At 43.5% G+C, this 72,089-nt stretch overlaps 1 long non-coding RNA gene across 1 annotated transcript; it reads left to right on the plus strand.

Annotated features, from left to right (window-relative positions):
- The first annotated feature begins 11,988 nt into the window (after nt 1-11,988).
- Nucleotides 11,989-53,385, plus strand: LOC141052598 (uncharacterized). Its single transcript, XR_012220855.1, has 3 exons — nt 11,989-12,075; nt 40,965-41,075; nt 52,289-53,385. It is a non-coding gene; the product is annotated as an uncharacterized lncRNA (long non-coding RNA).
- The last annotated feature ends 18,704 nt before the right edge of the window (nt 53,386-72,089 follow it).

The following is a 72,089-nucleotide window of genomic DNA, read 5'->3' on the forward strand; positions in this document are numbered from 1 at the left end:
CACAAGAACGGTGAGCAAAAATCCCAGAACCACACAGGGGGACCTAGTGAATGAACTGCAGAGAGCTGGGACCAATGTAACAAGGCCTACCATAAGTAACACACTACGCCACCATGGACTCAGATCCTGCAGTGCCAGACGTGTCCCACTGCTTAAGCCTGTACATGTCCGGGCCCGTCTGAAGTTTGCTAGAGAGCATTTGGATGATCCAGAGGAGTTTTGGTAGAATGTCCTATGGTCTGATGAAACCAAACTGGAACTGTTTGGTAGAAACACAACTTGTCGTGTTTGGAGGAAAAAGAATACTGAGTTGCATCCATCAAACACCATACCTACTGTAAAGCATGGTGGTGGAAACATCATGCTTTGGGGCTGTTTCTCTGCAAAGGGGCCAGGACGACTGATCCGGGTACATGAAAGAATGAATGGGGCCATGTATCGTGAGATTTTGAGTGCAAACCTCCTTCCATCAGCAAGGGCATTGAAGATGAAACGTGACTGGGTCTTTCAACATGACAATGATCCAAAGCACACCGCCAGGGCAACGAAGGAGTGGCTTCGTAAGAAGCATTTCAAGGTCCTGGAGTGGCCTAGCCAGTCTTCAGATCTCAACCCTATAGAAAACCTTTGGAGGGAGTTGAAAGTCCGTGTTGCCAAGCGAAAAGCCAAAAACATCACTGCTCTAGAGGAGATCTGCATGGAGGAATGGGCCAACATACCAACAACAGTGTGTGGCAACCTTGTGAAGACTTACAGAAAACATTTGACCTCTGTCATTGCCAACAAAGGATATATCACAAAGTATTGAGATGAAATTTTGTTTCTGACCAAATACTTATTTTCCACCATAATATGCAAATAAAATGAAAAAAAAAACAGACAATGTGATTTTCTGGAATTTTATTTCTCAGTTTGTCTCCCATAGTTGAGGTCTACCTATGATGTAAATTACAGACGCCTCTCATCTTTTTAAGTGGTGGAACTTGCACTATTGCTGACTGACTAAATACTTTTTTGCCCCACTGTATGGTAAGATCTCACAATAATGGGCACCAGCCAAGTAAGCTTTTTGTTTCATCTGCCATGTAATTAACCTAAGCAATTCATTCACAGATCAATTTTTATGGATCATGCACTAGTCAACCAATTCTTCTGAAAGGGTGGATTATTTGCGAGTTGCTGATAGTTATTGATCTTTTTTTTACAGGCATTGTTAGAGAACTGATGAAAAAAATACTTGTTTGCGACTAAGCCGTGGAGAAAACAACAAATGGTTATATCAATTCCAGAAACATGATATTACACTATTAAACCAATATAAAGTACCGCTTTATAAGATATTGTGGAATATTCTATTGTAATATTTTTGAGATGCCTGAATCTAAGCGTGTTCTCTAGAACCAAATATATAACATCCTCCATAGTGAGACTGAAAATGCAACTATTTTTTTCAGCAAATTATAATAATAATATAATAACAGCTATTTTAGTTATATAAACCCAACATATTTTGCAGCAACTTACAGCTTAGAAGGGGTCATGTACAAACAATATCAGACGTTACAAAGCCACACATAATTCACCAATCCAATCAATAAGGAAGAAGGGATAACACAAAAGGTAATCGGTGCTGGTTTTGTGTGGTCCAAGCATCTTTTATAACAAAAAAAATAGCAAAAAAACGGAGAAAGACGAGTTTACCATATACTATGAAAAGTAAGTATTTATTAATACAAAAGATTCCTCAATTACATAAATACTAAAATGTATAAAAATGTATATATCACAATCAATATGTATGGACATAAATGATCCACAAGATAAGTGGCCACAGACGGCAAGCAACACACACTAGGAGGACAGAGCATAGATTAAGGGTACGTGCACACGCTGCGGAATGCTCTGTGGATTTGGCGCGTGGATTTTGTAAAATCCGCAGGTAAATCTGCAGGTCAAAAGACCTGCGGATTAGCCTGCGGTTTTGCCCTGAGGTTTATCATCTCTACAATGGAGGAGATGGTAAACCGCAGCGGAATCCACAGCGGAATCCGCAGAAAGAATTGACATGTTAATTCTTTCTGCAGTTTAGAAACCGCAGCAAATCCGCGCGGAAAAATCCGCACCATCTGCACTGCGGTTTTTTATATCCATAGGATATTATGATACTGTACACCGCAGCAGAAACTGCTGCGGATCCGCAGTGGCCAAATCCGCTGCGGATCCGCAGCAGAATCCGCAGCGTGTGCACACACCCTAATTATTTCAAGGTAATGGTGTCAAAAGAGTTAAGGGGGTTTTACACTAAGCGATATCGCTAGCAATATCGCTAAAACGTCACTGGTTTTGTGACGTTATAGCGATATTGCTAGCGATATCGCTATGTGTGATACTTACCAATGACCGGCTCCCCCGCTGTCCATCGCTGATCGCGCGAGAATGTCCGGCTCCATTTCTCGTCGGGCGCTTCCTGCTGGGCTTCCTGCTGTGTGAGACAAGCGACGCTGGACGCGGGCGGGAGGACGTCAGGATCGCTGTGTGTGAAAGGTGAGTATCGTGCGCTGTGTCGCTGCTGCATCGCTGTGAGATCTTTCTGTATGAAAGCTCACTAGCGATCATTTAGTGATGCACCAGCGATCCTGACCGGGTCAGATCGCTGGTCGGATCGCTGGTGCATCGCTAAATGTAAAAGGGCCTTTAGTCCAAAGTAAACATCAGACAGCTGACCATTTGAATATAAATGGCTCACATAACCAACTTTATAATGATAAGCTGAATGAATGTCCCCAAGTAGTAAACACCATCAAGACATCAATAGTAAACACGCAAAGTCCGCTAAATAAATAAAGAAGATAAAGAAGCTAATTACCCATGGATGTTTGTAGTAGTGGCCCGCGCTGTTACCACGTTACCTGACGCGCGTTTCGCATGCTGTATCGTTGCTTCCTGAGGAAGTAGAACAAGGAGCGCGAGATCTGGGCCGCCCTCCACGAGAAGGGGGAAACCGCCAAGCCTGTCCCCCGGAGCCACAGGCGGCTCGTGTATACCAATGTCGAGCGGGGCTACGGGTTTATTAAGAGGCAGAGACTGGCCACAAAGTTTACCTTAATGCAGCCTCCATTAAGCATGGGAGGGTCCTGCAGGTAGGGTACTGGGTGTCCTTCTATAAAGAGTACTGCCCCCGCGGCTACTGTGAGGTGGCGGTGATTGTGTACCCCGAAGAGTACGGAACCCCGTGAGGGGGAGGTGGACTCCTGGGTCTCAGGCACTGAGGACACTCGTGGCCCAGGGACTACCAAACATCCCGGGGCCCCACGGCTGTGGTTGTGCCCCTCTGCAGGCGAAGAACATCAGCCATCAGGAGATGGCCCGGAGCACTGTTGATATTCATGGACTACCGGGACTGCTGCGCGCTGTTGCGCAGATCAGGGGACTGTTCCGTGTTCCCTTGGGGTAAGAAATCCTATTCCTGACACAGACGGGATGTATTGGTGGGTACTGCTCACAAAGGAAGGGGGCGCTCTTGCATTTACAAATGTTTTCGTAAGAGTTGATAATGTCTATATAAAGATTTGGGGGGTTATTATAGTGACGAAGAATATTAGTAGATATGCTAAATAGTTAAAAGGGAAAGAGTGAATTAATAATAATGGTTAAAATAAATGTTTATTGTGATGAGGAATATTAGTAAATTTGCTGAATAGTTAAGAGGGAAAAAGTTAATTAATAATAGTGGTTGGAATAAATATTTAAAAGTACAGTAGAGGTAATGAGCATATGTAATAGAAATAGTGTAAATGTTGCCAGAAGAGTTGGAAAAATTGTTATATTGAAATATGTTCAAGAAGGAGGTCCAAAATGTGAAGAAGTGGAAAAAATGCTTGCCATGACTAATCCTAAAAATGAAGGGGGTAAGAAAGTTTGTGATTTGGAACAGACAGTGGTTCACAGGTCAGGTCCTAGGTGGAAACTACCCGGAGCGAAAGAACAGGGAGGGCGGTGACCAGCTTGGTCGGAGCCTCAGTCACCCCACCCCTAGAGTGGAGCGCAGTCCTGGAAAGTGAGAACAGTGGGGGAGAACACCCGTCAATTGCACAGGCGGGTAGTCGGCAACTACTCAGAGTTTAACTACTCCTGGCTCTGCCCAGCACCCTGTGTCGAGCTAGAGGGCTCCAGGTGCTGCTTGGGCAAACCGGCCATACGGGCAAAAGAAAGTGGGAAAGGAAAAACGAAGGATACAGGACTGTCGGGGATGACAATGGTCAAAGGAAGGAGTATGTAAGGGGTGGACTGACCTATGGACCTGTCTGAGGTGGGAAGGACATGTAAAAGATGATGTACACTATGCTTTATTATATGTGTATGGTTAACAACTGGAAATTAGTACAGGACAACGTAGTACCGGGTTTTGGCCACAAGATGGAGACAGGGAGCAGTAAGAAAAGGACTCAACAGCAGACCTTAGGCTAGGGAAACTGTATAGTCATGGTGGGCGGAGTTACGGGACTGAGAAAGGGATTTCCAGAAAGAAGAGATATAAGGAAGGAGAGTCTCAGGGGTAGGGTAGACACCCAGGAGGAGGAGAGGTGAGAAGAGCGCCGGAGAGGATGGAGAAGGGAGAAGCTCAGGAAGGACAGAGGAAAAACAGAGACGGTTACTTGGAGAGGGGGGTGGCCCTGAGAAGACAGCCGCAGGAAAGTACGGCAGTGACTAACGGAAGGTTTGGGTACAGGACGGCTGAGCACCGAAGAGTGAAACTCCTAAACCCTTCATCCAATTTTAATGTGGATACCCTCAAATGATAGCTGAAAGTTTGAAATTCAACTGCATCTGAATTGTTTTGTTTAAAATTCATTGTGGTAATGTCTAGAGCCAAAATTAGAAAAATGTTCTCTCTGTCCAAATATATATGGACCTAAAGGCCCCGTCACGCATAGCGATCTCGCCAGCGAGATCGCTGCTGAGTCACAAGATTTGTGACGTAACAGCGATCTCACCAGCGAGATCGCTGTGTGTGACAGCGATTAGCGACCGGCCCCCTGCCGGTATCGCTGATTGCTCTGGGAAACCTCTGGACTTTTCTTTGGTTGCTGGTCTCCCGCTGGCCAGCACGCATCGCTGCGTGTGACAGGCGGGAGACCAGCGATCTGCTGGTAACTAACGTACACATCGGGTATCCAAGGGACTGGCGTCCCTTAGATACCCGATGTGTACGTTAGTTACCAGCGCACTGATGCAGGGAGCTGGTAACTAACGAACACAGCGACGCCGCGCGCTCGGCATCGCTGTGCTGATCGCTGGTGAAGCTGTCTGTTTGACAGCTCACCAGCGATCATGTAGCGATTCACCAGCGATCCTGACACGTTGATATCATTGTCGGGATCGCTGGTGAGTCGCTATGTGTGATGGGGCCCTAACTATAGCTCCTCTCTCTGAAAATCCCCTTCTCAGTCCCGTAACTCCGCCCACCATGACTATGCAGTTTCCTCAGCCTTAGGCCTGCTGTTAAGTCCTTGTCTCACTGCTCTCTGTCTCCATCTTGTGGCCAAAACCTGGTACTACATTGTCCTGCACTAATTCCCAGCTGTTAACCATACACATACAATAAAGCATAGTGCACATCATCCTTTACATGTTCTTTCCATCTCAGACAGGTCCGCAGGTCAGTCCTCCCCTACATATTCATTGTTCATTAAAAAAAACTATAGAACATCATTATTTTCTATGTCACTATAAGGACCACAGCAACATTTTTTCTTACTAAAAGTGTTTGCAATTCACTTTACAAGCTAAATGGGAATGCTCATGGGACAATTTAATAAAAAAGACTATATACTTTAACCCCTTTCTGCCATGTGACGTACTATCCCGTCCATGTGCCCTGGGACTTAATTCTCAGGGACGGCATAGTACGTCACAGCGATCAGTGGCGCCCACGTGTTGAGCGCCGCTAATCGCGGCCGGGTGTCAGCTAATTATCACAGCTGACACCCGGCACAATGTGTCAGGGGTGTTCACGGACCGCCCCCGACACGTTAACCCCTTGCACACTGTGATCAAACACGATCGCGGTGTACCGGGGTTAAAGGGAAGCATCGGCAGGGAGGGGGCTCCCTCCGTGCTTCCCTGAGCCCCCCACAGCAGCGCAATGTGCAGCGCTTCTGCGGGGGGCTCCTTCCCTGCAGGTCCCCGGATCCAAGATGGCGACGGGGACCCTCGAGGGCCTGCAGGGAGCTGACTTCCTCAGTGCCTGCAAAGCGCAGGCAAGAGGAAGTCTGCTTCAATGCCTGTGACAGATCAGTGATGTCCCCCCTGGGACAACCTAAAAAAAAAAAAGTGTAAAAATAATTTAAAAAAAAAAAAAAATCCCTAATAAATTCATTTTTAGGAAATAAAAAAAAACAAAACAATAAAAGTACACATATTTCGTATTGCCATGTCCGTAACGACCTGCCCTATAAAAATGTCCCATTAGTTAACCCCTTTAGTGAACCCCTTAAAAAATAAAAAACGAAGCAAAAAATAATGCTTTATTATCCTACCGCCGAACAAAAAGTGCAATAACGCGCGATCAAAAAGAACATATAAATATCCATGGTACCGCTGAAAACATCGTCTTGTCCCGCAAAAAACGAGCCACAACACAGCATCATCAGAGAAAAAATAAAAAAGTTATAGCTCGCAGAATAAAGTGATGGAAAAATAATTATTTTTTATGTAAAATTGTTTTTATTGCATAAAAGCGCCAAAACATAAAAAAAAGACATAACTGAGGTATCGCTGTAACCGTACTGACCCGAAGTATTAAACCGCACTATCAATTTTACCTCATGCGGAACGGTGTAAACGCACCCCCCAAAAGAAATTCATGAAATGCTGGTTTTTGTTCATTCTGCGTCCTAAAAATCAGAATAAAAATCGATCAAAAAATGTCACATGCCCGAACATGATACCAATGAAAACTTCAACTCGTCCCGCAAAAAATAAGACCTCACATGACTCAGTGGGTCAAAATATGGAAAAATTATAGCTCTCAATATGTGGTGATGCAAAAACTATTTTTATAATAAAAAGCGTCTTTTAGCGTGTGACAGCTGCCAAATATAAAAACCGCCATAAATAGTAAATCAAACCCACCGTTATCACCCCCCTTAGTTAGGGAAAAATAATAAAATAAAAAAATGTATTTATTTCCATTTTCCCATTAGGGTTAGGGCTAGGGCTAGGGCTAGGGTTAACTCTAGGGCTAGGGTTAGGGCTGAGATTAGGGTTAGGGCTGAGATTAGGGTTAGGGTTGGAGTTAGAAATGGGGGGTTTCCACTGTTTGGGCACATCAGGGGCTCTCCAAACGCAACATGGCGTCTGATCTCAATTCCAGCCAATTCTGCGTTGAAAAAGTCAAATGGTGCTCCTTCCCTTCCAAGCTCTGCCATGCGCCCAAACAGTGTTTTACCCCCACATATGGGGTATCAACCTACTCAGGACAAATTGCAAAACAACTTTTGAGGTCCTATTTCTCCTGTTGCCCTTAGGAAAATAAAAAATTGGGGGCAAAAATATCATTTTTGTGGAAAAAAAATATGATTTTTTTATTTTCACGCCCGGGCGTTATAAACGTCTGTGAAGCACTTGGGAGTTCAAAGTGCTCACCACACATCTAGATAAGTTCCGTGGGGGGGTCTAGTTTCCAAAATGGGGTCACTTGTGGGGAGTTTCAATAGTTTAGGTACATCAGAGGCTCTCCAAACGCACATGACACCCGCAGACCATTCCATCAAAGTCTGCATTCCAAAACGTCACTACTTCCCTTCCGAGCCCCGACATGTGCCCATACAGTAGCTTTCTCCCACATATGAGGTATCAGCGTACTCAGGACAAATTGGACAACAACTTTTGGGGTCCAATTTCTCCTTGTACCCTTGGGAAAATAAAAAAATTGGGGACTAAATGATCATGTTTGTGGAAAACTTCGATTTTTTTATTTTCACCCCTGGGCATTATAAACTTGTGTGAAGCCCTTGGGGGTTCAAAGTGCTCACCACACATCTAGATAAGTTCCTTAGGGGGTCTAGTTTCCAAAATGGTGTCGTGTATGGGGGGTTTCCACTGTTTAGGTACATCAGGGGCTCTCCAAAGGCAACATGACACCCGCAGACCATTCCATCAAAGTCTTCATTCCAAAACGTCACTATTTCCCTTCCGATCCCCGACGTGTGCCTATACAGTAGTTTTCTCCCACATATGGGGTATCATTGTACTCAGGAAAAATTGGACAACAACTTTTGGGGTCCATTTTCTCCTTGTACACTAGGGAAAATAAAAAGAAATTGGGGACTAAATGATCATGTTTGTGGAAAAAATATGATTTTTTTATTTTCACGCCCAGGCGTTATAAACTTCTGTGAAGCACTGGGGAGTTCAAAGTGCTCACCTCACATCTAGATAAGTTCCTTGGGGGGTCTAGTTTCCAAAATGGGGTCACTTGTGGGGGGATTCCACTGTTTAGGTACATCAGGGGCTTTCCAAGCGCGACATGGTGTCAGATCTCAATTCCAGCCAAAAAAGTTAAATGGCGCTGCTTCCCTTCCGAGCTCTGCCATGCGCTCAAATAGTCGTTTACATCCACATATGGGGTATCAGCGTACTCAAGACAAATTGCACAATAACTTTTAGGGTCCTGTTACCCTTGGGAAAGTAAAAATTGGGGGTGAAAAGATCGTTTTTGTGGAAAAAATATGATTTTTTAATTGTACGGCTGTACGTTATAAACTTCTGTGAAGCCCTTGTGGGTTCAAAATTCTCACCACATATCTAGATAAGTTCCTTGGGGGGTCTAGTTTCCAAAATGGGGTCACTTGTGGGGGGTTTCCACTGTTTGGGCACATCAGAGGCTCTCCAAACGTGACATGGCGTCCGATCTGAATTCCAGCAAATTTTGCAGTGAAAAAGTCAAACGGCGCTCCTTCCCTTCTGAGCTCTGTCATGTGCCAAAACAGTGTTTCCCCCCCACATATCAGGTATCAGTGTACAATAACTTTTCCAGTCCAATTTCTCCTGTTACCCTTGGTAAAATAAAAAAAATTGAACCTGAAGTATTTTTTTTGTGAAAAAAGTTAAATGTTCATTTTTTTTAAATATTCAAAAAACTCCTGTGAAGCACCTGAAGGGTTAATAAACTTCTTGAATGTGGTTTTGAGCACCTTAAGGGGTGCAGTTTTTAGAATGGTGTGACTTTTGGGTATTTTCTATCATATAGACCCCTCAAAGTGGCTTCAAATGTGATGTGGTCTGTAAAAATAAAATGGTGTTGCAAAAATGAGAAATCGCTGGTCAACTTTTAACCCTTATAACTTCCTAACAAAAAAAAATTTTGGTCCCAAAATTGTGCTGATGTAAAGTAGACATGTGGGAAATGTTATTTATTAAGTTTTTTGTGTGCCATATCTCTGTGACTTAAGGGCATAAAAATACAAAGTTGGAAAATTGCAAAATTTTCAAAATTTTTGCCAAATTTCCGTTTTTTTCCACAAATAAACGCAAGTTATATGAATGAAATTTTACCACTAACATGAAGCACAATATGTCACGAGAAAACAATGTCAGAATCAGTGGGATCCATTGAAGCGTTTCAGAGTTATTACCTCATAAAGGGACAGTGGTCAGAATTGTAAAAATTGGCCAGGTCATGAACGTGCAAACCACCCTTGGGGGTTAAGGGGTTAAAATATGTATTTACTTCTTTTAAGGGCTCATTCACACGTCCAATTATTTTACATATGAGAAAGCGGACCAATTATTCAGATAAGACACTGATCAGAGTTTGATTAGACTGTGGTACGAGTGTTATCTGATTTTCTCATATGTGGAAACATCTTAAATAAAATTTTCTTCACATTTTCCATTCTGACCCTCTGTGAAAATCGGACAGCACTCGGTTGTCATCTGAGTGTGATCCGATTTTTTTCATGGACCCGCAGACTTGCATTGTCGAGTTTGAATCTACCCTCGGATCAATATCGGACATGACATGTCTCCATGATTTTTTGCAGAAGTGTGAATGGCCCCATAGACTATCATGGGTATGAGTGCTATCCGTGAGCATAATGGATAGCACTCATAAAAAAAGAAAATTGGACATGTGAATGAACCCTAAGCTAAATTCTGGGCGGTGTTTCAGGAGAAAATTGACACATTTCTATAATTCAAGTGTCCTGTTGGAACTCAATGCACTGGGTATATCTTTAATTCTTAATAGAATATCACATACTGCTAAATATAGAAGAAAATGAGCATTCCTAAAGAAAAGTCAGCTAATATCAGGAAAATAGTTTTCTATGATGGTCTGATCACAGTGTCTTTGAAGGGACCTTTAATAGGATTTTTTTTTATTTATGCTGAGTACCTCCTCTAGTTAGTGCTGCCCAGCTGATTCTGGAGCATTTTTTCTTTTGTGCCCCTTCATTCCAAAGTTATGTTCCTTGGTAATTAAGGTACAAATTTTCTTAACAACTGGGTGCATACCACAGAACTTCTTTGTGGGCGTTCGCGTTTTCTCCTCTGATGCTGGCTAACAAAAACACAGCCGTGCCCATATTATTCTCTTGGAACCGCCCAGTTGGTTCAATGGAAAATTTGCACTATTATTACAAGGGGCATAACTTTGTAACGGAGGAGCATAGAAGAAAAAGAAGAACTGTTCCAGAATCAGTGGAGCAGGTACTCAGTTTAAATGGAAAAAAAAAGCATTGAAAGAACCTCTTTAAATCTATCTGGCATCCGGCATGACCGACCTACTTTTGAACCGTCCATCTTTTGCATTGGTAACCTGCACCATTATATAGACACCCACCGTCAGACTGGCTTGGTAAAGGCCCACCAGAAACATTGACTCCTGGGGTCCACTGCTCCCTACCCTAGTACACAAATTTACTTTTGCTTCTATATAATATTCATTTGGCTAGCTTGTTTAATGAATGATTAGATACCTTTTTCTGCAAATTGTGAATCAAGTGTAATAGCCCTACTTATTAGCAGTCCTGCACAGGGGCCCACCAGAGGATTCTCCTGTTCTCCTGTGGGCCAGTCCGACCCTGTAGACACTCATCTAGAAACAATAAATACTATATTATGATTTTACCTGTGTGACGTCCACGTGTTGTGCCTTTAAACCAAAATGATGCTCTAATAGAGGCAAATGAACAGTATAAACTAACTTTAGGCCATATATGTCAGTCTAGTTTCTAGAAAGAATGTAACACTCCCGTCGGCGGTTCATTTTACAATGTATTTTATATCTCGGGCTTATCATATTTTTGTCCCGAAACTCATCAATTCACAATTTCACCTGAAGGAGGCAGTAGGGGACTGTTGAAAAACCATCTATATGGGCCTGAAAATGATTCGCCATAAAATAAGAGTTTCTTGCTGCAGACGTCACTGCAGCCGGGGAAATATGACTGTCTGTATTTGTTTTTAAATGGATTATATCTTATTTTTCTTTATGAAGGATGCTAACATCTGGTATTCAAAGAAAATAATCACTCCGGACTATCGGCTTGGGCACCGAGTCGTATTAAATTTATCTTGCCTGCAAAATACCTTACCTCTGCCTCCTCCCGTCACCACTCTCTCTTTTCTGACCTTTTATCTCAGCAGGGGGCCTGACTAGAAAGAAGCTTCTGGTAACTCAGTGTGTTTTTCATTAGATTTTTAAAGCCGAGAGTTGCGTGCGGCATTTTTTTTTCCCTCTACATATCTATACCAGCACCTGCTGTTTAGGTTTTATTTAATTTGAAATGCACAAAGCTCTGGAAAAGAAAAAAAATATCTTTCCTTAACTGCTTCCTTCCCGAGTCCAAGCAATAATGATTTTCCAAAAAGTTTCCTGTTTCAATATATTCACTTATTTTATTTTTTTACTTTTATGATGTCAATCTCTATCCCACCCCCCCAAAAAAAAATGCTATAATGTCATTTTGTGGCCGAAATAAGCAGCTGGTGCATGTTCCCTCCTACTAGCCCAATTAACCGGTCCCGTTTGGTGTGTCGGAGGAAAGCTATTCCAAGACAGTTTGGAATGTAAGACATGAACATAAGCCCCCAAAAGACTTTACTGATCCGAGTTGTAGGCCTACTGAATAGATTTTGAAATGAGAGCGGTTTGCACGTATGTGATGCCATCGCGGTTGTAAAACAGATGTTCTTTTATTTGTGTGCTCTCACTTTTTGAGAAGAACCTGCTGTTCTGTGCACTGATTGCAAGTATCATTATACACTACTATCAGATCTTTGGGCTTAGCCATCAGAACGCTGAAAAACTAATTCTATCAGCACCATCTAAGCCAGCAAGACTGGATACTTTGCCCTTACACAAGCAGATTTTACTCCACAGGATATGGTAACCTCTTGTGTTTCTGTGTACTATATGGATATATTTTGTAAATCAACAGCAGAATGATATATTGTAATATTTTATATCTATAGGACCACATATAAATCTGTATGGGCCTGGTCGAGAACAATGTTGTATTTTGTTATTTCTCCTCACACTTTGAAGGGCTTTTGTCCTTATAAGGCTATGTTCACACGTTGCATTTTTGCTGCGTTTTTTTTTTTGGCAGGCCAAACCAGCTAGCTTGGCAGTAAAGAAGCTGCTTACAAAAATCAGGTTTTGCTGCGTTTTTATTAATACCTCTTTTGTTGTGTCTTATGCATGTTGATAATGTTTAGTGACCAGAAAATAGGTTTACCCATACAGGCCTCCAGACAAATGCACTATCAGGATGCAGTGGACCCATATAGTTAAGATGGCAACACAGGTGCAAGAATACCGATGAAACAACCGCTCACAGCCTACCAATACATGGAGGGGGCGGTTGCCTGGTATATTAATGCACAATAAAAAACTTGTATGCGGCGCTGTTCACACTATGGCAATGCACAGCATCCAGGCCAGCCTAGTAGTGACACCCTTCTATTAGCTCAGGTGGGCTGGCCCAGCGCTATCAAAATGCATGCCATGTGAACAGACACCGCAGTTTACAAGACCAAATGGGCCCAACTGCACCCTGAAGAAAAAGTGCAAAAAACACAAAAAATGTGGAGTATTAGCTGATATTTTGGCCAAAATATGTGAGCCCGTAACCTGCGCCAAAGGTCTCCACGTTTACGGGCACCTAACACTAAGGCTAAGTTCACACGTACCAGAACTCTCGCGGAAATTACCGCGAGAATTCCGGATTTCCATTCCGCGGGAAAATCGCATTTTAAATTCCCGCGATTTTCCCGCGTAAAAACTAGAATTTTGCAAGCGTAATTAGCTTGCAAAATGCTAGCGTTTTCCAAGTGATCTGTAGCATCGCTTGGAGAACTGATTGACAGGTTGGTCACACTCATCAAACATAGTGTTTGACAAGTGTGACCAACTTTTTACTACTGAGGCCGCCTATGCAGCATCAGTAGTAAAAGATAAAATGTAAAAAAAAAATAAAACATGGTGTTATTCTTACCTTCCGACGTCCCGCGCATCCGTTCCCAGTAATCCTTTGCGAAAATGCCCGCGATGACATACGTTCTCGCGGGATCGTGACGTCTCGCGGTAATTCGCGATGACTGCAAGAACAGACACCATCGCGGGCATTTTTGCAAAGGATTACTGGGAACGAGAGCGTGGAGAGAGGCGGGAAGGCTGCGCGGGACGTCGGAAGGTGAGAATAACAATATTTTTTATTTTAAATTCTATTTTTTACAGGGATATGGTACCCAGAGCCCAGAGGACAGTCTCCTCTCCTCCGGACCGTGGGTACCATCCGCAAATGTTCTGCTTACTTTCCGCATGGTGTGCACAGCCACATGCGGGAAGTAAGCGGAACAATGCATTCCTATGGGTGCGGGATCGCCGCGATTCCGCAAAATTAATGAGCATGCTGCGGTTTTTACCGCGAAGCGATTCCGCCGCGGTAAAAACCGCAGCATTAGCACAGCATTGCGGAATCCCATAGGAATGCATGGGATGCTTATTTTTCGCGTTTTCGCGGCAAAATCGCGCGGTTAAAACCGCCGCGGAAACGCGAAAAAAATGCAACGTGTGAACTCAGCCTAAATCCTAACACTGAAATAGCACAGAAAGAGGACTTAAAAATCCTGTATGGGTAAACCTTTTTGCTGTTTTCTAATGTTTAGTGACCTCAAAAAAAGCCTGATTTAACTTCCTTTTGCACCAAAAACCCGATACCTGCGTTGTTTGCTGAGTTTTTCCACCTACCCATCGTTTCCTATGGGTGAAAAAACGCTGCAAATATGCTGAAAAAACGCTGAGGTTTGCAAAAACACAGCAGTTTTTCAAATCAGTCACGAAAAAAAAGCCAAGGTGTGTGCATGAGATTTCTGAAGTCTCATAGACTTTGCTCATACTGTAAAATGCAGCTTTAAATTAGCATAAAAAATACACTTGCCATTGTGCATCCTATTTTCTGTCCTTTGTAAATTTACATTTAACTGATGACAATATAACGGCGCCAGATGACAAATTCAGCTCTGCTGTATTTGTATAAAAAACAACACTGGACACTGATATTTTTTAATAACATGTATTAACCGCTTCCCGATGGCCCACAGTAGATAAACGTTGGCGCTTGCTGGGCTTTGTGCAGCGCCGACGTTTATCTACTGTCGGCGGTTTTGTGCCCCCCAATGCATGTTGGGACCCCCGACGTCATTGAGACCTGATTGGTTCAGGTCCTGATGACGTCAGCGTCACAGCAGCCAATGAGAGCGCTCGCTGGGAAAGCTGCTTGTTTCCCGGCGATCTCACTCATTGTAACGCGACTTCTCCTCTGATCTCACACTGACAGATGATCAGAGGAGAAGTCGCGTTATTATGTGCCAGGCAGCGATCTTGTCACATAGTAACGCTGCTTCTCCTCTGATCATCTGTCAGTGTGAGATCAGAGGAGAAGTGGCGTTACTATGAATCAGATCGCAGGGCAGCGATCTTGTCACAAAAAGAAAAAAAGTAAAGAAAAAATAAGCAGGTACACAGGTTAGGCCTAGGGCTAGGGCTAGGGTTAGGGCTAGGGCTGGGATTAAGGTTATGGGTGTGTTGGTGTTAGGTTTGTGGTTAGGGTTATGGTTAGGGCTGAGATTAGGGTTAGGGGTGTGTTGGGGTTAGGGTTGGAATTAGAATTGGGGGTTTCCACTGTTTAGGCACATCAGGGGCTCTGTAAATGCAATATGACGCCCGCAGACCATTCCATCAAAGTCTGCATTTCAGAACGTCACTACTTCCCTTCCTAGCCCCACCGTGTGCCCAAACAGAAGTTTTCTCCCACATATGGGGTACCAGCGTACTCAGGACAAATTGGACAACAACTCTTAGGGTCCAATTTCTCCTGTTACCATTGTGAAAATAAAAATTGGAGGCTAAAAGATCATTTTTGTGGAAAAAAAATGATTTTTTTTATTTTCACGGCTCTACATTATAAACTTTAGTGAAACACTTGGGGGTTCAAAGTGCTCACCACACATCTAGATAAGTTCCTTGGGGGGTCTAGTTTCCAAAATGGGGTCACTTGTGGGGGGTTTCCACTGTTTAGGTACATCAGGGGCTCTGCAAACGCGACATGACACCCGCAGACCATTCCATCAAAGTCTGCATTCCAGAACATCACTACTTCCCATCCGAGCCCCACCGTGTGCCCAAACAGTAGTTTTCTTCCACATATGGGGTACCAGTGTACTCAGAACAAATTGGACAACAACTTTTGGGGTCCAATTTCTCCTGTTACCCTTGTGAAAATAAGAAATTGGGGGCTAAAAGATCATTTTATGGAAAAAAAATGATTTTTTATTTTCATGGCTCTACGTTATAAACTTCTGTGAAGCACTTGGGGGTTCAAAGTGTTCACGACACATCTAGATAAGTTCTTTAAGGGGTCTAGTTTCCAAAATGGGGTCAGTTGTGGGGGGTTTCCACTGTTTAGGTACATCAGGGGCTCTCCAAATGCGACATGGCATCAGATCTCAATTCCAGCCAATTCTGCATTGAAAAAGTCAAACGGCGCTCCTTCTGTTCTGAGCTCTGCTGTGTGCTCAAACAGTGGTTTAGCCCCACATACGGGGTATTGGCGTATTCGGGAGAAATTGCACAAAAAATTTTGTGGTTCATTTTCTCTTTTTACACTTGTGAAAATAAAAAAAATGCTTCTGAAGTAAAATGTTTGTGAAAAAAAGTTAAATGTTTATTTTTTCCTTCCATATTCCATTCATTCATGTGATGCACCTGAAGGGTTAATAAACTTCTTGAATGTGGTGTTGAGTACATTGAGAGGTGCAGTTTTTAGAATGGTGTCACTTTTGGGTATTTTCTGTCATATTGACCCCCCAAACTCACTTCAAATGTGAGGTGGTCCCTAAAAAAATGGTGTTGCAAATTTTGTTGTAAAAATGAGAAATTGCTGGTCAACTTTTAACCCTTATAACTTCCTAAAAAAAAAAAAAAATTATGTTTCCAAAATTGTGCAGATGTAAAGTAGACATGTGGTAAATGTTATTTATTAACTATTTTGCGCGATATCACTCTCTGATTTAAGGGCATAAAAATTAAAAGTTTGAAAATTGCAAAATTTTCTAAATTTTCGCCAAATTTTGATTTTTTTAACAAATAAGCGCAGTTCATATCTAAGAAATTTTACCACCATCATGAAGTACAATATGTCATGAGAATACAATGTCAGAATCAGTAGGATCCGTTGAAGCGTTCTAGAGTTATGACCTCATAAAGTGACACTGGTCAGAATTGAAAAAATTGGCCCGGTCACGAAGGCGAAAACAGGCTCGGGTGCGAAGGGGTTAAGAAAGCTGCACTATACAGCATATATTGTGTGAAAGCATAAAGGATCAGACCTGATATAAAATGTACTGAAAGAAATTGAAAGCAAATGTAAAAGGATTAATTATTAACTACATTTAAGCCCCTAGAAGAGAAAATCTGTATTGTTTGAAATATTGCAGTTTTTTTAACCCCTTTACCACCAAGGGTGGTTTGCACGTTCATGACCGGGCCAATTTTTACAATTCTGACCACTGTCCCTTTATGAGGTAATAACTCTGAAATGCTTCCATGGATCCCACTGATTCTGACATTTTCTCGTGACATATTGTAAAATTTCATTCAAATAACTTTAGTTTATTTGTGAAAAAAATGAAAATTTGGCGAAAATTTTGCAATTTTCCAACTTTGAATTTTTATGCCCTTAAATCACAGAGGTATGGCACACAAAAAACTTAATAAGTCCAATTTTTTTTATTTTACAAAGGGTAACAGGAGAAATTGGACTGCAAAAGTTATTGTGCGATTTATCCTGAGTACGCTGATACCTGATATGTGGGGGGGAACCACTGTTTTGGCGCATGGCAGAGCTCTGAAGGGCAGGAGCACCGTTTGACTTTTTCAATGCAAAATTGGCTGGAATTCAGACCGGACGCCATGTCACGTTAGGAGAGCCCCTGATGTGCCTAAACAGTGGAAACCCCCTACAAGTGACCCCATTTTGGAAACTAGACCCCCCAAGGAACTTATCTAGATATGTGGTGAGAACTTTGAACCCACAGTGCTTCATAGAAGTTTATAACGTACAGCCGTACAATTAAAAAATCATGTTTTTTCCACAAAAATGATCTTTTCACCCCCAATCTTTATTTTCTCAAGGGTAACAGGACCGTAAACGTTATTGTGCAATTTGTCCTGAGTATGCTGATACCCCATATGTGGGTGTAAACGACTATTTGGGCGCATGGCAGAGCTCGGAAGGGAAGCAGCACCATTTGACTTTTTTGGCTGGAATTGGGATTGGACACCATGCCGTGTTTGGAAAGCCCCTGATGTGCCTAAACAGTGAAAACTCCCCACAAATGACACCATTTTGGAAACTAGACCCCCCAAGGAACTTATCTAGATGTGTGGTGAGCACTTTGAACCCCCAAGGGCTTCACAGAAGTTTATAACGCCAGGGTGTGAAAATAAAAAAATCATATTTCTTCCACAAACATGATCACTTAGTCCCCAATTTTTTATTTTCCCAAGGGTAACAGGAGAAATTGGATCTCAAAGGTTGTTGTCCAATTTGTCCTGAGTACGCTGATAACCCATATGTGGGAGAAAACTACTGTATGGGCACACGTCGGGGCTCGTTGAAGGATTGTTAACTTCTTTAGCACTAGAAGAAACTAAATCCATTTAATATGGGGCACAAATCACAACATCTCTAAAGAAGACCTGCTATTCGTTACTCAATGTAACCGTCTAACTCCAGGTCTTTCAGGGGGGTGTGACACTCTAAGTTTGACACAGTATGTTAATGAGAAAATCCTTATTTAAATGTTTTACTTTAACTTCTTTAATGCCCAAGTCGCCTGAATAAAATAAAAAAAAGCTTTGATTCACCTCCCCCACCGGCACTGCTCCAGTGATGTTGACGTCATTTCCATTCCAGCAACACCTCCAGATATTATGTCCCATGAACACTGTAGTCAATCTATGACTGCTGATTGGCTGCAGTGCTCAGATGACATAATGTCACACGAATCCCAGGAAATTGGAGTGTCATAGGTGAGTATGGCAGGGTAGTCAAACATTCCGGGGTCAGATACCAAGAGAGCACTTAGTAAACTTAAGAGAAAAGACAAAGGCGAAGTCAGGTCAGAATACCAGGAAGACAGCAGGTCAGACCAAAGAATCTAGGCAAGGTCCAAGGACAGGCAACAAAAGCTAAACAAACAGAGCACAGAAATGCAAGGCAAACCACTGAGCAGATGCTACATCTGGCAGAGGTCTGGACTGACAGCTCAGCTAAGTAGCTGGGTAATTGCCTGCAACAGTGAACACCTGAAAGAAGGTCAGCACCTTCCAGACTCAGATTGGATGGCTGAGCTGTGCATCAAAACACTGACAGCTCAGCACACCACTGCACCAGATTGGATGACTGAGCTGTCAGTTACTGTGTCCAAGACTCACTAAGTGAAGGAATCATGACAGTGAGTATAAGTTTTTCATATTTTACTCTGTGGACTCGGGCATTTAGAAAGGGATTGTCCAAGTCGTTCTTTTAAATTACCGTATTTGGGACTTCCTAATACATTCCATTTATTAAGAGGGTACATCAAGTAAATCTCAAAAGGCAGATGTGTGCATAATATTATGTCGAAAGTAAATTATATACACTTACAGATATTGTACCCATGTCTTCACAATGCATAAATACTTATAACTAGAGTTGAGCGAAACGGGTCGAAAAAATTCAAAAGTCGCCGACTTTTGGCAAAGTCGGGTTTCATGAAACGAAACCCGACCCTAGGATGAGGTCGGCCACGAGGTCGGCGACTTACGCGCCAAAGTCGCGTTTCAAAAGTTTGTTTTGCGCTCTTTTTCAGCCAATCAGGATCCACGGACACTGTGGGCAACGTGATGACCTAGGCACGGGTCACCACCATCTTTCAGAAGGGCATGCAAGTGATTGGCTTGCTTTGGTGGGCGTCACAGGGGGTATAAAAGGGCGTGCACGCCGACCGCCATCTTACTTCTGCCGATCTTAGTATAGGGAGAGGTTGCTGCTGATTCTGTAGGGAGAGCGTTAGGCAGGGAAGAAGACAAAAAAACTGCTTCTGCTGCTAGTGATTTGGCCTGCACAACACACAAGTCACTGTGTGTGCAGTGCAAGGGGAGGCTATATTGTGGTGTATCAGTGGTGTTGGTTGTTGGGCTGCCTTTTAAGGCTTCCTGACACGCTGGCATTGCTGTTTACCCACTGCTCCGCAAACTGCTTTTTTAAAAGCAATCCAATCTCCCTTATCCTCTAGTCACTTTTGTCACAGCTGTGCCATCGAGCCTGTCACATAGCGCTCAGATATCAGTGGGCCTCACACAATCCACAAGTGTCCAGTGTCCAAAAGTGTGCGCAGAGATTCAAAATCTCCATTATCCTCTCGTCACTTTGGTCACAGGCAGCTGTGCCATCGAGCGTGTCACATAGCGCTCAGATATCAGTGGGCCTCACACAATCCACAAGTGTCCAGTGTCCAAAAGTGTGCGCAGAGATTCAAAATCTCCATTATCCTCTCGTCACTTTGGTCACAGGCAGCTGTGCCATCGAGCGTGTCACATAGCGCTCAGATATCAGTGGGCCTCACACAATCCACAAGTGTCCAGTGTCCAAAAGTGTGCGCAGAGATTCAAAATCTCCATTATCCTCTCGTCACTTTGGTCACAGGCAGCTGTGCCATCGAGCGTGTCACATAGCGCTCAGATATCAGTGGGCCTCACACAATCCACAAGTGTCCAGTGTCCAAAAGTGTGCGCAGAGATTCAAAATCTCCATTATCCTCTCGTCACTTTGGTCACAGGCAGCTGTGCCATCGAGCGTGTCACATAGCGCTCAGATATCAGTGGGCCTCACACAATCCACAAGTGTCCAGTGTCCAAAAGTGTGCGCAGAGATTCAAAATCTCCATTATCCTCTCGTCACTTTGGTCACAGGCAGCTGTGCCATCGAGCCTGTCACATATCGCTCAGATATCAGTGGGCCTCACACAATCCAAAAGTGTCCACTGTCCACAAGTGTGTGCAGAAATTCTAAATCTCCCCTGTCCTATAGACACCTTGTACCTTGTTTTACATTACTATATAGTTTGTTGGATTTTGTCTACATTTCTACCAAAAATGAGGAAGGCTGGTGGAAGAGGCCGTGGAATTGGGCGGGGGTTGGCAGCTGGTAATGATGGTGTTGATGGTGGATCTGATGGTAGTGGCAAGAGCAAAATAGGACCGAATGCAGGAGGTGCTGACCCTGCGTCATCGTCTGGCTACATAAGGCCTCGAACGCTTAGTTTTCTAGGAGTTGGCAAACCGCTTTTAAAGGCAGAGCATCAGGAAAAAGTTTTGTCTTACATTGCTGACTCAGCCTCCAGCTCTATCGCCTCCTCTTCTTCAGTTGTAAAAAGTAAAAGCACTGAGTCGTCATTGGAGGCTCATGTTCATGAACCACACCTTTCCTTGTGTCCTTCACCCCAACCAAGATTGAAGGATGACGCAGGCCATACTACTGATTACTCCATGGAGCTGTTTTCACATACCATGCCTGGATTATCAAGTGAAATGGTGAATTACCCAGGCCAAGATGAATCTGACATGGAGTGCACTGATGCACAGCCGCTGATGGATGATTCTGCTGGTACATTCACTCAGAGCACTACATTGTCCTCGCAGTGTACAGAGCCAGATTTTGACCCTGATGAGACTCAGGTGCCCCTTCCCGCACACTATACCACCATACACGGTGACACAGAGAAAGGTGCACATGACATAGAAGAGGAGGTGATGGATGACCCAGTTGTTGACCCAGATTGGCATCCATTGGGGGAAGAGGGTGCTGCTTCCAATAGCTCAGATGCGGAGCATCCACAGCAGACATCGACATCGCAACAGCTGTTATCTGGCAGGCCCGGAGCACTCCAAAGACAGGTTCCAAACATCAAAAGAGTTGCTGGACAGCTTGTCCAGAGGGTCAAAAGATCACAGCGTGCTAGGCCGCAAAATGTCTGCCAAAGTAGGAAGAGTGCAGTGTGGCAGTTTTTTGAACAAAATCCTCATGATCAGGCCAAGGTTATCTGTAAGAAGTGCGCAAAGACCTTTAGCCGAGGGAAAAATGCTGAAAAATTTGAATACCAGTTGCATGCTTAGACATTTAACCAGCATGCACTTGCAAGCGTGGACACAACACCAAACCTCAAGTGCCACATGTGCAACTGATCACAACGAAGGTAGTCAGCAACGCTACATTGTTTCCCCCACTGTAAGCACACCGGTTAGCACAGCAGCAAATGTTGAGGTGTCGTTGCAAGGCCACAGCAGTCAGGGAATCCCACTGTTATATCAACGAAAGACTGATTCTAGGCCATCAGAAAGAACACCAACTCCATCACCATCATCAACCCTCTCTCAGTCCGCCCTGTCCACCGCTACTTCCACCATATGCAGCTCTCAAGTCCAGCTCACCCTCCCAGACACTATGAGTAGGTCAAGAAAGTACTCAGTCTCTCATCCGCGTACACTGGGTTTGAACGCCCACATTGCCAAACTAATCTCGTTTGAGATGATGCCCTTTCGGTTGGTGGAAAGCACAGCTTTCCGCGAACTCATGGCCTATGCAGTACCACGCTATGACCTACCCAGTCGCCACTTCTTCTCTCGCAAAGCCATCCCAGCCCTCCACCATCATGTGAAAGACCGCATTGTCCATGCACTCAAGCAGTCAGTGAGCGGAAAGGTGCACCTCACAACTGATGCATGGTCCAGTCGGCATGGCCAGGGCCGTTACGTGTCCATCACTGCGCACTGGGTTAATGTGGTGGATGCAGGGTCCACAGGGGACAGCGGTGGTGGGACAGTGCTGCCTAGCCCACGGTATAGGAAACAGTTGGCTGTAGGCGTTCGACCCTCCTCCTCCTCCAGAAGCGAAAGCTCGTCCACAGAGCGCAGTCGTACGAGCACTCCATCTGCAGCTGCCACTGTTGCACACGATGTGTCCCCCTATCGAGCAGCTAGTGGAAAGCGTCAGCAGGCTGTGTTGCAGATGATGTGTTTGGGCGACAGACCCACCGCCGAGGTGCTGGCCGAGTACTTGAAGCGACAAACTGAGTCATGGCTGGGCAGTGTACATCTTGAGGCAGGCAAGGTAGTTAGTGATAACGGCTGTAATTTTGTGGCAGCCATAGCCCTTTCAAAACTCAGCCACATACCTTGCTTGGCTCACACCTTGAACCTGGTGGTGCAGTGCTTCCTCAAAAATTATCCGGAGTTAACAGCCCTGCTCCAGAAGGTGCGAAGACTGTGCGCGCACATCCGCCGGTCGCCTGTACACTCCGTTCGTATGCAGAAGCTGCAACGATTGCTCCACCTTCCCAACCACCGCCTCATTATCGACATTGCAACAAGGTGGAACTCCACCCTGCACATGGTGGAGCGGCTGTGCGAGCAGAGGCAGGCCATAATGCATTTGTGGGAGGATACACGGCCAGGCACTTTGAGAGCAGACATGGAGTTGACAGGCGTGCAGTGGTCGAAGCTGAAAGACCTTTGTAAAGTCCTTCAGTGTTTTGAGGAATGCACACGGCTGGTAAGCGCAGACGACGCCATCCTAAGCATGAGCATCCCACTTATGCGTCTGCTCATGCAAACTTTGACGCACCTTAAGGAGCAGGCGTCTGCAGCCAATGTTGATGAGGAGGAAGAGGAGGAGGGAATCCTTGATGACATTCAGCCATTGTCTGATCAGGGACCTCTCCTGGACGAGGTGGAGGAAGAAGAGGAGGAGGATGATGGGGATGATTACTTAGGGGAGGAGGATGCATCTCGTGGGGCAAGTGAAAATGTTGGCGTGGCAAGGTCTGGTACAGGGTTTGTGCGTGACTGGAGGGATGTGGATTTGCCAGAAAGTGCTCCTCCACCCAGCACTCGCAGTGCATCATTGACACCGGGAACATTGGCCCACATGTCAGATTATGCCTTGCGGATCCTAAAAAGGGACCCCCGCATTGCCAAAATGATGAACGATGACGACTACTGGTTGGCCAGCATCCTGGATCCACGCTATAAAGGCAAATTACAAAACATCATGCCACAGGAGAACCTTGACCTAATATTGGCTAATAAACAAGCAACTCTGGTAAATCGGTTGCTTGAGGCATTCCCAGCACACAGCAGCGGTGATGGTTCTCACACGAGCCGTACGGGCCGGGGGCAGCTTGGCAGAAGTGTTCGTGGTGCACACAGCAGAAGTGGCGTTGGAGACAGGGGTTTCATGACAATGTTGTGGACTGATTTTTCAAATACCGCTCACACAACTGGTAATACTGCATCGATGGAAAGTGACAGGAGACAGCAGTTGTCAACTATGGTTACAAACTACTTTTCCTCCCATATCGATGTTCTCCCACACAGGTCATTCCCCTTTGACTATTGGGCCGCTAAACTGGACACCTGGCCTGAATTGGCCCAATATGCCTTACAGGAGCTCGCTTGCCCAGCTGCAAGTGTGCTATCGGAAAGAGTCTTCAGTGCAGCTGGATCAATCCTGACAGAAAAAAGGACCCGTCTGTCAACCCAAAATGTGGATGATCTAACCTTCATTAAAATGAACCACGCATGGGTTTCCAAGGATTTTGTCCCACCTTCCCCTGATGACACATAGGGTGACAGAAAAATGGCTTGCTTTGGTCCACCTCTTCCTGGTACTTCACCTATTTCGCCTTTTGCATCAGCTGAATGTCCAACATCAACATATGCCACTTTCTAAAACTCCCTAACTGTGCTGCCTCCCCCCCATGGCCGGGGTCACCACCTACCGCACGACACCGTGCGAGTGCCGCTGCCCTGGACAGGTGGGTAGGCCGACTCTTGGGCGCGGGCACTGGCACAGGGTCCCTCATAGTGCAATCAAGTGTCTCTGACGGTGGTGGTGCACACCCGCCGTCAGACACACCGCTGTACTATGAGGGGCCCAGTGCCAGTACCGACGCCCACGAGTGGGCCCCCCTTGCTTGGGCAGGGCCCCAGCATTTGCAATCTTTACCTCTCCCTGCTCCTCCGCTGTGTAATCTGGGCTGTCAAATCCATACTGTGCCTGACACCGTCTGAGCCTGCCTCCTGAGACATATATTTTGAATGTGTACGCTATCCATACATGTTATCCGGGGATACAGTACCCTTTCTAACCTTTGTGCAATCACGTGCAATCCATACTGTGCCTGACACCGTCTGAGCCTGCCTCCTGAGACATATATTTTGAATGTGTACGCTATCCATACATGTTATCCAGGGATACGGTACCCTTTCTAACCTTTGTGCAATCATGTGCAATCCATACTGGGCCTGACACCGTCTGAGCCTGCCTCCTGAGACATATATTTTGAATGTGTACGCAATCCATACATGTTATCCGGGGATACGGTACCCTTTCTAACCTTTGTGCAATCACGTGCAATCCATACTGGGCCTAACACCGTCTGAGCCTGCCTCCTGATACATATATTTTGAATGTGTACGCTATCCATACATGTTATCCGGGGATACGGTACCCTTTCTAACCTTTGTGCAATCACGTGCAATCCATACTGGGCCTAACACCATCTGAGCCTGCCTCCTGAGACATATATTTTGAATGTGTACGCTATCCATACATGTTATCCGGGGATACGGTACCCTTTCTAACCTTTGTGCAATCACGTGCAATCCATACTGTGCCTGACACCGTCTGAGCCTGCCTCCTGAGACATATATTTTGAATGTGTATGCTATCCATACATGTTATCCAGGGATACGGTACCCTTTCTAATCTTTGTGCAATCACGTGCAATCCATACTGGGCCTAACACCGTCTGAGCCTGCCTCCTGAGACATATATTTTGAATGTGTACGCTATCCATACATGTTATCCGGGGATACGGTACCCTTTCTAACCTTTGTGCAATCACGTGCAATCCATACTGGGCCTAACACCGTCTGAGCCTGCCTCCTGAGACATATATTTTGAATGTGTACGCTATCCATACATGTTATCCGGGGATACGGTACCCTTTCTAACCTTTGTGCAATCACGTGCAATCCATACTGTGCCTGACACCGTCTGAGCCTGCCTCCTGAGACATATATTTTGAATGTGTACGCTATCCATACATGTTATCCAGGGATACAGTACCCTTTCTAACCTTTGTGCAATCACGTGCAATCCATACTGGGCCTGACACCGTCTGAGCCTGCCTCCTGAGACATATATTTTGAATGTGTACGCTATCCATACATGTTATCCAGGGATACGGTACCCTTTCTAACCTTTGTGCAATCACGTGCAATCCATACTGGGCGTGAGAACGGCTGGCGAGCTGTTAAGCAAGCTACAGCACCTGTCCAGACAAGTACAGGGATTCCCTAGCGAGGAGACTTATTTGATTGTTTTCAATGTTGGGACAGCAATTTTTGGGGAGCACTATACTCTGGAGAATGATAGATGGGGCCCACCATACACTGGAACATTCCAAAGGTGGACATCAGACACTGGAGCAGCATTTACAGGGCCCATTATACACTAGAGCATTAGAAATGGGGCCCATTATGTTTGGAGCATTATTTGGGCCCATAAGACAGTGGAGCTTCATCCATGGGGACCAACATATACTGTAGCATTATGTGGAGCTCATCATATACTGTTTCAAACATTATATGGGACCAATGATTCTGTATGGAGAAATAGATGGGCCTCGTCATGAGATGTAAAAAGTGAGGTATTTTTCATTGTACTATACCGCTATTTATCTGCCGTATCGGAGCATGATGAGTTGTGGTATGTGTTAAAGGGGCGCTCTTTCGCCCAGGGCACATGAAAACCTGCAGCCAGCCCTCCCCCCCCCCACAACTTTAGCCAAATAACCCCCATTTTTCAGTGCGTAACTTGTATTATGAAGTTAATTAAGGTTGACAAGCTTAAGTAAGAAGAATTGATGCTTTTGGCATTCAAATGGGCACTGTAGGTGTGTTTCCTGTCCTCCTCTCACTGCCGACTTTTATTCCCCATTGACTTACATTGGGTTTCGTGTTTCGGGACGACCCCGACTTTTCCCTATAATCGGACGATCTTGCTCGACCCGACTTTTGGAAAAGTCGGGTTTCACGAAACGAAACGCGACCCTAAAAAACCAAAAGTCGCTCAACTCTACTTATAACCAAACTTTATATTTATTCTTATATTAACTCACATTCTTGAATATTTCCCAGCAAGCAAATAGCTAACTGCAACCTTTTTTTACATTTTGTAGAGATTTTCTACATTTGATAGAAATTTGGTAACTATCAGCAGGAATTATGCTCATCGCCACATTATGTCTTCATGGAAACACTGACATGTGCAGTGCAATAGAGAGATGGAAAATAGAAGAAGAGAGCTTTGTAGGGTAATGTGTATAAAAAAAAAGATTTATACCAGAGAACGTTAGCTTGGATGCTTAATTTGCTGGCTTTTACAAAGCCAAGGCAACCATAATTAGCATGTCAGGATGTATGCCACTGTCTCCAAGGATTCTTGATGACCTATTCCTTAGGATAAAAATGATCAGTCCAACGCACAACATACCCACTGAACAAATGACTGCAGCTCCTCCAGTGGCCAGATGTACACACTTTAGGGTCCCGTTTCACATAGTGACGCACCAGCAATCCCGACAACGATACGACCTGGTATTGATCGCTGGTGCATCACTACATGGTCGCTAGTAAGCTGCCAAACAGGCAGATCTACTCAACGACGCAGCAACGATACAGTGATCCGCATAATGACCTCGGCGGTCGTTGGTACCTTGTCACACAGCAGCTTTTCTGATGACTCACGCCTGCGTCGCCAACGAGGTCGCTCGTCGGCGTCAAACACAGCGATGCATGCTGGCCAGCGGGACGCCAACGATCAAAAAATGGCCTAGGACATTCAAGCACTATCAGCGATATCCAACATGGGGGCCGGTCGCCTCTATGTGTCACACGTAGCGAGATCGCTGGTGAGGTTGCTGTTGCATCACAAAATCGGTGACGTTTCAACGATCTCGCTAACGATCTCGTTATGTGATACGGGGCCTTTACAATGACAGCATGGCTCCATACATTGAGTAGTTGCTTTTCTTGGGTACTGCGGCTCTTCTTCATTAAGCATAGGTCATCAGAAGATAAGTCTTAGACCCCTTTAAAGTATCAGTGGTCAGAGAACTGTTAATCAATTTATTGATCTCAGTGTAATGCGTCTTACAAATTAATTCCTCTTTTCAAACCTCTCAGATGGTATACAAACCATACAAAAACAGCACACATCTATAATAGCATAGATAGCATTTTAACATGGCCTCTCGGAGGTGCCAGTAAAAAAAATGTCTGTACAGTTGTCAGAGACCATACTCCCCTCTCCTGGCACTTCTCTGCAGCCCCTGCTTCTCCCTATGCCATCTGCTTCCTGCATTCAGCGGTCACGTGGTACCGTTCATTAAACTCATGAATATGCGCATATTTATGAGTTTAATTAGCGGTACCACGTGACCAGCTGAATGCAGGAAGCAGACGGCAGAGGGAGAAGCAGGGGCTGCCGCTGCAGAGAAGACCTTGCGCCAGGAGAGGTGAGTATGATGGTGGCAGAGTAATATTCACCTGTCGCCGTTCGAAGCCATGCACCGCTGTGTCTCTGTGTCCTCCAGCTGTGACTGCAGAGGGCGCAATGACGTAGTTAGTGTGCGCCCTCTGCTGTCACTGCAGAGACCCGGGAGACTCAGCAGGGGACAGGTGAATATCGCCGGTGCCGGGGGGCTTAGAACACCGGTACCTGCTCCCCAGCGACAGAGAGGTGAGTTTTTTTATTTTAGCAGCAGCAAATAATGAGTATTTATGGAGCATCTTATGGGGCAGCATTAACCCTTGTGCAGCAGCATATGTGGGGTATTTATGGGGCAGCATTAACCCTTGTGCAGCAGCATATGGGGGTTATTTATGGAGCATCTTATGGAGCAGCATTAACCCTTGTGTAGCAGCATATTCTGGGGGTTTTTATGGAGCATCTTATGGGGCAGCATTAACCCTTGTGCAGCATATGGGGGGTTTATTTATGCAGCATCTTCCTGGACCACCATTTAACCCTAGGTTTATACGCGAGTCAATAAGTTTTCCCAGTTTTTTGTGGCAAAATTAGGTGGGTCTGCTTCTACACGGGTCGTCTTATACATGATTATATACTGTATGGTATATACATTTAAAATAGTCTTTTGAATAAAATGTGCAGTAATAATTAAAAGCACGTAAATGATATAATAATGCCAGTAAATTGAGTTTTGTATAGTAACCTCATATGGAATAACCTGATAAGAAGGGGCAGCCCCATAACTAAAATCAAATGGGACACTCAGAGTAAATTTAGTATTTTGCCCATCTTTCACACCACAGAAAGAGGAATAAACTAAGTTGCGTGCCTGGCATGGCAAATTTTGGCAGAGCCATAGCCACACCCCCAAGCCACATCCTTTTACCAGAGGGGGTGTGGTAGCAGTGAGGGACATTCAGCAGACCGCCTTGATGATGCAGGGCGTAGACCAAAATCTGGGACTGTTACTCTGTCTACAGGATGACTTGTACCTAAGGAATATTTTTTTTGTTCATTCATTCATAGTTATAGAAGCCATAACAGTCTAATTTTTATGTAAACGTCACTATATGACCTATTTTTTTTTATGTCTATGAGGCCGTGTTCACACTTTGCATAAATACTGTTTTTTCTGCACGTTTTCTGCTGGTGTCTGCATCAAACGACTCAAATTTTTTGCTACATTATTTTATGCTTTCCTCTTATTTGATGCATATTTCAAACAGTGTTTTTAATGTTTTTTTATAATACAGAAAACTTTTATTTCTTCACTTAAAAAAGCAACTGCGTTTATTTACATGCCTTTTTATACTGGCACTTATTTCCCCACAGGGGTCTATGGATGCACAGTGTGCAGAGATTTCATGAAATCACATCTGATTTGCTTGGACAGTGAAACACCATTTCAACCCCCTGAGGAAGACTAAAGGCCCCGTCACACATAGTGATCTCGCTAGCGAGATCGCAGCTGAGTCACAATTTTAGTGACACAACAGCGATCTCACCAGCGAGATCGCTGTGTGTGACAGCGATCGGCGACCGCCCCCCCTGCCGGTATCGCTGATCGCTGCAGGAAAGGCCAGGACTTTTTTTGGTCGCTGGTCTCCCACTGGCCACCACGCATCGCTGCGTGTGACAGGCGGGAGACCAGCGATCTGCTGGTAACTAATGTACACATCGGGTAGCCAAGGGACGTGCATCCCTTGGATACCCCATTTGTACTTTAGTTACCAGATTCCTGCATCAGCACGCTGGTTATTAACGTGCACAGCGACGCCGGGCGCTGGGCGTCGCTGTGCTGATCGCTTGTGAAGCTGTCTGTTTGACAGCTCACCAACGATCACATAGTGATTCACCAGCGATCCTGACACATTGATATCGTTGTCAGGATCGCTGGTGAGTCGCTATGTGTGACTACAGCTTAAGCAAAAGGCGAGTTGTTTGTTTAATTGAATGTGAATGTGTAGAGAACAGAGAGATGCCAATCTTGCCCCCTCCACCTCCTGGAGTCATGGGAGAAGAAGCTGCGGAGCAGTGGAGGAGACAGGAGAGTCATCACACAGAGTGAATGGAAGTCAGGACATAGCCCTGACCTCCTGCAACCTTGGGAAATCCCCCCCAAAATCAATACAGTCCTGCTGGACTGTTGGGAGGTATGGCTTTAGTGATAGAGAGAACAACTGCATTGGCATAGAATGAAATCGTGAATGAAAGTATCAAATCAAAAGGGGGACCATGAGATACATAGGAAAGATGAAATATTGGAAACGGAATAAGTTACTTTGTTTTAAAACAATGGATTTTCATGTGCTTTTGCTGATAAGCAGGAGTAGTGCAGTAGCTGTGTAACTTGTGGCAGAAGACATAGAATTAGAAGAATAACTTTAATGGGGGCAGGGGTTGAAGTTCCACCTAGACCTTAGAACTGAGGGACCCAAAAGGCACTTATGACCCATAGGAGAAGACCAGTACTATCAAATAACTTTCATAGTTGGGTGCCTTTTTTGAGATTCTGCATTAGGGCCAATAAGCTTCTAGTTACAGCACTGCATTGAGGGAAGAAAATTGGCTCCCAGGGAAAGAAACAAGAGGGTTGGGTGGAAAAAGGCTTCAAAGATAGAATTGAACCAGTGGATTTGTGGAACTGCCCTCCTGAGATACTTGCTGCTCACCCAAGAACAGCCGAGTTGATAAGCAGATCACATCACATCCAGATCCATGGGGGTCCTTCAATCAGAAACTACTGATCGAAGCCAGCATGAGATTCATCGACACCACTGCTGACAAGTTGCTACAGGGAAACCCAGCTCAATCTGGAATCACCTGTTGTGCCGATTTCATGACTGACACATTTAGGCTATTGGCAAAGTAAATTGATTAGGCTTTATAGTGCGTTCCAAAGTACACCTGCTTAAGACTGCGTACGTGACTTGCTCGGATCAGACTTCTCATTTAGTGAAACATAAAAAGCCGCCACTCTGTCTTCCTCATAAAAAATTATCAATTTATTTCTATCCAAAATTCATTAAAAAAATCACAGACATCTGATGTATTTCAGAATTTTACTTCCTTATTCCTTATTACAAGGAGGAAGGGAGTTTAATTCTGAAATTAATTTTATTTATTTTTTTTACAGTGGAGAAGAGTGCCAGTTTTTTCATATTTCATTTTGTGGCTATTACTCTAGTTGCCAGGCACTAAAGGATGTAGATTTGCAGGGGTAGAGAGCTGGTAAAAGGAATCTGTCAGCAGGTTTTTGCCACCTAATCTGAGAGCAGCATAATGTAGGGGCAGAGACCTTGATGCCAGAGATGTGTCACTTACTGGGCTGCTTACTGTCGGTTTGATAAAGTAGAGGGAATACACAAAAAGTTACAAGTTGGACACGAAAACTACTTTTTCCACTAAAATGTTTCTTGAATATCATATTTTTCACTTTCTCAAGAGGTAATAGGAGAAAATTGACAAAAAAATTTGTAAAGCCATTTTTCTCTAACGCAGCAATATGGTGTATATGATTGTAAACTACTGTTTGGGAAAAAGCCTAGTATAATAGCTGCTGAGGACTAATGGGAGACTGGTCAGACAAGAGGGTCCCCTCAGTTTCTCCCCACCTGCTGCCCTAGAATGACAGGGCTCTCCCTGCGTACATGTATAGGGAGAGAACTATTTATGCAAATGGTGTTTAGACTTTTTTCCAGCAAAACTTGTGTTCCACAAATCAAATAGCGTACCTCACCCCAGGCATGCTGGGATACTCAAATAAGACATCATTGGGATGCAGAGATTACAGTCACAGCCACAGCTGCTCTCACCACCTTGAAACTAAGAATCATTAGTGTTTTGGGGCTGGAATAGTCTAAGCCCTACTGAGCATTCGTCGATTATCAATGCTGATGCATACTCAGTATGCGCTAACCTGCTTCCTGGTCTATATTCCTTTAAATACTCAGTGACGGTGCGTTCCTTAGCTGGGTATTTGTTTTGGAACAGTGTATTTTACTGGATTGCTTTCGAGCATCTGTCTTTTCCCTACACATAACCCCCCGAGGAAGCTGATGCGAAACGCGCATCGGGGTTTGCCACATCTCATTGCCAGGTAAATGCACTAAGCACTTTGCCCTTACTAATCCATATGTGTACTCTTGTGGTACTTTTTGCAGCTTGAAAGTTTGTTGGGAATCTACATGATGAACTTTATTCTTTTCAACCTAGGGGTTTATTATTAGTATATTATATAAAATGAACTGTTGGATTATATGGCCACTGGGCTATCAATTTATCTGATATATTTGCCAAAAATATTAGAGCATTTGGATTATGGTACTTTTGTTATACTGGCTCATTTGTTTCAGGGTTTATTGAGTACCCCATGGTTTACTTTGTACTAATGAACATTTCTTATCTGCTGTGTTCTGCCCATATGTTATATAACATATAGACCTGTTGTGCTCCTGGCCATGTGACACTCTTTTGATTTTTCTCCTTATTAAATGTTTATGATTTGTTTAAATAAAATTTGTTTTTTACTGCATAGAATTGTTCGCTCTTCGACTTCTGTTTTTCTTTGGGTTATATGGTTTGATAGGAAGTGTGATTTACCTCTGACCGCAATTGTTTTTGGTTATATACGAGCACCTATCAGGTCAGTAATATGGAAATCTTTTGGGTATTTTTTGTTGCCAGATGACAGATCTGAGCAAGAACTTGAGTTTTTATGGTACCTTCGGGGCGTACGTAACACATTTTAATCGCATTAAACAGTAATTCTTGAATTGTCTATTTTTTTTTTACATGTTTTACACTGGTCGCCATGTGGTGAAAGTGATAACACAACTTTTTCTAATATTTTTATGTTTTGCTATTTTTGCACACTTAAACACTTTTTGACAAAGTATATTTATTTTTGTATCAGCATATTTCAAGAACTATACTTTTTTATTTTTCAGTCAAAAGAGCTGTGTTGGGGCTTTTCTTTTATTTGCAGGAAGAGTTGATGTTTTATTAGTACCATTTTGGACTACATAATATTTTTTGATTTTTTTGGGGGTGGCACTTCGAACAAAAGCCATCAATTCATGAACTGTCCTTATTTATTTTTTATACCATTACCCATATTGTAAAAATGATAAGATAACTACATTTTTGGGGTCAATACAATTAGAGTGATACCACATTTATATATAGATGCACACTAAAAAATATTTTACAGCGTATATTTTTTGCCTCGTCATTCTGATAGTTTTAACTGGATTTTTGTGGGACAAGAAAGCTTCTTTTATGCCATTTGTTTAATGGCCCACTAAAGAAAACATGACCTAAATATCACATTAACACATAAGCTATATTAGTACATATTAATAAAAGCATATGCAAAAATAAAATGTATAGAAACATTACATATAATAATTTTGTGTAAGTATTATGAAAATGTTATATATTTAGCATGATTTTATAGCTTTTGTTCTGGACGCCGCTAAACCAGTTGTGTGTACTTTTTCTATTTGCTTTTATTTAAAACCAGTATTTTTTAATGGCAAAACATTTTTGTCATAATTTCGTTGTACTTTTATTTTTTTAATTTTTAAATGTTTTTGGTTGTTTTTTTATACTTTTTCCCACTGTGGGACTTTAAAGCTCACTAATCTGTTCATAGGTCTAACATTCTGCAAAGCTGTTTTACACTAACACTGTTTAGGCCCCTGCCTATGGCCACAACAAACCGCGTACACTGTAAGATGTCCCCCACAGCCCCTATGCACAGTATAATGCTTCCAACCCCCCACACACACTGTAATGCTCGCACAGTCCCCTGTATATTATGATGGCCTTCACAGCCCCCCATAGTATTACACTCCCACAGACTCAATACAGTATAATTTCCCCACAGTCCTCAGCACAGTACGACAGCCCACACAGTCGTTATCACAGAATATGAGGGACCCCACAACCACCACATAATATGATTCCCCCACAGTATGATTTCCCTCAAACAGTATAATTCCCCAACAGTGTCCTACATGTACTGACTGATAAAAACATAAATACTACTCAACTAGCTCAGTTCAACTGCTGCTCCTCTCTGCTCTGTGCAGCATATAGACTGAAGCTCTGCGCACCAGGCGTGATCAAGTGACATAATTGTGCCTTCTGTCCTGAGATTTTGACAATTAGGCTAAATAGTGCTGCAGGGAGCCGAGTGCTCCCTGCTCCAATATTGTATGCAACTGTATCTGTATCCTGAAGATGCAGAAACCATTGAAATAAAGAGGCCTTCAGCAGCTGGCCGCAGTAAGTAAACCCACATGAGCAAATGATATACTGTAAGCACGGTCCAAATTTTTGCCATTGACTTCCGTGTGCTTCTCGCACCTATCCCGTCTGATTGGTAGCAACAGATGTGGCCTCCTTGCGACATCACATGACAGGTGTAAAATGTAAGGTAGCAAAAAAAGGAGAAAAAACGCAATTTATTTGGCAGAATCTACACGTTACAGAAATACTCAGATTCCTTCACCAAGGCATTGCTGAGAAAACTGAGTACTTTTATAGCATGTAGATTCTGCCAACCTTTTTATTGCAATTTTTGCCACCTTACATCTGGCCTGTGGCATCTTCTAAACCCAGAGAATTTTTGACTTTTGACAATTGGACATAGCAAGAACAGTTCCAACTGTAGTGTACCCTATATCATTTGGACTTACAACTACTAACCCACCAATGGAGTGATTCACATTTTCTGAAGCTTGTAATTAGTTTCAGTTTCTACTAATACCATTTTGGAGTACATACAATTTTTTTGATCATTTTCTTATTGCACTGGGGAAGAGAGAAATGACAATTTTGGTGTTTCATCATTTTTTTCAGTCGACATTCACCTTATGGAATAAACATATATATTTTTTTATTTTATTAGTTCGGGCAAGTACGTATGCAGCAGTACCAATCTTTTGTATTTTTTATATTTAGGAAAAAGTAGGGTGATTTTATATTTCTGTTTTCTTACATTTTTAATTAGTCTTTCTAGAGAACTTAACCTGCAATCACTTGAATGCCAATTCAATATACTGCAATGTCATAGGCTTTTCATCAATGATGGTAAAAATAAATGGACTGACCAAACACTGATGAAACTCTAATTCAAAACACTGATGAACAACTGTATGTGTTTTTACATATGAGAAAAATCATTGATATTTGAATGAGGATCAACTCTTCTAGGCCATCTATATGGGCATGCAGGTCATAGGAATCTAAATAAAATGATACCTTGCTATCTGTGATCCGATGTCTTATTCCAGAGCTATCTATGTTTTTCTTATATGTAAATGAGCTGTTAAGAACAATGGGCCAAACACTAATCTATGTATCTGCCTCCAAAGCATAATTTACGTAAAGGCGGTGTTACCAGTGTGATACTCGTATGTAATTGTCTCTCTCTGCTCTCCTGACCTCACTGCAGAGCTGTGTGTGATTATAACTGACACATCTGCAAGTTCCTCTCATCTTTAGCCTTTATCTCCCCGGCAGCCAGTGTTGCAATACAGCAGAGCTGTGAGAGCTATAGCAAATATGTTTGTAATGAGACACAGTTCAGTTCTACTGTTCCGTGTTAGATACAAGCCTCACACTGGTTACTCCCCCTTTCATTTATAATAATCTCTGGAGGCAGATTCTCATGCAGATCCGTGACCGGCTCAAAGTTCTTAACACCTCATTTACATACTGTATAAGAAAAACTTGGATTTCTCTGGAATAAGACATCATTTCGCAAATATCAAGGTATGATTTTTTTCAGCTTCCTATGACCTGTGTGCTCATGTAGATGGCTTAGGAGGGTTGATCCCTTTGAGGGGATTATTTATAATCTAAGAAAGGTAAATTAAAAGTGGACTCTCTAGTCCTTTCATTATATAATATACATGATATATATACTAGCTGAAGAGCCCGGCGTTGCCTGGTCATAGAAACCAACTGTGGTTAGTTATAACAAATTATAATGATTGTATTGCACATAAAAGCCGTGCATCTAATCATATCCTGTGTGATACTGACTGCTGAGCCGTGTATCTAATACTATTCTGTGTGATACTGTGTGCTGAGCTGCGTATCTAATCCTATCCTGTGTGATACTGTCTGCTGAGCCATGTATCTATTCCTATCCTGTGTGATATTGACTGCTGAGCTGTGTATCTAATCCTATCCTGTGTGATACTGACTGCTGAGCTGTGTATCTAATCCTATCCTGTGTGATACTGCCTGCTGAGCCATGTGTCTAATCCTCTCCTGTGTGGTACTAACTGCTGAGCTGTGTATCTAATCCTGTCCTGTGTGATACTGACTGCTGAGTCGTGTTTCTAATCCTATCCTGTGTGATACTGGGCTCCCCCTGCAGTCTGTGTCAGAGGGTGGTCTGTGTTAGCACGGTAATAAATTGTGTTATTTCCAGCTTTACAGAAGGACGATAACACCATGTCAGGGCCCCACCTTAGCAACTGTACGGTATATACTCTTTGGCGCCATTGCTCTCATTCTTTAAGTCCCCCTTGTTCACATCTGGCAGCTGTCAGTTTGCCTCCAACACTTTTCCTGTCACTTTTTCCCCATTATGTAGATAGGAGCAAAATTGTTTGGTGAATTGGAACGTGCAGGGTTAAAATTTTGCCTCACAACATAGCAGCCTATGACGCTGTCGGGGTCCAGACATGTGACTGTGCAAAATTTTTTGGCTGTAGCTACGACGGTGCAGATGCCAATACATACACTTTTTCCCCATATGTAGATAGGGTCAAAATTGTTTGGTGAATTGGAACGCGTGGGGTTAAAATTTTGCCTCACAACATAGCCTATGATGCTCTCGGGGTCCAGACGTGTGACTGTGCCAAATTTTGTGGCTGTAGCTGCGACAGTGCGGATGCCAATCCCGGACATACACACATACTTACATACACGCCCACATTGAGCTATATATATATATATATATATATATATATATATATATATAATGAATAGCATAATTATAACTTACAGGTGTTTCTCACAAAATTAGAATATCATCAAAAAGTTAATTTATTTTAGTTCTTCAATACAAAAAGTGAAACTCATATACAGTATTATGACAAACAGACTGATCTATTTCAAGTGTTTATTTCTCTTAATGTTGATGATTATGGCTTACAGCCAATATAAACCCATTATCTCAGTAAGAAAATTATTTTAAAATCCAAAATGTTGGCCTAATGAAATGTATGTTCAGTGAATGCACTCAATACTTGGTCGGGGTTCCTTTGGCATCAATTATTACATCAATGCAGCTTGGCATGGAGGCGATCAGCCTGTGGCTCTGCTGAGGTGTTGTGGAAGCCCAGGTTGCTTTGATAGCAGCTTTCAGCTCATCTGCATTGTTGGGTCTGGTGTCTCTCATCTTATTCTTGACAATACCCCATTGATTCTCTGTGGGGTAAAGGTCAGGCGAGTTTGTTCGCCAATCAAGCACAGTGATACTGTTTTTAAACCAGAAATTGGTAGTTTTGGCAGTGTGCACAGGTGCCAAGTCCTGCTGGAGAATGAAATTTCCTACTCCAAAAAGCTTGTCAGCAGAGGAAAGCATGAAGTGCTTTAAAATTTCCTGGTAGATGGTTGTGCTGACTTTGGTCTTGATAAAACACAGTGGACTTACACCAGCAGATGACATGGCTCCCCAAACCATCACTGATTGTGGAAACTTCACACTAGACCTCAAGCAGCTTGGATTGTGTGCCTCTCCACTCTTCCTCCAGCCTCTGGGACCTTGATTTCCAAATGAAATGCAAAATTTACACTTCCTTGTGGAGTGTGGCAATGACTGCCTTCTGGACATCTGTCAAATCAGCAGTCTTCCCCATGATTGTGGACTCTACTGAAACAGATTAAGGGACCTTTTTAATCGCTTAGGAAGCCTTTGCAGGTGTTTTGGTAATTATTCTAATTTACTGAAATAATGACTTTTGGGTTTTCATTGGCTGTAAGCCATAATCATCAACATTGACAGAAATAAACACTGAAATAGACCACTCTGTAATGATTCTATATAATATATGAGTTTCACTTTTTATTTTGAAGAACTGAAATAAATTAACATTTTGATTATATTCTAATTTTGTGAGAAGCACCTGTATATTATATATGTTGAATTTAAATGAAATGTCTAGTTATTTCAATTAGAAAAATGATATTCTTTATGAAAAATAAAATTCTTAATTAAACTCCACAGATTCCAGCTGATCAGTGGGGGTTTTATGATCAGATTAGCTAAGAGGTAGCCTTCAGATGAAAAGTTATTGTCCTAAAATGACTGCTCTATTATTAATAAAAAAAAATGAAAATACTGTGTATTGACACCCCTGCAATTTTGTCAGATAATACTCAGTTTCTTCCTGAAAATGATTGCAAACACAAATTCTTTGGTATTATTATCTTCATTTAATTTGTCTTAAATGAAAAAACACAAAAGAGAATGAAGCAAAAAGCAAAACATTTATCATTTTACACAAAACTCCAAAAATGGGCCAGACAAAAGTATTGGCACCCTCAGCCTAATACTTGGTTGCACAAGCTTTAGCCAAAATAACTGCGACCAACCGCTTCCGGTAACCATCAATGAGTTTCTTACAATGCTCTGCTGGAATTTTAGACCATTCTTCTTTGGCAAACTGCTCCTGGTCCCTGATATTAGAAGGGTGCCTTCTCCAAACTGCCATTTTTAGATCTCTCCACAGGTGTTCTATGGGATTCAGGTCTGGACTAATTGCTGGCCACCTTAGAAGTCTCCAGTGCTTTCTCTCAAACCATTTTCTAGTGCTTTTTGTAGTGTGATTTGGGTCATTGTCCTGCTGGAAGACCCATGACCTCTGAGGGAGACCCAGGTTTCTCACACTGGGCCCTACATTATGCTGCAAAATTTGTTGGTAGTCTTCAGACTTTATAATGCCATGCATACGGTCAAGCAGTCCAGTGCCAGAGGCAGCAAAGCAACCCCAAAACATCAGGGAACCTCAGCCATGTTTGACTGTAGGGACCGTGTTTTTTTCTTTGAATACCTCTTTTTTTCTCCTGTAAACTCTATGTTGATGCCTTTGCCCAAAAAGCTCTACTTTTGTCTCATCTGACCAGAGAACATTTTTCCAAAACGTTTTAGGCTTTTTCAGGTAAGTTTTGGCAAACTCCAGCCTGGCTTTTTTATGTCTCGGGGTAAGAAGTGGGGTCTTCCTGGGTCTCCTACCATACAGTCCCTTTTCATTCAGACGCCGACGGATAGTACGGGTTAACATTGTTGCACCCTCGGACTGCAGGGCAGCTTGAACTTGTTTGGATGTTAGTCTAGGTTCTTTATCCAACATCCGCACAATCTTGCGTTGAAATCTCTTGTCAATTTTTCTTTTCCGTCCACATCTAGGGAGGTTAGCCACAGTGCCATGGGCTTTAAACTTCTTGATGACACTGCGCACGGTAGACACAGGGACATTCAGGTCTTTGGAGATGGACTTGTAGCCTTGAGATTGCTCATGCTTCCTCACAATTTTGTTTCTCAAGTCCTCAGACAGTTCTTTGGTCTTCTTTCTTTTCTCCATGCTCAATGTGGTACACACAAGGACACAGGATAGAGGTTGAGTCAACTTTAATCCATGTCAACTGGCTGCAAGTGTGATTTAGTTATTGCCAACACCTGTTAGGTGCCACAGGTAAGTTACAGGTGCTGTTAATTACACAAATTAGAGAAGCATCACATGATTTTTCGAACAGTGCCAATACTTTTGTCCACCCTCTTTTTTTATGTTTTATTTGGAATTATATCCAAATTGGCTTTAGGACAATTCTTTTTGTGTTTTTTCATTTAAGACAAATTAAATGAAGATAATAATAACAAAGAATTTGTGTTTGCAGTCATTTTCAGGAAGAAACTGAGTAATATCTGACAAAATTGCAGGGGTGTCAATACTTTTGGCCACAACTGTATCTCCCTTCATACACTGTACCAGTGACCCTGTCACAATATATAAAATATAATAAATATTTTTTATCTAAATAACTACACACAACCCATTTAAAAATATAAAAAATCCTGTCAATTTTATGAGAAACAGAAGCATATACAACACTCACATATTTTTTCTCATATCCACAAAGATGATTCCGTGAGAGTAATTATTATGACATTTCCACATGATAAATGAGACTTCTATGTAGTTCAATATTTTATTGCCTACATCCGATGATGGTTCTGAATGTGAGTAAAGGAAGTCAGTGAAATGATTCAGGGAGAAGTAAAATATATTCTTCTCCAGATAAAACATATGGCACATAATAAAAATAATATATTATTGAGTCTTTAAGTTATAGGGCTTAGTTTTCTGGTAGAATTAGATAAGATGGCTTTAGGTGTTACCAAAATCTTTAATTAATGGGGGAACAGACTAAAATGAAATAATATATACATAATTGGAATCTCTTTAAACATATCATTATCTTAGCAATTATAGAGAAATATTCTAACAAATCTAAGCTTTATAGCTCCCGTCACCTTTTTTATGGTGCTGAAAAAATGGATTTAGACCTGAGCGCTGAAAAAAGCTGTGCATATCCTTGTGCATCCATAAAATTGGCACTTGGTTAGGTATAGTTTCCATTACAACTGATTTCTCAACCTGCCATAACACAGATCTCATTTATTAACGTTTTCCTTATTATCACAACTCAGCTTTCATTTTTTTTCAGAACTGTTTAAGAAACCAGCTCTGATTGGTTGCCTGGTGTAACAAGAACAGTTTTACTGTTAAAGGGAACCTGTCAGCGGGATTGTGCACAGTAACCTACAGACAACGTCAGGTCGGTGCCGTTATACTGATTACAGTGATACCTTGGTTGATGAAATCCGTCTCGTGGTTGTTGTTTAATCTATATTTTCAGTTTTGAGTTAATGATTCTTCCTCCAAGATGGTGCCGCCTGCGCAGTAGCAGCTTTTGTCGATCACCAATAGTTGCTCTTGCACAGGTGCTGACGGCGCCATCTTGGAGGAAGAAATTTTTTTTCCTTCTATAGCAAGATGGCGCCAGTGGCGTCTGCTCATTAGCAGATATTGGAGATCGTTGATAGCTGCTATTGCATAGGCGCCAGAGATGCTATCTTGGCAGAGGACATTTTTTCTTTCTCTGGCAACATGGCGCTGCTGGCGCATGCGCAGTAGCAGCTATTGGATCACCTCTATATACACCGATAGCTGCTACTGCGTAGGTGCAGCGGGCGCCATTTTCAATTGGATGTTTTATTTAATATCAGGATAACCTCAACCATATTAATTATATACACATTACATATGAAATTATGCTGCAGCACAGGTGCCATGACTAGTGCCTGCCTGCACAAGGGTTTTCTTTTTCTGGTATGTATATATAATATTCCTTATGCTAACTAGACACTCTGCGAGATCAGTGACTTGTCAGCAGGCTGCATTATGAATAGCTAATCAGAGTGTAGGGGGAGGACTCCCGCAGAGTGTCCGGGCTGAAACCAAGGGGACGGCCATCTAAGTTACTAAGGGAACTGTACCCGGGGAAGAGGGACGGCTGTGAGTGACAGGACAGCAAGGGGAGGGGCGGATATAAAAGGAGCAGGGAGCATGCAAGAGGGGCAGTTGGTGATATGTCAGACACGGAGCAGGAGACGAAGGGGGCATGAGTGAATGAGAAGGACACAGACAGTTGAGAGAGGAGACCAGCAGCAGAGGGTAGATACGCGGTGGCCCTCAGGAAAGAGGTGCTGAGCTTACCGACAGGGGACTACCTCTTCACCCCAATCCTGGGTCACGATCTGCCCCCGGTCATCCTCGGCTGTTACCGCTGAGCCCGAGCCCACCGCGGCCTGTCCGCTGCCTCTCCCGCCCGCAGCGTCCCACTTCAGCCTGCGGTTGCAGCCTGCCCGCTGCCACCGCCGTTTCACCTCAGCCCGTGGTTGCGGCCTGTCCATCACCGCTCACAGCCGCCTTCACCCCGCTGCAGTCAGCAGTTGGTGCCTGTTCCTCGTCATCAGAGACACTCTGCACACAGCCCCAGGCTGTGCGCGTGGCCAGAAAACCGCCACTCTTAAAAACTGCGACACGACCCTGCTTGGGGACAGGAGTCCCATTGAACTCGCTAACAAGCGCAACCCCGCTGTTACTACAGGGGGTTACTCCATCTCAGGACTCCATCAGGGCCTGTTGTGCCCCAACTCCTGGCCGCTGGGGCACCCGAAGACTACGCTAGATCTTCAGCAGCTGGGCCCAGCGGCTGCGACGCCAAGCCAGCCTCATCAGACGCCAAAGCAGCTTCATCAGAGACACCAAAGCAGCTTCATCAGCTACGCAGCTTCAACAGAGATGCCGAGGGACGTCGGGACGGATAAGTGACATAAAGCATAATGACCCGTAGACGGCCATACCGCGGCCCCATAGTAACCGACCTCGGCCGGGTTAGTCGTGTTCTCTTTAAATAGTGTTTGGTTGTACTGAGTCCCTGCGATGACAACTGTTGTTCTCTTTTTGGTTGCTTAGTATAGCCCTAGCGGCTTCAATTTATAAAAGTTTGCTTTCCAAAGTTCAACCTGTCTCGCGTCTCATCACTGCATCCTGCGTACCTGCTGTTTCCTACAAGAGCACCATATAAAGACCCCCACACACAGGTCACCCCAGGACACTAGCATATCATTAACACAAATCTGAAAATAAAGATTAACCCCTTAACGTCCAATGACGGACATAGTCCGTCATTGGACGCCTCCCCCTGTTTGGTGCGGGCACTGGCAATGATCCCGCACCTTTTCTGGGGCATGACATGAAATCGCCATTCACACGCGGCTGTTAACATGTTAAATGCCGCTGTCAAACTCTGACAGCGGCATTTAACATGCACGCGCAGGAAGTGCGTCATTCCCTCCTCAAATGACCGCGGGTCCCCGATGGGTTGGCATGATAACCCGGGGTCAGGAGAAGGCACCTGTCTCTGTCATTGCTGGATCACAGGAAGTCTTTCAGTAATACATGTCGGGGTATGCGGTAACGGGATGTGGCGACCCTTAAAGGTATATTACTCTCATATTTTATTCCCTGTACTTTCCCTTTATTGCACATAGCACTTTGTTTGGGGCATCACAATCCTCCTGATTTTGGTATTTTAGGTCATTTTTTGATACACTTTTATATTTTAGCACATTAATTTATTGAGCACATGCACTTTAATGTGTTCATTGTATCATTGGGTTTGACACAATTTGATTTCCTAATATATTGGTGCTCTTGTTTTCCAATATTGCATATAATGATCTTCCTCTCTATTTTTTCACACTTGATGAATATGAGTCTTTTTGTTCTAATTGAGATATATATATACATATATAATTATTGATATCTTATCATCCTAATACACACACATTGTTTGTAATTTTATACATATTGCCTCTTTTTTTATTCAATAAAGACATATCATTATTTCTCTGCTTGGTTACCTTTGGCAACTCATGGTTCTTCGGTTGTTCTGGTTAGTCTTTCTATTTCAGTGGTCTCACTGTTTTCACAGAGCACCGGGGCTATTTTTATATATGTATATCTGTGTGTGTGTAGTAGGGGGCCGGGCTAGGGGGGTGGACCACTGCTTACCAGACGAGGCAAAGATGAGACGGAGACAGCTTCCACTTGTAACAGTTCCGGATTTATTTGTCGTCCTCCTGACGACCACCAAACACGCACCACAGCTTCTTTACACCACTGTATCGCCAGGCCCGGGTACCTATTCTTCAGCTCCAGTCGCAGTAACGCACCTCGCGGATCTTTCACTGGGGGCTGTCCTACCCCCAGCACTTCACCTGCCCAAGGTCGCCTTCCAATCGGTACCCCCGGGGCCTCGTCTGTCTTGCGGTACGTCGAGTCAGGGTCTCCCCCTTGGCTGCCTCTTCTCCTTGCCTGTCCTGCAGTCCGTCGGGTCAGGGCCACCCCCCTGACTGTCTCTCCTTTGTCCGTCCCCCTGGCTGAGCTCTTCTCACTTTCTCAGTCTTCTTCTGAGCTCCTCCCGGGACTAAACTCTCCTGGAGGCCTGCCTTCTTCTATTTATCCCCTCTCTCACAGGGGAATTTCCCACCCGGGCTCCTATCTCCCCACCCCCATGACTAAGCGGATTCCTAAGCCCTAAGCTGATGTTAAGTCCTGTACTACTCTCCCCTGCCATCTTGTGGTCATTTCACGGTACTGCACTCCCTTTTCTGTCTTTCCCTGCTGTTACCTTTCTAACCTGTCAATCTCTGTCACTAGTGCACAAACCATCCCCTCCTTCTACCAGTCAAATCTGAGCACAGGGCGATCCGTGAGTTGAGGGTAAATGGTGACCTCCTTGTCACTTTGGCTGACAAGGGGGGGGCTATTGTGATCCTCAATTCAGGACTTTACAAAAAAATGAATCTTTCCAGTCTAGAAGATACTAATGTTTATAATGAATTACATTCTAATCCGACCTCCTTTTTTAATTTAAAATTATCCCAGCTGTTACAAGAGGGTGTTAATGAGGGTGCTATTTCTGAAAAAATACAAAAGTATATTTATTGTGATTCACCTATCATTCCAGTGTACCACTCACTTCCCAAGGTACATAAAGAAATCTTTCCCCCTCCTTTTAGACCAATAGTCTCAGGGATAGGCTCATTTAGTGAAAGACTGGGGGAATGGGTGGATCACTACCTTCAACGTTTGGTACCTTTGACACCAAGTTATTTGAGAGACACAAAAGTCACTGTTTCTATATTAGAGAAAATTCAATGGCAGGCTGATTATTCTTGGCTCTCTTGTGATGTAGTAGGACTATATCCCTCTATCCCTCATCATGTTGCTATAAGCTGTGCTGAATACTATTTATCTAAGTACAGCAAATATCTAGCACATATTCAAACTTTCCTTTTGAAGGCCATATGATTCTTGCTAACGCATAATTACTTTTCTTTTGATGAGCGGTATTTTCTCCAGATACAGGGCGTGAGTATGAGTGCGAAATTTTCTCCGTCCCTAGCCAACATTGTTATGTCCGTTTGGGAGGAAAAATACATTTATTTTGATGATAATCCCTTTAAGGACAACATTATATGGCTGGGACGCTATATTGATGACTTGATGTTTATCTGGAGGGGTGACACCTTATCTTTGGATGAGTTTGTTGTTTATCTGAATAACAATGATTTCAATTTATGCTTTACTAGTTCTAGTGACATGTGTTCCATCAATTTTCTGGATTTATTGTTATTTGGAGACAGCAGTGGGAATAAAGTTACTGTGGCCCCTTATAGGAAACCCACGGCATGCAACAGCATTCTTATGGCAACTTCTAACCATTCTAAACATGTCATAAAAAATATTCCAGTAAGGGAACTTACTAGATTAAAAAGAAATAGCACCTTGGATACGGACTTTGAGTTGGAAGCTAATAAAACCTGCACTAACCTATTAAAAAGAGGATATTCTAAGTGGTCACTTAGCAGAGCTAGAGGAATTGTTAATAATATTGATAGAAATTTACTTCTTCAGGAGAAAACTGAGAGACGTTCAATGAACTCATTTGACTCGAAGGTGGTTTTTAGTACTAATTACAGCCCACAGTATAATACCATAGTTAGCATTATAAAACGGTACTTGCCACTTTTAACGCAGGATGATGTTTTAAAAAATATTGTGAACAATCATAATGTGGCGTTTGTAGCTAAACGGGCACCTACCTTAGCCTCTTTATTGTCTCCTAGCACGTTTATTGATCAGAATAAGAAGTCCAATAATTGGTTAAAAACGATGCAAACTTTGGGTTTCTTTAAATGTGGAGCTAATGTCTGCATCTGCTGTGGCTTTGCTAATAAATCAAAAGTTTTTTCTTCATTTTCTAATAATAAGGAGTTTAGTGTTACATCTTTCATAAACTGCAACACTGAAAATGTGATCTATTTGATCAGCTGCAGCTCGTGTAGACTTCAGTATATTGGTTGTACTATGAATTCATTGAAAACCAGGATGAGAAAACACATATCCGATGCTAAAAATTTACCTTTGGTTGGAGCTTCAGTTGTTTCACGCCATTTCTCTAAAACTCATAGTGGTAATTTATCTAGTTTTTCCTTCATGGGAATTGAACAAGTAAAAAAACCTCTTGGGGGGGGACTTACGCAGGAAGGTTCTAGCTAGAGAAAGCAAATGGATTTTTGAAATGGGTACAAGAACTCCTTTAGGATTTAATAGCCGTACAGATATTATTCTACATTATTGAGGTTTCAGTGGAGCATCATTTTTTTTTTTTATTATTTTTTTTTTTTTTTGATAATTTTTTTTTTTTTTTGTACAACTTCTCCGCATTGTTCATTCTCTTTATCATCCTATTATATATTACTATGTCATTATTTAGGACGTTTATTTGTATGTTTTATTATATAGCCTTGTAGCAAGGCTGTTAGTTATTCCTCAGTAGCGCATTGGTTAAACCCTTTTTCTGCACATATGTTTGTAATCATTTGTACTAATTTTATTCAGGATTGCCTTTTCCACATACAAGGAGCAGATTAGGCTTGGACCGTGAAGAAGGCGGTTAGGTCGCCGAAACGCGTAGTCCCATTTGCGTTTATTTCTGCCATGCACTCTGGTTTCTGATCCTTGTGGGTCGTTTTTTAACCTTATTGAAGAAATAAAGAAAAGCATCATTTTACTCCAATCCTGGTTTGCTGAGTTCTTGCTGGATTTCCTTTTTGTTCTCCTATTGAAGGATTTACTCCTAATCCAGTCCATGCAGGAACTTGATTACCAGGTGGGAAAGACCCAGGAGTCTCATTGCTGCAGCTGGACACTGACATACATACTCATATATATATATATATATATAATATATATATATATATATTATATGTGTGTATGGAGATATATATTTTTATCCATTACATATATATTTATTTTTATATAGATATTTTCTCTGGTGTCTCTAAAAAAAAATGGAGATGCTACAGGTCTTGGAAATGACACCTTTTTTTTTTCTTACAAACTTTTTTTTTCACCATTTAAATAAAAAAGAACCTACAGCTCTGGCAAAAAATTAAGAGACCACTGCAAAATGTTCAGTTTGTCTGATTTTTCTCTTTATAGGTATATTTTTGAGTAAAATATAAATTGCTCTTTTATTCTATAAACTACTGACAACATGTCTTCGAATTTCCAAGCATTAAATTTTGTATTTATTTTCAGAAAATGAGAAATTATCAAAATAACAAAAAAATGCAGTGCTTGCAGACATCAAATAATGCTAAAAAGCAAGTTCATAATCATTTAGAAACAAAAATAATAATGTTTTAACTCAGGAAGAGTTCGGAAATCAATATTTTGTGGAATAACCATGATTTTTAATCACAGCTTTCATGCGTCTTGGCATGCTTTCCACCAGTCTTTCACACTGCTTTTGGGTGACCTTATGCCACTCCTGGTACAAAAATGTAAGAATTTCTTCTTTGTTTGATAGCTTGTGACTATCCATCTTCCTCTTGATAACATTCCAGAGGTTTTCAATGGGGTTCAGGTCTGGAGTTGGGCTGGCTGAAGTTGGGCTGAGTTGATTCTCCGATGGGCCCAGGCACTGACACCTGCTGGCATACTGGCCAGCAGGTGCCTAGGGCCCCCACTGCTCCAAGGGCCCCCACTGCACAGCTCACCTCCCCGCAGCACATCCCGGCATCCTGCTTTCTGGGCGTTTCCTATCTGAGACAGCCCAGCTGGGTGACGTCATCATCCAGCGTGCTATCTCAGAGAGAAAGTTGCTGGAGAGAAAGAGGCTTCCGGGATGTGCTGCGGCTGCTGCAGGGAGGTGAGTTGTGCTGTGTGTCTGCTGCATGTGTGTATGTGGTGCGGTGTGTGTGTGAGATGCGGTGCTGTGTGAGTGAGTGATGTGGACCAGTGCTGTGTGAGTGGGGTGGTGGAAAAGGACAATGATGGTGGGGGATGCAATGATGGAGGTGATGGACAATGATATTGGTGTGGGGAGGCAATAATGGAGGGGATGGACAATGGTGTTGTGGGAGGCAATAATGGAGGTGATTGGCAATGCTGGTGGGGGAGGCAATGATGGAGGTGATGGACATTGATTGGTGGGGGAGGCAATGATGGAGGTGATATGCAATTATGGAGGTGGGGGGAGGCATTGATGGAGGTGATGGTCAATGATGGCAGTGGGGGAGGCAATGATAGAGGTGATGGGCAATGATGGCAGTGGGGGGGCAATGATGGAGGTGATGGGCAATGATATTGGTGGGGGCAATGATGGATGTGATGGGCAATGATGGCAGTGGGGGAGACAATGATGGAGGTGATGGGCAATGATATTGGGGAGGCAATAATGGAGGTGATGTGCAATGATGGTGGGGGAGGCAATAATGGAGGTGATTGGCAATGATTGCAGTGGTGGATGCAATGATGGAGGTGATGGGCAATGATGGCAGTGGGGGAGGTGATGATCAATGATGGTGGAGGAGGCGGTGATGGAGGTGATGGACAATGATGGAGGTGATGGGCAATAATAGCAGTGGGGAGGCAATGATGGAGGTGATGGGAGGCAGTGATGGAGGTGATGAACAATGATGGTGGAGGGAGGCAATGATGGAGATGATGGGCAATGATTGGTGGGGAGGCAATGATGGAGGTGGGGGAGGCAATGATGGAGGTGATGGGCTATGATGGTGGTGGGGAGAGGCAATGATGGCGGTGGGGGAGGCAATGATGGAGGTGATGGACAATGATGGTGATGGGGGGAGGCAATGATGGAGGTGATGAAATGGACAATGATGGTGGGGAGGAGGCAATGATTGATGTGGTGGAATGTGCAGTGATGGGGTGGTGGGGGAGAATGATAGGAGTGGTGGGGGAAAAGGCAATGATGGAGGTGGTGATGAGGACAATGATGGGGGTGGAGAGGGGCTGCATTATACGTTATGAGGGGGCTACATTATATTCTGTGGGGGACTGCATTATTCTCAGGGGACTACATTATATTCTTGGGGGGCTACAGCATACTATATGAGGGGGCTGCATTTTATTCTGTGGTGGGGCTGCATTATTCTCTCAGGGGACTACATTAAATTCTGGGGGCTACATATTACTATATGAGGGGGCTACAGTATACTCTGAGGGGCTGCATTATATTCTGTGGTGGGGCTGCATTATGCTCTCAGGGGACTACATTATATTCTGGGGGGCTACATCATACTATATGAGGGGGGCAGCATTATGCCCTATTAGGGGGCTACAGTATATTCTATGGGGGGCTGCATTATATTCTGTGGTGGTGCTGCATTATACTATATGAGAGGGGCTGCATTATACCTTATGAGGGTGCTACATTATATTCTATGGTGGGGACTGTGTTATACCTTATGAGGGGTTTCATTATATTTTGTGGGGTGCTTCATTATACCCTATGAGGGGGGCTGCATTATATTTTATGAGGGAGGCTACATTATATTCTATGAGGTGGCTACCCCTGTATGATTCTATGCCAAACCCTGCTACATAATTAAGACATGTACTACCTTACATTATACCCTGATATTAGCACGTTTTACCACACAATTAGTGGTTTTGTATTTATTTCTATGTAGCTACATAGTGTGCCCCAAGAATGATTTTCTCTGGTGCGCCCAAGGTGCTCCAGTCCGACGCTGCTTCCAGCGGCTGTATGGAGAGCAACAGCGCCAACCAGATTTGTTTTATGCCTACTACTGGATGATTATGACAATACTTGACCGTCTGTTGGGGGAGCTCTGGCCTGGAATCACTTTCCAAAATACAAATATGCGGAGATGTATTCAACCAGAAAAGCGTCTTCTGCTGAGCATGAGGTAGGTAAGAAATGAAGGATGATTGTTTGTAGTTTCCAATTGCAAAATAGATCTGTTTCCTTGCTCTCAGTACCCTTTGTGACAATTCATAAAGCAAATTACCGTATATACTTGAGTATAATCCGAGATTTTCAGCCCATTTTTTTGGGCTGAAAGTCCCCCTCTCGGCTTATATTCGAGCCATATACCGTGGGTCGGCAGGGGAGGGGGAGTGCGGGTGTCAGAGATCATGCTCACCCCCTCCTGGCGAGGTCTCTGCAGCCCAAGTGCTTTTTCCATGGTCTCGGCGCCCCAACTCTTCCTGCGTGGGAAAGTTGGGAATATACCGTGGGTCGGCAGGGGAGGGGGAGTGCGGGTGTCAGAGATCATACTCACCCCCTCCTGGCGCGGTCTCTGCAGCCCCCCTGCTTTTTCCATGGTCTCGGTGCCCCAACTCTTCCTGCGTGGGAAAGGTGGGAATATGTTTTCACCTGGTGGTGTTGTGTGAATGCACCACACCTGTAGATGCTGCGTCCCCGTGGGGATATATAATATATATATAATAAAGGAGGACAACATCATGTTTTATGGGCTGTGCTGAGGTAAATGTGTTCCAAAATTGTTCTGTATTGTCCAACAGGTTTCAAAACCGAACTGATTCCTTTCTCAGACTAAAAAAACTGTCATTCAGACATATTGTTCTATGTAAAGAGTTTTGGAGATGCTAGTGCTGAAGTCTCCTCACTGTGTTGGTTGTCACATGTACTGGAGGTCAGGCCCATACTGATCAAACATTGATAATTTATGTTCAGGACAGGCCATCAGTGTTATCACTCAGAAAAATCCACCATTTTTGACATGGACCTGAGACCTGAGATTATATTATTTTTTGAGACCACATGAAACAGTAAGCTTTTTAACTCAATTCACTTAGTGATATTACTAAGTGGTGGCCATTGTTGCTATGGTGTTGTTGTAACATGGTGCGCTGTGGTAGCGGTACATACTTGTCTTCCATTCCCTTGCATGCTTCATAAAACTGTTTGGTTGTGTTTCTCCTGTGGACACGTTTAGATTCAGTTCTGCCACGATTTGTGCAGCGCCGGACCTTTTTAAACCTACAATGAGGAAACCAGACTAGTTGGTAAAAATAAAGTCCTTTTTACTGACAAAAAAACTTACCGTATCTGCAGAGGGTACTAGGAAATAAGCTTGCTGTTTTTTTTCTGCACAATACAAAGGCACATTCTTCTTGATTATGAACTGTGGCACATTACTTGTGGTGAATGTTACAGATAAACAGCAAAACAAAATAGTTAAGTCCATCTTCCTGGTACAGGGCCACATGGGTCAATGTGTTTCGCTGTGACCACTCCACCCTAAATACACTTTCTGAGAACTTCTAAGAGAGCTCCACTGGCTACCACCTTACTAAATGTGCTCCCAACCTAGCTGACTCTGCCTTACTTAACAGCAGATTCCAGGTCTGGCTAGCACTAACAATGTTCCTAAAAGTTTCTTGTTGTAGGTGCCTCTACTTGCCTGCTTAACGAAGAGCACTGCCAAGCCACTGAAGATCTCTTGCTAAAACTTGCTCCCTTCTCTTAGTCTCTTCCCACACACACCCAATGATGATCACTTTCCTCTGATGGTGGGCTTTCTAGTCTTCAGCTCCCTAACAACTAACTACCAAAACAGGAACTTGTATGCAACAAGGTGTTACAATTCAGTTGTTAAAAGGGTGCTCCCCGGTGTAGTCAAGCACTGATTGGATATTATCAGAGTGTGTAAGGATACATCCTAGTAATACTTATTTGTCAGTTTATTCATATGTTTCGGGGAGAAATAACAAAGGAGCAACATAACACAGTTCTAAGGAAATACTCAATGTTTTAGGACTGTTCTTTTATAAAGAATACCAGTGTTTATTTAAATAGACATGTCAAAAGTGGTGACAGATTATGAGGGACATTATGGTGACATAAAAGTCACTAGTCAATATCCTCTTGACTAGTAGCCATCATATTTTTAAGATTCTTTCCTGGTAATAGTTAACGGATGATTTGTTAGTAAGACTTTGATGTGTGAAACTGTATTGGAAAAATATCCCGCAATTACATGTTAATTACTTAGTATGATTAATGTAACATTTAAGACATAAATATTAAAGTCTGCAAAATGTAATTGATCTTAGGAATTGAATTCATCATAAAGAGAACAAGGAACATGTTGTGCAGTTTTCCAATGCTAAAAAAACAAAGACATTTCCAGGGGCAAAAAAAGAAGTTTCTAAAGCCAAGATTTTCCCCGGAGATCAGACAAAGTTGGCTAGAATGGAGAATCTACCCTGAGAAGCCGAGAACTACAATTGATCTATGGACAGCTGTTTGGAAATATCTGATTGCTTAATACTAGTTTTTTCTACATACTATACTATACTAAAGAATTCAAAGGATTATTATAGGAGTGCAAAGACTTATCCATTGAGTATTCATACCACCGTCCCTTGGCAATGCATCACAGACTGATTGATAGCTGCCCTCACTTAAGGCTTCACAGCGACATTTTTCATATTTACACTTCACCACATTTCTTTCTTTAGGGTGTGTACAAAAAAGAAATAAAGCAAATATAAAAACAACAATTCAAGAACGATGTTTACAGGAATATAAGGCACAAGAAAGCCCACAATGCAGCCTAGTGGAAAGACCTCTGCGTTCACAGGCATCTGTTTAAGTGCTGATTGACAGATTAATCTCTTTTGTAGAGAAAGACTTTTTCAGCCGGTCTCACCTTCTGCTGAGGCCTTTGCCTCCTTGACAAACGCACACACAAAATTTTGTGAAGAGCTTTATTGCTAGTCTAACAAGAAAAGACAGTTGAGATTCATTCACTGAACCATGGTAAAAGCATTGAAGGGAAGGAGTTACTATGCCTTAAAATGATACTACATTTTAGGAGATGAGACAATTAACGCCCTTGCAAGTTTCTATGTGTTAACGCTGATGCCTAATCCAATAAAATATATCAAAGCATTAGAATAATCTGTTTCTTTCCCCTAGGCAATACTTCTTTAAACCATCACCTTATCTTCCTTTTGTTAAATATCTCATGTCTTTGGGAATAAATACATAAACAGAATTCTAAGACCTCCTTAATTTTTATGTATCTAGCTGATATTATTTCACTTTTAATGTATTTCTTCCTTGTGCAAGCACTCTTCATTTTGTCCGGTTAGCATGACAAGCTTTAATCGGTTAACAGAGCCATTGCATTATATATTGAGGCTCCATTGGCAGAGCTGTGTACATGTTAATAGACAGGCACCTTATCTCTAAATGCATACTTTCACCATAATACATCCTCTTGTCAGTGAGTTTAATCCTAGATTGCTACTTCATAGCATTCTCCATCTCTTACTGAAGACAAATACATTCAGATAGCAGGTGTGATTATATTATACGATTCAATATATTTGATGTGTTACCTTGTGCTATTTGTTTATTAGAATGGTATGCAAGTATAGGGATCATGCAATTCTATACTAGAAAATGTGGAGGCAGGAATTAGCCTAGTCTATTGCAAATAATTTATTAATAATAATAAAACATATACAGAATACTTTGGTTTTTAGTAAGTTTGTGAAACTTGATATCTTGGACAGGAGTTTTTGCATACGTCTATGCAACCCTATTACATATGAACTAGAGATGAACGAATTTGAAGGGAAAATGTCCACCAATCTCAAATTCAGCATAAATGTAGCACATTTGGATTCATGTTCGGTTTCCCGAGCATTTCTACTCAAAGTCGTCAAAATTCGGTCACAATTCGGTAAATCATCGCGTTTCCCTTTAAGCTTTTGTTCTGACTTTGGCTAGAACAGTGGTGCTGTAAGACTAGTGGAGGGAATGTGTTTGATGAGGGGAGAGGGCAAGTCTAGGTCAGAGGAGCTGCAGAGTGTATTTTTTTTCTTTAATAACTTAATGTGTGCACATTCAGGCAGCCAGTTAGGGTGCAGAAACCATCCACAACTGTCACGACCCAACAGGGGTTGTTTCAGCCAATGGCAGAATGCACACACAACCCAATGGTAAAGGGGAGAGGAAGGCCTGACAATAGGGATCAAGGTATTGGACACCTCCTGAGCTCTAACCTGAGTCTGTCCCTGAACTCCCCTAATGCCCTGAGTGGGTCCTTCCCACCGCCACTGTCACGTACCTCGTCCCTCACTGTCACCTCACAATGCCCTGGGTAATGCACTGGCCAGCAATGGTGCTAGCCTCGCCACTGCAGGGGATAGTGAAAAACACGAGAGAGGCAAGGTAAAAAAAAAACAACCTTAGCTTCAAACTCCGCTGCCATGCTCCACACCACAGAGGATACAGAAACAGGACCCCAAAATCCACAAAAGAAGCAGATTCAGCGCTGACACCAGAGAGCTCCAACTGCAAAGCTGGTCTACATAGAAAACTCTATTACCAACAGTCAGCTGATGTGTCAGGTGACTATTTAAAGGATGGTGGGAGTGGTCACCACCCACAATAGCTGACCAGCAACACAGCAGCTGCCAGCAAGGAAACAGTCATTAACCCTTGCTGGCCTGAAAGGAAAAAAGCTACATTTAAAATATAGCGGAACCAGAGCTGCCACAAATCCAAACCTGAATCATAATAACAACCTCATGACACAAGGTCTTCTGTGATTGGCTACTGAAGTCACATGTCACTGTCCATATAAAAAGTGGACATCTTGTTTTGCTGGCGCCATTTTCTCAGAGTCACAGTGCAGAGAGGCCGCTCTTGCTAGTGCTGCTGAAAGTGAACTTGTCAGTTAGCTAGATAGGATCCAGCATCTAACTAGATTGTGATAAAACTTTGTTGCAGTCTCAGGAGGCGTGATTTGCTAATCCAAACCATTTGTGATAAAACTGTGTTTCAGTGAAAGATCAGAAGACCAGATTTCCACTTAAAGATCGTTAGGCCTAATATAGGAGTGCAGCGAGGAGGCCTAATTTGCTAATTCACATAATTTGTGATAAAACTGAGCTTCATTTAGAAATCAGAAAGCCAAATATCCACTTAAAAATTGTTAGGCCTAATAGAGGGGTTCAACCAGGAGGCCCTATTTGCTAATCCAAATAGTGTGGGATAAAACTGTGTTCCAGTGAGGAACACACTGCTCATCAAAATCTTTAGGTATAGCGATAATCAGCGGTGGAGCCGGTTGGAGGTACAGTAAGTATCACATGTAGCGATATCGCTAGCAATATCGCTGCTGCGTCACAAAATCAGTGACGTTACAGCGATATTGCTAGCGATATCGCTATGTGTAACGGGCCCTTAAGGGTGTTATCCAGGCCCACTATCTAAGAAAATAAATACTGATTGTTCATTTAGTGACAGGCAAGTGATAAGCGTAAGCTTAAAGGTTGTGAAACAGTAGGTTAAAAGAAGGGAACCGTACATACAACATGATTGGGAAAAGTGAGGTCGTGGTTGAAGGGGAATAGGCTTGGTGTTCGACGTGTAGGTGGGTTTGGTGTTAATGTTAATGAAAGCTCAACTGAACAAACACCGTCCCATCCTATCCAAAGACCACTGACAACATCTGTTACTGGATGGGCTACTCCACTCCCTTTGGCAGCTGCACAGCCTTGTAGATGAGCATCAGAAAGAGCGTATGCTCCAGTGTATGACAATCGCTGCATCAAGTGACCTCTCCTCTTCTCCCTCCACCTTAACATCACACACAGTACAATCCTCAAAATTGGCACCCCAATCACCCTTGTTTCCTCCCGCATCCCAAATTTCCAAACACCCAACTGACTGTGGGGAACCACAGATGGGCTATTTTGCAGAGCTATTGGGCAACAGAGGTCTACTCCAAAGATTCACATAATGCAGAGAAAGAAAGCATCCACACTGATGCCCAAATTTTTTTCATGTTGGATCCGGGGCCGGACAAAGTAGAGTCTGAGCAGAATCCAGACCCTCATCACCGGATGTTAACCACCAGGGGTGGAGGTGATCCTGATGAGACTCAGATACCAGTGGCATACATGTACTGCACTGTGGTGTCAGGGCAGGAAGAGGAGGAGGGTAACTCTCAGGGTGAGGAGTGTTAGAACAGAGAGGTTGATGATGAGGTTTTAGATCTCACTTGGTGTATGCAGCTGATTAGTTCAGCAGAGGATGTGGAAGATGAGGAGGTTACACTTCCCTCACAGACAGGAAGTGATGCAACCATGACAAGCGCTGCATCCTCAGTCCCAACTCTGGCTGTGGCCAGCGCTGGTTGCGAGTGTGTAGTTCGCAGGGGTGGCAATGTCTGCCTAGCCTGGTACTTTTTTGAGACCGCAAAAGATGGCCCAACTCACGTTATCTACTAAATTTGCAATAATTTGCCAGCTACATGCATGAACCGGCACATGCGCGATTAACATGCCTTAGTGTGGGAATCTCACTACACTAAAGTGTAAACTAGCGGGCCTCGCCAACCACCGGCTGTCCCATGAACCACATCTGCTGCTTCTTCCTCTTCCATCACTATGCCAAGTCTTCTGACACAGGTCTCTGGTCACAGAAACTACACTTTTTTACCTCCTACAGTCAGGTTGAGTTAGATCCCGTCAGTTGTTACAGAAGTGGACATGCCTGCTGTTTTTGTGTCACCTAGCACAACATATCTTTCTTAATCCACCAGAACATCTCCACCTGCACCTCACTCACAGTCCAACAGTTTGTCCTGCTTTGTGTACTCCACTCTCTTTCAGCATGGCAGCCAGCCCTCTGTCCAGCAGTTGTGGTCACATAAAAGAATGTTTCCTCTTACACATGCCAAAGCTAAGAGCTTGAGTGCCATCATCTCGAATCTGTTGGCCACAGAAATGCTGCCTTTCTGCCTGGTGGATACATATGGTTTCAGAAAGTTGATGGCCATCGCAGTGCCCAAGTACCAGTTGCCCAGTCACCATTACTTTTCTAAGAAAGCTGTGCCTGCATTACACCAGCATGTCACAGACAACATCACCCAATCCCTGAAAAAATCTATGTCTGCATTTCACTACTGACACCTGGACTAGCTAGCAAACAAGGGCAGGGGTACTACATCTCGCTGACTGGACACTGGGTGACTGTTGGCTGTGGGGACAGGTGGTCAAGGGGCTGCTCCACAAGTCTTTGAATCCCCAAGGATTGCGGGACAAACCTCTATCTAACAGTTCAACCACTGCTTATGGCTCCTCCACCTCCTCTAGGGCCTCCTTCTGTGACCTCATCCTCTCCCTTATACAGACATGCTTTCCAATAGGGCAGATAGAATCCCCCCTCTCCGAACTGCACAGCCATGGCTCACTGCAATCAAGCAGTATTCAAATTAATGTGCCTTAGAGATCCCAGTCACATAGCTCAAGAGTTGTAGATAGCTATCCAGGCCAAGATAGAGCAATGGCTGTCTCCACTCAACCTGGAGGAAGGGAAGGCCGTGTGCGATAGCAGTGCTATCCTGGTGGTGGCCCTATGCTGGGACAACCTCACACATGTACCTTGCATGGCTCACGACCTCAACCTGGTGGAACAACAATTTCTCTGCCACTATCCTAGCCTGGATGTGCTGCTGTAGAAAGCACAAACGCTGTGTGCTTGCTTCCAACAATCGCACCCAGCAGGACATCGACTTGCATCGCTACAGAGGTCTTTCCATCTACTGTTTAACCGTTTGATTTGCGATGTTCCAACAAGGTGGATTTCCATGCTGCACATGTTGTAGCCACTGTGTTAGCAGCAACGAGCCCTGGTGCTGTATGTCTTTTTGCATAGCTTGGACCAATGCTGTATGGGCGTGGTGCAAATCACATTTTTGGAATGGGCACAGATGAATGACCTCTGCACCCTTATGCACAGGTTTGAAATGGCTACTAAGATGGTTAGTGCTGAGGATGCCATCATCAGCATTACTATTCCGGTCATCTACATGCTGGAGCACACTTTGAATAGTCTGTGTTAGGAGGTGGTGATCCCAGAAGAAGAATTGGAAGCAGAGGAGCATGCGAAAGGGATAACAATATCTCAAATTTCCAGATTGTCGTTGCCTAGGCGGGTGCCATGAGAGAGTGGCTTACAGCAACCGAGGGGGGCTCATGGTACCAGACAAACTGTTAGTGAAGGTGCAGGAGCCAATGAACAAATGGAGGAGGACAAGGAGAAAGAGGTGATGGACGTGCAACAGTCAGGAGATGAAGAGGATAATCACTCCCTCTCTGTTACCCATGGTTGGTGGGAGGGGACAGAGGAAGCAACTGGGTCGCCCTCCCAGGGCTGTGCGGTACTCGGTACTGGGCCGGTGTCAGCGGGATGTGTCACAGCAGCGGTGACCCGATCCGTGGCCCTGGGTGCCCAAGTAATGGGGGAGATTGAATGGTGGAATATGGTTGATTAAACAAATAGTTCGTGACGCCACCTGTGGTGTTCGGCAAGTGAGATGTTAAGCCGACGCTGCATGCAGATCCTCTGGGACTGATGGTATGGTGCAGCAAAGATGTAAAAGCTCCCCACAGGTGAAGCTGTAGTCCCAGGGCAGTGTAGATGTGGTTGGCACCGGGATGTCGCAGTGCCAGAAGGGTAGGAAGCAGACAAAGACACAGCAGGGTGCAATTTCTGTACCTTTACTTGATAAATGCAGTCCAGGGTCCTGATTACAGATGGCACGGGAGCAGGCTAGCCTGGAAGCAGCTCAGGGATTCTCTCTCAGCAGATGGGCTGTGCAGTCTCCTTCTTAGTGCTAATTTGAGTGAAGTACTCCTAGTTAATTTTGGGTTTGGGTTTGCTGTTAACCCTTGCTGGGTTGCAGGTAAAATTGGATTACAATGGAATATCTGCCAAAAAATTGAAATTTTGATATTTCACTGTCATTTTGCTTGAATTCCTGTGCAACACCTAAGGGGTTAACAAAGTTTTGAAAATCCGTTTTGGACACCTTGAGGGGTGTAGTTTGCAAAATGGGGTAATGTATGGGTGGGTTCTGTTATACAAGACCCATAAAGTGACGTCCGAACTGACTTGGTCCTTGGAAAAATGGGTTTTGGAAATTTAGTCGTAAACTTTAAAAATTGCGTATAAAACTATGAGCCTTATCACATCCGAAAAATATAACATTTCATTTCCAAAATGATGCCAATGTGAAGTAGACATGTGGAGAATGTAAACTAATAACTGTTATGGGGGGTATCAGCATTTTTGTAAAAAGTAGAGAATTTCAAAGTTCAAAAATAGCGAATTTTTCCCAAATTTTCATGTATTTTGTAATTTTTTATGCAGAAAGGTAAAACCTATAACGCTGCCCTTCACCTTGCCAAACAGACCTACTTCACCACCCTGATCTCCTCACTAGCCAACAACCCCAAGAAACTTTTTGACACTTTTCACTCCCTCCTCAGGCCAAAAGCACAAGCCCCTATCACAGACATTTGTGCTGATGACCTGGCCTCCCACTTTACAGAAAAAATAGATAATATCCGTCAAGAAATCTGCTCCCAACCACCAAGTGCTGTGACTCCCATCCCTTCCTGCATCTCCCCTGGCTCACTCTCCACATTTGATCCCATCACAGAAGAAGAAGTCTCCAGACTCCTCTCTTCTTCTCGTCCGACTACATGCACTACCGACCCCATTCCCTCACATCTCCTCCAGTCTCTCTCTCCAGTCGTCACAACCCACCTAACTACAATCTTTAATCTCTCCCTCTCCTCAGGCATTTTCCCATCCTCCTTCAAACACGCCATCGTTACTCCATTACTAAAGAAACCTGCTCTCGACCCATCCTGCACAAACAACTACAGACCAGTCTCCAATCTCCCCTTCATCTCTAAACTTTTGGAACGCCTAGTTTACTCCCGCCTTATCCGTTACCTCTCCATTCACTCCCTTCTAGACCCTTCACAGTCCGGCTTCTGCCCCTTACATTCGACTGAAACTGCACTCATCAAAGTGACCAATGACCTTCTGACAGCAAAACGTAACGGTGACCACTCTCTGCTCATTCTTCTTGACCTATCTGCAGCTTTCGATACTGTTGACCACCATCTCCTACTCTCTAGGCTCCAGTCACTAGGCATTAAGGACACTGCACTCTCCTGGTTCTCTTCCTATCTCTCTGACCGCTCCTTCAGTGTTTTGTTCTCTGGCTCCACGTCATCTCCTCTTCCTCTTGCTGTCGGGGTACCTCAGGGCTCAGTCCTTGGCCCCCTTCTTTTCTCTCTCTACACGGCCCCAATTGGACAGACCATCAGCAGATTTGGCTTTCAGTACCATCTTTATGCTGATGACACACAACTATACACGTCTTCCCCTGACCTTACCCCCGCTGTACTACAGAACGCCAGTGACTGTCTGTCCGCAGTCTCCAATATCATGTCCGCTCTCTATCTGAAACTCAACCTCTCCAAAACTGAACTTCTTCTGCTCCCGCCGTCTACTAACCTCCCTAAATCTGACATTTCCCTCTTCGTGGGTGGTACCACAATAACTCCCCGGCAGCAGGCGCGCTGTCTGGGTGTTATGTTTGACACCAATCTCTCCTTCACATCCCATATACAATCCCTTGCCCGCTCTTGCCGCTTACACCTAAAGAACATCTCTAGAATCCGCCCTTTTCTCACTATGGAAACAACAAAAACCCTCACTGTTGCATTGATCCACTCTCGCCTGGATTACTGCAACGCTCTATTAATTGGCCTCCCCGTCACTCGACTATCCCCTCTCCAGTCCATACTTAATGCAGCGGCCAGGATCGTCCATCTGGCTAATCGGTACTCGGACGCGTCCGCTCTTCGCCAGTCCTTACATTGGCTGCCCATTCATTATAGGATCCAATTCAAAGTACTTGTTCTCACCCACAAAGCTCTCCACAGTGCGGCACCCCCTTACATCTCTTCTCTCATTTCTGTCTATCGGCCTAGCCGATCGCTGCGCTCTGCAAACGACTTTTGACTAACCTCTGCACTAATCCGTACCTCCCACTCCCGACTCCAAGACTTCTCCCGTGCTGCTCCTATCCTCTGGATTGCTCTACCCCAAGAAATCAGGACTATCCACAATTTGCATAGTTTTAGGCGCTCCCTCAAAACACACCTGTTCAGAGCGGCCTATCACATTCACTAATCAAAGTCATTCTCTGTGTAAGTGTGCGTGTGTAGCCCATTCACTATCTCCATCCATCCTTCACTCCCGCAAGATGGCTGGACCTTCATTGTAAATACACCATTGTAAATACACACCTGTACTTTGTATCTCCCTCACCTCATTGTAGATTGTAAGGTCTCACGAGCAGGGTCGTCTTATTTCGTCTTATTTTGCTTTAATTATTGTATTGTTAACGTTGTTACTTATGACTTGTGTTTTGAAACTGTTAAACTGTAAAGCGCTGCGGAATATGTTGGCGCGATATAAATAAAGATTATTATTATTAAATCTATTGACTCACAATTAGCACTACCATGAAGTACAATATGTCACGAGAAAACAATCTCAGAATGGCGTGGGTAGGTGATAGCGTCCCAAAGTTATTACCGCATGAAGTGACAGGTCAGATTTACAAAAAATGGCCTAGGCATTTGGGTACAAATAGGCCTGAAGGGGTTAAGCTACTGATGTGCAAGGGCTATCATATCAAAACATAAACTACAGACATGCATCTACCTAAAAACACCAAAGAGAATTAGTCACTCTGGGTAGTACCGATATCTGGCCCGGCTCATGGACTAAGTACTGAGTTACACTGAAGTTCCTCCTAATTCTCTTCTACTAGCACTCCTCGTATGGCAGACAGCTGTAGCCGCTATTTCTCTCTTGGCTCACTCCGTGCTGTTGTGCCTCTGAGTCTTAGATGGGGGTAGGGCATTTACAGCCTCATACTCCTCTGGTGTCTGTTGCAGGACCATTAGTATCCGTACAACCGTGGAGACCAGGCTCCAGTTCATGCGCTCTCACTAGGAGGGAGATCTCTTTCCTCAGCTCAACCTCCTGCTTCTCTCCACACATCTACACACGTGGCCCTCCTCACACTAACTGACCACTCCTTCCTCCTGGCCCTCAGAAAGCACTCCTCCCTTCAAATCCGGTTCAGAGTCCCCCCTGCTGGCCTGGAGTGGAACTGTGTTGCATGTATAGGTTAACTGTGAGAGAGACCCTTCATTGCTTCCAAGCCTGACATTACCCTCCCTGGAGGAAGGCAAAGCCACTGTGGCGGCCATACTCCTGGGGACGCCACACAACCTTGGGTGTTACCCCGCCACCAACATACCATGGACTTGGACCTCATTGAAGCACCCGACACATGAGCACCTTCTTGCTGCACTATCTTAAACATGATGCCCGTATTCTTAGAGTTATAAATAGTGCTGACTACTGGATTGCCACTCTGTTAGATCCACGGTACAAGCGTAAATTTAGCCAGATGCTTCCTCCCCAAGAAAGGGACACATGCATGTTTGGGTATTGAAACACGTTTGTAGTCAATCTTAAGAGTGTTTTTCCCCAAGACACCAGTAAGGCACACAATGTGCATCCCAGTTCTAGACATCCAGCCCCTGGAACATCAAGATGTCATTGCAAAAACATTAGCAGCAGCAGCGGAAGTGGCATAACCTATTTCTATGAGTTGTTTCATACAGTTTTAGACCAGCCCGTGCACCATCTGAACAGAGTACAAATCTGACATGTTGTGAACAACTGGAGTTGATGGTGCATGAGTATCTGGAGCTCAATATCAATGCCAGCAGGTGGGATTTGGAGCCTTTTGCATTTTGGTCTTCTGTCATGCCCAGAAGCAAGCATTCTCTCGGATCGTGTTTTCTGCACTGCTGGTGGTATCCTGATGGATAAGCGCATCCAGCTGTCACCTGAAAGTGTAGACCACCTAACTTTCATCAAAATGATCAAGTCCTGGATCTCCAATTACTTTTGCACTCCAGTCGCAGACTGGGCCGACTAGGTGATGATGTTATTTTTAGTGTCATGCATTGATCTCACGTTATTGCAGTCTGTGACACCTTTGTCGTGGCTTCTGTGCCTGCTGTAGCTACTGCTGCTGATGTTACAAACAAATTTTTGAAATGTGGAGACTCCATGTTGGATTTCCATCTGGTGGGTTGCCTGTGGTGCAAGGTGTGTCAGGGGGCTGTTATACTGTTTCTACTTTGGAAATTGATGCCACTTTAGTGGTGTGTGACAATATTTTTTTTAAATGTGCAGACTCCAGGTTGGGTTTCCATCTGGTGGGTTTCCTGTGTAAGTAGGGCTCACAGACAGGCAGGCATGCACTTATTTTCACTCAACTACCTGTGTTACTTTCCATACATATTTTACCAATAGTACTATATGAAACTGATGTTTGTGCCATCTGAGTGTAGCTAAGAAAAAAGAGCTCCCAGCTAAGAAGGCTTACACTGCTTCCTTAACCACTAGGTCTTCATTGAAACTTCAATTCAAAGCTGTAAATGCTGGACCAGACCCTAATACCTAATGCATGGTAAATAGCTGTTGGCTGCTGTGTCGTCGGCAAATTTCTATTGTGGGTCAATTGATGTCATTTTTTATGGTGTCTGCCCCTAATTTTAGCTCTTTAGGAAGCTTTTTGTCACCTCTTAAGGTGTTGTGCATACGTTTGGTTTGACCTCCCATTGAAATTAATGGGGTTTGGGTACGTTAGTCTAACTGGCGAATGTCTAAACGTTCAGCGAATCGAACAGAACTAAACCTTAAAAGGTTCACTCATCTTTGGTATTAACTAAACATGAGTTCTTCATTTGAAGTTCGAATTCGCCAGGTTCAGCAAATTTTCATAAAAAAATTCCATTCTTGGCAAGTTTATTTGTAGTGCATCACAGGTGGTATAATTACCCTGAAAATATTTGTTTCACACTCAGGGGTCTGCTAGGCATGTATCCAGCCATATTTATTGCAATCACTGAAAGATTAATATAGAATTAGACAAATCAAGGGTGGGATAGGTAGAAGAGGAGAAAAATATTTGGAAAATGCCATAGGAATTGTCTCCCTGTGTCGATTAATGAGCTTTTACATCCTCACACCAGCCTAAAATCACTCTAAATTGGCTGCTTGATTCCCTGCCTAGCCTCTTATACAAAGTCTGATAATCCAGACCATGTGATGACATAGATGCATGGCATTGTAGGAAAGCCCGAAGTTCAAGAGCACGCTCTCTGTTGCTTCAGGTGCGTGTGAAATGGTGTCAGGCATTTTTTTTTTAATTTTGGGATTCTTGCAAATCAAAGTGTGTGAATACATGGCTTGCCTGTGAATTTCTGGAAATACAAGTCAAATTTGATCCTCTCTGGGTTGCTCCACTCATCTCTAATATTAACAGTTTCCAGCTACGTTTTCCAACTAGGTTTAGTACACTGCCGGTGCGTTACTTGGCATCATACTTTAGAGCACAAAATTTGAGCTGGACAATAATAATAAGTAATCTTTGATGTTATGTGCCTTTAGTGGCAAAATGATCACTTACTAGTCAAAAGTGAGTGGTGGACACATCTTAGGTTCATTTATATAGGACCAAAGTTTCTAAAGTAGTCCAATGAGAAAGTGGTGTCTACTGTCTATCAGTGATATATACTCTGCTAATGACTTTTATAGCTTAAAAATGCTGGGGGAGTTTAAGAGATGTACAAGACTGCCCTGTTATATGTAGTAAAAAGTAAATTTTTTGAGGGTTTGCATCAGTTCATGTGAAGAACATACTTATAATTCTGAACATTTGTTTTTATTTTTATTGTGAAGTAAACAACAAATAGCACAAAATAACTAAAAACTTCAGTGTTCACAACTATTCACCTCCCTAAAGTCAGTACTTTGTGGAGCCTCCTTTTGCTGCATTTATAGCTGCAAGTCGCTTTGGATAATGAGCTATCAGGTTTCCACATCTTGCCACTGGGATTTTTACCCATTCCTCAAGACAAAAGTGCTCCGGCTCCTTCAATTAAGATGGTTTCCTTTGGTAAATGGAATCAGCTGACTGTCAGTGTTAGTTCATTCTGCAATGACCGAGCTGGAGACAGAAGCTTCCTTGTTGTATTTTTGTTACCTTGTCCCTTTGGTGTCTGTCACGTCCCCCCTCTGTGCATTATCTACAGAGGTGAGTGCTCCTTACGGGCCAGTTCACTAGCAGGGCAGATCTACGTGACAAGTAGGGATGAGGTATCCTGAGGTCAGCAGGGGGAAGGACCTGCATAGGGTGTTAGGTGAGATCAGGGATAGGCTCAGGTTGGAGCTCAGGAGGTGACCGTCCCTGATTCCCTATTGTCAGGGCCTCCCTCTCCCCTATTCCATCAGCGTTGTGCTGTTTTGTCGTTTGGTGACAACCAACCATTGGGTTTTGTCACACTGGGTCAGTCACTCCTTGACATCAGCTCTTCTGCATTGTTGGGTCTGGTGTCTCTCATCTTCCTCTTGACAATACCCCATAGATTCACTATGGGGTTAAAGTCAGGAGAGTTTGCTGGTCAATCAAAGACAGTGATACTGTTGCTTTTAAACCAGGCTTTGGTACTTTTGGCAGTGTGGACAGGTGTCAAGTCCTGCTGGAGAATGGAATTTCCATCTCCAAAAAGCTTATTGGCAGAGGGAAGCATGAAGTGCTCTAAAATTTCCTGGTAGACTGCTGCGCTGACTTTGGTCTTGATAAAACACAGTGGACCTACACCGGCAGATGACATGGCTTTCCAAATCATCATTGATTGTGGAAACTTCACACTAGACCTCAAGCAGCTTGGATTGTGTCCCTATCCACTCCTCCAGACTCCGGGACCTTGATTTCCAAATTAAGTACAAAATTTACTTTTATCTGAAAACAACACATTGGACCACTGAGCAACAGTCCAGTTCTATTTCTCCTTGGCCCAGGTAAGATGCTTCTGGCATTGTCTATTGGTCATGAGTGACTTGATACAAGGAATGCGACGCTTGTAGCCCATGTCCAGGATATGTCTGTGTGTGATGGCTCTTGAAGCAGTGACTCCTGCAGCAGTCCACTCCTTGTGAATCTCCCCCTAATTTTTTAATGGCCTTTTCTTAACAATCATTTCAAGGCTGCCATTATCCCGATTGCTTGTAATATTTTTCTACCACACTTTTTCGGGCCACTCAACTTTCCATTAATATGTTTGCATACAGCACTCTGTGAACAGCCAGCTTCTTTAGCAATGACATTTCGTGGCTTACCCTCCTTGTGGAGTGTGCCAATGACTGCCTTCTGGACATGTATCAAGTCAGCAGTCTTCCCCATGATTGTGGAGCCTACTGAAACAGACTAAAGGACTTATTTAAACACTTAGGAAGCCTTTGCAGGTGTTTTTTGTTAATTATTCTAATTTACTGAGATAATGAATTTTGTGTTTTTTGTAAGCCATAATCATCAACATTAACAGAAATAAACTCTTGAAATACAGTAGATCACTCTGTTTGTAATTACTCTATATAATATATGCGTTTCACATCGTGTATTGAACTGAAATAAATTGACTTTTTGATTTATATTCTAATTTTCTGAGAAGCACCTGTATAAGCCGGTGGGGTTTACGTACACCTCTGGTAGAAATGGCTTTATGCCAACAAGCAAGAATTTGTTTTGTTGGATTCAGAGTTGTGTCTAAACATCTGGTTTGATCCAGAATCTCAGGGACTTGGAATGTGTAGGGGGTTCTGGGTAAAAGTTCTGCGTGATAGATTTACAGCATAAAATGGAGACTAAGATAAAATGGACCCTAGGTTCCCACACCATCCATCTTCCCCTCGACTCGGACCATTTTCTGTGTCCCTCGTGGTGAAAAACATCCCTACAGCATGATGCTGTCACCAACATGTTACACTGTGGGGATGGTGTTCTTGGTATGATGAGCTGTATTGGTTTGGCGCCAGACATAGCATTTACTGTTATGGTCAAAAAGTTTAATTTTAGTCTCATTTGACCACAGCACCTTCCTCCATGCATTTGGGTTGCCTCCCACTTGTTTTCTTGGCAAACTCAAAACGAGTATTAAACTTTTTGCGTGTAAGGCTAGGTTCACATTTGCATTTGAGTTTGAGTTTTGTGTCCGCAGCGAATCATCCGCATTCCCAAACGCATGCAAAAACGGATGCAAACGCAGCATTTTTATCTCATCTTACGCATGACGCCAAAAAACGCAGCATTTGCACGAAGAACCGTTGAGTGTGCATTTGGATTGCTGGTATCGAAATGGCGCATTTTGTGTACCATCCATTAATCTAAAAATTTACACTATTGATGAGGTTGTGAAAGCATGTGTTGTTCTGCACAACTACATCATCGTAAAAGAGCGACCAAGCTTACAACCTGAGGAACCTGTTAAATCGCATGATTACCAATTTCACCCTTCGAGAACCACAGTGGAAGTTGCCCAGATGAGGTATAAGTTTGCAGCTTACTTTGTTTCAGATAATGGACGTGTGGCATGGCAAGACAAAAAGATTTAAGCTGCCAAGTTAAATGTACCTGTTATGTTTAAAACATACCTGTAATGTCAAATATTACTGCACACAGGGCCGGCTTTATGGGCAGGCAGACCAGGCAGCTGCCTAGGGCCCCTGCTCCTCCAGGGGCCCCCAGCCAGCGGCACATCACACAGCCGCTATGGGGCCCCTGTGAGGCAGGGGGGCCCGCCTGCCACCAGCGCCGACTCCCACCGCCGCACTGAAGGAGGCAGTGATGGAGGAGAGAGCGTCAGCTGACGCTCCATCTCCCATCATTTCCTGCTCTGCCTCTGACACAGCGGGGGCGTGATGATGTCATTGCACTCTCACTGTGTGCCAGACAGAGCAGGAGGAGACAGGAGCAGCCAGCAGCGCGGGCACGAGGAGAAGGTGAGGAGTTTTTTTTTTTTAAATCAGTGTGAGTACTGGACTGTGGGGCCACTCTGGGGGGACTATATACCATGCTCGGCTGTATCATACCATGCAGGGCTGACTATATACCATGCTCAGCTGTATCATACCATACTGGGGGGCTATATACCATGCTGGGCTGTATTACACCATGCTCAGCTGTATCATACCATGCTGGAGGGGCTATATACCATGCTGGGCTGTATTACACCATTTTGGGGGGCTATATACCATGCTGGGCTGTATTATACCATGCTCGGCTGTATCATACCATGCTGGGGGGGCTATATACCATGCTGGGCTGTATTACACCATTCTGGGGGGGCTATATACCATGCTGGGCTGTATCATACCATGCTAGGGGGGCTATATACCATGCTGGCCTGTATTATACCATTCTGGGGGGCTATATACCATGCTGGGCTGTATTACATCATTCTGGGGGGCTATATACCATGCTGGGCTGTATTATACTTTGCTGGGCTGTATTATACCTTTCTGGGGGGCTATATACCATGCTGGGCTGTATTATACTGTGCTGGGCTGTATTATTCCATTCTGGGGGGCTATATACCATGCTGGGCTGTATTATACCATTCTGGGGGGGCTATATACCATGCTGGGCTGTATTATACCATGTTTTGCTGTATTAAACCATTCTGGGGGGCTATATACCATGCTGGGCTGTATTATACCATACTGGGCTGTATTATTCCATTCTGGGTGGCTATATACCATTATGGACTGTATTATACCATGCTGGGCTGTATTATACCATTCTGGGGGGCTATATACCATGCTGGGCTGTATTATACCATTCTGGGGGGGCTATATACCATGCTGGGCTGAATTAGATCATGCTGGGGTGTATTATACCATTCTCGGGGGGGCTATATACCATGCTGGGCTGTATTATACCATGCTGGGCTGTATATAAAACAACACCATATGGAACCAATTAATATATACCCCGATAGAGTCACCCACTTTGTAGTGTCGACTCAATGGGAATTGAAAGTGGACACTCCAGCATAACATATTACACAGAGAAAAATGGAGTACGAGTCCAATATCATGAAACGATAACAAGATTTATTAAACATATATTAGTACTGACAAAATACATACATGTACAACAAATGAAGGATCAGATAATGTCCGCTGCTTTGGTCCTACAGATTCCAATATAAAGTGCTAAGTGCTTATGATGGATATGGGCCATATATTAGGGATTAAAAAGTGCAGAGAGATCATAACAGGTGCGCATCCTGAAGAAACTCCCACTATCCCATGCAATAGTGCTTACCTATATTAAACTCCACCAGGACAATAAGCAGCGCCGCCACCTGGCCCATATCCATCATAAGCACTTAGCACTTTATATTGGAATCTGTAGGACCAAAGCAGCGGACATTATCTGATCCTTCAGTTGCTGTACATGTATGTATTTTGTCAGTACTAATATATGTTTAATAAATCTTGTTATCGTTTCATGATATTGGACTCGTACTCCATTTTTCTCTATGTAACATGCTGGGCTGTATTATACCATGCTGGGCTGTATTATACAGCCCAGCATGGTATACAGCCCAGCATGATATACAGCCTGTATACCATGGTGGGCTGTATTATGCCATGGTGGGCTGGGCTCTATACCATGTAGTGCTGGGCTATATACCATGTGGTGCTGGGCTATGTACTATGCGGCTGTGTTATATACCATGAGGGGTACATTTTACATTATATTCTATAGGGGGAGGCTGTGTTATATAATATGGGGGGCTACATTATATTCTATGGGGAGGTGGGCTGTATTATATTCTATTTGGGGCTACATTATATTCTATGGGGGAGGGCTGTATTATATTTATTATATTCGATGGGGGCTGCATTATACTATATGAGGAGGGCTACATTGTATTCTATGGAGGGGCTACATTATACTATATAAGGGGCTGCATTATATCCTATGAGGTGGTTACCATATATTCTATGGAGGGGCTGCATTATACTATATGGGGGGTGGGACTGCATTATATTCTATGGGGGGGTTACATTATATTCTGTGGAGTGGCTGCATTATACTCTGGGGTAGCTGAATTATTCTCTAAGGGGTGGCTGCATTATACTATAAGAGGGGGGTTGCATTATATTCTATGGGGGTTACATTATATTCTATGGCAGGGCTGCATTCTACTCTGTGGGGTGGCTGCATTATGCTCTATTAGGTGGCTGCAATTTGCTATATGTGGGTTGCATTATACTGTATAGAGGACTATGGGGAATACATTATATGAAGAACTATGGGGTTGCATTATGCTATGGGAAGTGAATTGTACTACATGGGTGACTATGGCAGTGCATTATACTATATGGAGAACTATGAGGAGTGTATTATACTATATGGAGGACTGAGCAGTGTATTCTAATATATGGAGGGCTATGAGGAGTGTATTATACTATATGGTGGACTGAGGAGTGTATTATACTATATGGAGGACTGTGGGGAGTGTATTATACTATATGGAGGACTGAGCAGTGTATTTTAATATATGGAGGGCTATAAGGAGTGTATTATACTATATGGAGGACTGAGGAGTGTATTATACTATATGGAGGACTATGGGGCAGAATATATTATATGGAGGACTATGGGGTGTAAACTGTAGATGTGCTGCTGATAACATGGTGATCTGTTAGGGTGTGTGCACACGTTGCGGATTAGTCTGCGGCTTTTTCTGCAGAGAATCCATATCTCTTGGCAGAAACCGCAGGGTAAAACACATGCATTTTTCCTGCGGATTCCTAGCATGTGTACAGCGGATTTGATGCAGGTTCTAGTGAGGTTTAGCAGTGCAGCTGAGAGAGAGATTGATTGATTTGTATGTCCTAGAACGTACACTGCAGCTGCGGTTCCGCAAAAAAGAAATAACATGCTGCGGAAAATAAACTGCAGCAAATCTGCGTGGAATTTTCTGCAGCATGTGCACGGCGGATTTGGTTTTCCATAGGATTACATGGTACTGTAAACCGCATGGAAACTGCTGCGGATCCGCACAACCAAATCCGCTGCGGATGCGCAGCAAAAACTGCAACGTGTGCACACACCCTTAGTTATCCATTAGTGATCGTTCTGTCCCCATCATTCTTTCTCACATGGTGGAAAGAGGCCGGGAAACAAGTATTGAACGATTTCTTCAATTTTCTCAATCATTTAGCGGCCTGAACTCAGTGCATGTAAATACAATCGAAATGCTTCTGTGTGATATGCAATATGTTAGCATTTGGGGCCCCATTTTAAACTTTGCCTAGAGCCCCACTTTGCCTAAAACCAGCCCTCACTGAGTGTCATAAGCATAGAGATGGTACTGGAACCCAAATCTACTGATTGCTTGACCAATAGGAGCAGTATACAAAGAGAAGAGAAGGGGGCCTAGAACCGATCCTTGAGGAACCCCAACAGTAAGGGGAAGATGAGAGGAGGAGGAGCCAGCAAAGATACAGTAAAGGAGGGGTCAGAGAGATAGGAGAACCAAGAGAGAACGGTGTCCTTAAGGCCAATGGAATGGAGCATAGTAAGGAGGAGCTGATGATCCACAGTATTGAATGCTGCGGAGAGATCCAAGAGAATTAGCATGGAGTATGGACCATTAGATTTAGCTGTTAGAAGATCATTAGAGACTTTAGTGAGGGCAGTTTCAGTAGAGTGTAAAGAGCAGAAACTGGATTGTAGAGGGTCGAGGAGAGAATTATCTGAGAGATAGCGGATAAGACAGGTGTGGACCAGGCATTCCAGGAGTTTAGAGATGAAGGGAAGATTAGAGACAGGTCTATAGTTAGCGGCACAGTTTTGGTCAAGGGATTTTTTTTTAAAGTAATGGCTGTATGATGGCATGCTTAAATGAGGAAGGAAAGATACCAGAAGAGAAAGAGACGTTAAATATTTTAGTTAGTTGAGTGGTGACAACAGGGGAAAGGGACTGTAGGAGATGTGAGGGAATGGGATCACTGGTGCAAGTGGTATGACGAGAAGATGCAAGGAGCCTGATTACTTCTTTTTCTGTTACTGGTTCA

This window comes from Dendrobates tinctorius, unplaced genomic scaffold, assembly GCF_039654945.1.
Source record: "Dendrobates tinctorius isolate UK_male_01 unplaced genomic scaffold, ASM3965494v1 ptg000162l, whole genome shotgun sequence".
Classification (NCBI taxonomy): domain Eukaryota; kingdom Metazoa; phylum Chordata; class Amphibia; order Anura; family Dendrobatidae; genus Dendrobates; species Dendrobates tinctorius.